This window comes from Malus sylvestris, chromosome 8, assembly GCF_916048215.2.
Source record: "Malus sylvestris chromosome 8, drMalSylv7.2, whole genome shotgun sequence".
NCBI classification, from domain to species: domain Eukaryota; kingdom Viridiplantae; phylum Streptophyta; class Magnoliopsida; order Rosales; family Rosaceae; genus Malus; species Malus sylvestris.
In genome coordinates this window covers 25,781,988-25,854,076 of record NC_062267.1, presented here as the reverse complement: position 1 = coordinate 25,854,076, position 72,089 = coordinate 25,781,988, and the positions used below count along the sequence as shown (strand labels likewise).

The following is a 72,089-nucleotide window of genomic DNA, read 5'->3' as shown; positions in this document are numbered from 1 at the left end:
TACCGTCAAAGTATTGTTCTATGTTGTCTAGATTGACTCAATTGTTTTGAGTATCAACTGGTTTACTTTCATTAATTACGAACCAATTTGATGGTAAACTGATGTCTAACCATTTGATGGTTCTGGGTATTTTGATATTGGCATTGTCTTGATTACATTGGATTAATAAGGTATGTTCTCTGGGACTTTTGGCTATGGCTTGGAAGTTCATGCTGGTACCCGTGCTCTTCTAATAGACTATGAAAATTAGCTAATGGTTGGACACCTTCCAAGACTTGGGAGTGCTTTTAATACATGTGGGTCTGTTAGGTTTACTGTGAGGTCTGGGAAACAACCGAAATGGATTGGTCAGTTGTATAAGCTTGACTCGATCATTTCAAGGATGCTATCACCAAAGCCAGTGAATCTTGCATCTCGGAGACATAACAAGATAGAGGTGTTAAGACCTCTTCTTGTTAATGGTTTTACTGCGATCTGTACAAGACTGATATGAATGTAATTATGATCGTCTTTTTTATGAGCTTTTATTTGTTCTGGTGTGAACAGTTGACAAGTTTTATGTTCTTTACTGAGAGCATAAGCTTTCTTGACTGTTCTTACATGATGTTCGCTCTTAAATGAAGAGTGTGACAATTTTTCCTTCTAAATTTTTTTACTGGATACTTTGGGGATATTCCAATCTCCAAAGTCAATACTTTGGTCTAACTAAAATTCTAACTTTTGTTCTTTATTTATTATGTCTGGGATCCTATTTAAGTACTGATTTGGTACTGAGGTGATTTTAAAAAAAATGGGTATAAAAAAAAAGGTGAGCTAGAAAAGATGTTTGGTAAACACTTAAAAACAGCTTTTTTCACAATTTTGGGTGAAAAAAAGCTGAAAACGTGAAGCAGTAAAAATGAACTTATTCTCACAGCATAGCAGAAATAGTTTTTTTCAAAGTACAGCAATATCAAACCAGCCTTAAATTGGATCTAGAGCTAGTACTGGTAGATGAGGAGAGGGATCACCATTTTTTGAAATTTTTTTTTGAAAAAAATGGGGATTTATGGAACTCACTCTACATCAAATTTCAACGATCTGAACCTCTATTTTGTGAGTCTCAATTCATATATCATCCTTGCAAAAATTCAATTCAATCCAAAACTATTTGCCTATTTATGTATCACGATGAAATTTTAATGTTTTCTTAGAACAAAGTGTTCGTCAATTTCTTTGAACTCAATTAGATGCCTTAAATATTTCAAATTTGAGTATTATTTTGCAAGGATGATGATCTATATGAGGTGTACGGATCATTAAAGTTTTGATGAGATGGAGCACCACAACTAGTCCACATTTTTATAAAAATTATGGGAATCCCTTCTCTTAAAGGCCTCCTATATCTATAATTATTAATACTCCATATACAATAAAAAATATTATTATCTGTACGCAAATATATGATGAGCAAATAACATATATTTTGTAGGTAAATTAATTTTGAATAAAAAAACATTTCTTTATTTTGTAAGTAATTTATTTTCTATGTATTATTATATATATTGGGCACATTTTATTATTATGAGATATATTTACAAATAATAGGTAAATTAAGTTTGAATCAAATAACATTGCTTATGAATCAGCTTAGGGCTGGAAAAAATTCCCGAAAATCTCAAACCAAACCAAAAAAATCCCGATCCCAAACAAAAAATGTCACAGCCCGTCCCGGGATTTTATTTCTCAAAGACGTGAAATGACGGAATTACCCTTGACGGGTGCTAAGGTGTGTGTGTGTGTGACATATTATTTGGACTAATGCACATATTCCATAAACTTTTGGAGAATTATTTAAGTTGGTATGCATGTTTTGTGTGGTTAGGGATGAAGTGATCTGTTTTTTAGGGACCACACACACACAGGTTACACGCACTGGACCCCTTCCCTTTTTTCCCTCATGCTCTCTCTTCTCTTCTCTGTTCTCTCTCCCTCTCGACTTGTATGGACTAAGATCAAAAACCCTCCAACCTTCACGGATCGACGTCAAAAAGGTAAGTTTGTGAATCCTTGCAAGCTTGTGAGTTCATTGGTATAATTTTTAGAACTTGGAACCCTTGATATCACGTGAAATCCGAAACCCATCTTGAAATCACTGTTCATGCACACGTGAATTGTTGAATTTCAGGGAATTTTGAGCTTATAGTGAGCTTAGTGAGGTCCTAAGGAATCTCGGAGTGCTTAGTTTGAAGGTTTTGGACGTCGGGATCACTGAGTTCAAAGTTGGCCGGTTTTTCTTGGAATTTTTCCAGTGAGATTTAGTTGTTTTTAGAGCCTTAAATTAGTCCAATGTGATTCTACATGTTGAGGGCTTCAAATTGATATAAAATACGAAGAAAACGGTTGAGAAACGACGGAGAATAAGGAGATTGAAAAATCTCCAGTTTTCCAGCCACCGGAAAACTCAGTCCGGCAAGCTCGAGGAAGAAGACGCGCGTGGGGGCGCGTGAACCCGTGCTTGTCCAGGCGTGTGGAGGCGCGTGCCGCTTCAAAAAAAATTTCTAAAAATTTCTCGACGTCCGTGATGTCGAGTAGGTCGATGTGGTATATTCATATACCCAAATTGAGCACTATATGAGAAGTTATTTCGAATTGTTGGTTATGTGCATGAAATTAACGTTTTTATAGTTGTTTCGCATATAGGTGACACATATCCCGAGGACGAGCGCATCCAGGGACGTCATGGGGGTTACGACCCATCGACTTACCAGTGAGTGGGCAGTTTTGTTTTCCGTATATACCTATATATTATTGATTTTCCCAGAAATTGAATTTATATGAAAGTATGTTTTCAAACGCCATGCATGCATATTATGAATTATATGAATTGATATTGATGCATATGTATATGTGAATTGGTGTTGTGGACGCACAGGTGAGTATCAGGTGAGTTTTATGTTAATCATGTGAATCATTAATGATGTGAATTGTGTTGAGAGCTCATAACCTGCACCCATGGTGTTAGTGCTTATATTATTCACCGCACCGCACGCTCACCTTGGATCCAAGTAGGTGCATATCGTACAGGCCATGTGAGGGTTCCAACATGCTAGTCGTACAGACCACTAGAGGTGGTTCCGACTAGTAGGTGACCTTAGATTACGCACGCAGATGATTGATGTGAGAAGCACTAGGGCGTATTATTACACCATTCTTGTCGTACAGACTACTTCAGGTAGTTCCGACTTATGTGCAAAGTAGTGCCGTACAGGTCATCGTGGTGACTCCGGCTGGGTTGGATATTGAGCTATGGAATTAACCGTACAGGACCAACTGCAGGGTCTCCGGTTGATTCATTATGTCACCTGCTATTTTGATGCATCCATGTTTTGTTATTGACATTTATGGCATGGCATGTTCCTGGATTTGTGATGGATTGGTGATTTGTGACGTATGGGGTTTTATATACTATTATATTATTTTCTAGGAAAGTATACAGGTTTTACAGTGAGGGGTTAGAGATGTTTTAAATGAAATGCTTTGGAAAACTTTGGTTTTACTGACCTACTCAATTTTGTTTTTGCGCCCCTCCAGGTTCTAGTTAGCAGTTGGTGGCTCACGAGGTTTTCTTCGACGTTCTGACAGACTTCCTGCATGTAGGACTCACCTGCGGGTGTTGTAACTTAATTATTGTCCTACTTGACTGCACCTAGTTTCTTTTATGCTCTGAAATTGTGTACTGCACACTTAAACTCTCTCTAGTATGCCAGTTGGATATTACTGCTAGTAGTTGGTTTTTATTCCTTCGTATTTCTCATATCCTTTGCTTCCGCACCGCACTTTTGGTTATGTCACACTCACGTGACGGCTAGCACGCCTTGATTCTAGGATCAGGGTGTGTCAGTTTGGTATCGGAGCCTAGGTTGCAGTCCTGTCTAATTGTTAATGCTCTAATGATCTTTTGATGTTTTCTGTCAGAATTATGCCGCCTCGTAGGGAGTCATGTCGTGCTCATGAACCTAATTTCCCTGATATAACTCAATTAGGGGAAGCGATGGCCCAGGCCTTTCAGAATACAATCCGCCATCCTCCTCCTCCGCAGAGGACACCCTTGGAAACTATGTATAATCTGAAATTAGATCGTTTCATGGGTAATGAAGGTCATGAAGGGGCAGAAAAATGGCTAGACCATATTGAGATGACTTTTCAGGTGATGCAGAGTCAAGGGAATTTTCCTGCTAATAGATGGGTTGAGACCACTACTTGGTTTTTGGGACAAGAGCTTGCAGCTTGGTGGAAAAATCAAACTCAGTTTATGTCCCCTGAGATGGCAGCTGATTGGGAAGTATTCAAGGAACATTTTAAGAAAAGATTTGTCTCTCCGGAGTACATTGATCGCAAGAAGTAGGAGTTCACTCGGTTAAAGCAAAAGAATATGTCGGCGCATGAGTATTACAGGAAGTTTACAGACTTGTCTCGTTATGATCCTGATACAGCTGGTAATCAGGTAGAGATGCTTCGCCGTTTTAAGCTGGGAACTAAGAGGAAATGGCGGACTTTTGCTAGTGCGCTTCCTTGCAATGATTATCATGAGTTTTTCGAGATTTTGGTTCGGATGGAGAATTCTGATAACCTTCCTAGTGACAGTGAGGATGATGAGGACAAGAATGATAGTCAGAAGAAAAATGATAAGGGCAAGGGTATCTCCACTCAGGGACCTCGTAAGACGCAGAATTTCAAGAAAAGTGAAGCGAGTTCGAGTTCTTCCAATGGAGGATTTAGTGTCACAGGCCCAATGAGAGGTGGAAGATTTGTTGGCAGGCCCAGATTTCAGAGACAGAGAGATTTTGGTAGTGCTGGTGGTTCTGGTGCTCCGTTGTGCCGCCGTTGTAACTTTAGACATCATGGGTACGTTAAATATTCTTGGTCATTTTGCTAGAGTTTTGATTGATTGTGGTGCAACACATTCTGTGATTTCTCATACGTTTGCTCAAATGACTCAACCTCACCCTTCGCTTCTAGGATTTGATTTAGAATTTGTCATGCTTAGAGGGGACAAATGTTATGTTGATAGTGTTTATCCTGGGTGTCCAGTGATGGTAGAATGTGTAGTTATGCCAGATAATCTTATCCCGTTAGATATTGTGGATTTTGATGTGATTCTAGGGGCATATTGGTTGCATTATAATCGTGCCCATATAGATTGTTACGGGAAATCTGTTACCTTTTATCGTCCAGGATTACCAGAGGTTACTTTTGTGGGTGAAAGAAATGGGATGAGACATGGTGTTATTTCTGCCATGAGAGCAAAGAAGTTACTATCGAAGGGTTGTCAAGGATACTTAGCCCATGTGGTATTAAATGATGTTGTTCCTAGCAGTGTAGAGGAAGTTGGAGTAGTCAGGCACTATCCTGATGTATTTCCCGATGATTTGCCGTGATTACCGCCAGACAGAGATGTGGAATTTTCTATTGATTTGCTTCCAGGTACAGATCCTATATCTTTAACTCCGTACAGAATGGCTCCAGCTGAACTGCGAGAGTTGAAAATTCAGTTACAAGAATTACTTGATAAAGGTTTCATTCAACCTAGTACGTCACCTTGGGGAGCTCCGGTATTATTTGTGAGAAAGAAAGATAGAACTTTGAGATTGTGTATCGATTACATGCAGTTGAATCGGGTGACAATTAAAAACCGTTATCCATTGCCTCGTATCGATGATTTGGTTGATCAGCTCAAAGGTGCGTGTGTGTTCTCTAAGATTGATTTGAGATCTGGATATTATCAGTTAAAGATTAAGGATGATGATGTACCTAAGACGGCTTTCAGGACCCGTTACGGACATTATGAATTTCTGGTGATGCCATTTGGATTGACTAATGCACCTGCAGCTTTCATGAGGTTAATGAATGAGGTATTCCAGCAATATCTTGATAAATTTGTTATTTTTTTTATCGATGATATTCTAGTATACTCTAGGTCTAAAGTAGATCATATTCGACATCTTAACTTGGTATTAAAGAAATTGAGGGAGCATCAGTTGTATGCCAAGTTTAGTAAATGTCAGTTTTGGTTGAACGAAGTGGCATTTTTGGGGCATGTAGTATCGGCACAAGGAATTCAAGTAAACCCTAAAAAGATAGCAGCAGTGGAGAATTGGGAACAACCGCGAACCGTCACTGAGGTACGAAGTTTTCTTGGTCTAGCAAGTTATTATCGACGGTTTGTTCAAGATTTTTCTATGATTGCTTTGCCATTAACGAAGTTAACTAGGAAGGATGTTAAGTTCGAGTGGGATGAGAATTGTGAGCAAAGTTTCCAGCAATTGAAATATTGTCTCACTCATGCTCCAGTATTGGTACTTCCTGATGATAGTGGTAACTTTGAGATTTACAGTGATGCCTCTTTGAATGGTTTGGGATGTGTTTTGATGTAGCATAATAGAGTGATCGCCTATGCTTCTCGACAGTTGAAGATTCATGAAACAAATTACTCTACTCACGATCTTGAGTTGGCAGCCATTGTTTTTGCTTTGAAGATTTGGAGGCATTATCTTTATGGTGAGAAATGTAAGATCTTCACTGATCATAAGAGTCTTCAGTATCTTTTTACTCAGCATGATCTTAATCTTCGTCAGCGAAGGTGGATGGAATTGCTAAGTGATTATGACTGCACTATTGAGTATCATCCGGGTCGTGCTAATGTAGTAGCTGACGCACTGAGTAGAAAACCTCATGGTCGCCTCAATGCTTTGTATGCTTGTCGTGTTCCTCTTCTTGCAGAACTAAGAGCTCCTGGAGTAAAGTTGGAGTTAGAAGGTCAAAAAGAAGCTTTTCTTGCTAGTTTCCAAGTCAGGCCAGTTTTGGTTAATCGTGTACTTGAAGCTCAAATGGTTGATGAAGAAATTCAAGAAATGATTCAATTGAGAAATGAAGGGAAAAAGAAAGACCTCAGGATTCGAGAATCAGATGGCATGCTTATGCAGGAGAACAGAATGTATGTGCCGAATAATGAGGAATTAAAGAAAGAAATTTTGGACGAAACACATCGTTCAGCTTATGCGATGCATCCAGGAGGAACTAAGATGTATCATAATATTCGACCATTTTATTATTGGCCGGGTATGAAAAGGGAAATTGCAGAATATGTAAGTATGTGTATTGTTTGTCAACAAGTTAAAGTTGAAAGAAAGAATCCTTTTGGGCGAATGCAACCACTTCTTGTTCCTCAGTGGAAATGGGAAAATATAACTATGGATTTCGTGTATAAGCTCCCTCGTACACGAAATGGATTTGATGGTGTTTGGGTGATTGTAGATCGACTTACCAAGTTAGCGCACTTCATTCCAGTGAGGGAAAAGTATCCTCTAAATAAATTGGCTAAGTTGTTCATCACGAAGATTGTGAAGTATCATGGCGTTCCAGTGAATATTATTTCTAATCGAGATCCAAGATTTACTTCTAAGTTTTGGGTAGCTTTTCAAGAAGCTCTTGGTACGAAATTGCTTTACAGCACTGCTTATCATCCTCAAACCGATGGACAATCAGAGATGACTATTCAGACGTTGGAGGATATGTTGAGATCTTCCGTATTACAGTTTGGTGATTCTTGGCATGACCGCCTAGACTTGATGGAATTTGCCTATAATAATAGTTTTCATTCGAGCATTGGTATGTCACCATTTGAGGCACTTTATGGTAGAGTGTGTCGTACGCCATTGTGTTGGTTAGAGGTTGGTGAAAGAGTGTTAGAAGGCCCAGAGATTGTGGATGAGACTACTCAAAATATTCAGGTGATTAAGTCTAACCTGAAAGTGGCCCAGGATCGACAAAAGAGTTTAGCATATAGACATGCTACTGATCGAGTTTATGATGTGGGTAATTTGGTATTCTTGAAATTGTCACCTTGGAGAGGTGTAGTGAGGTTTGGAAAGAAAGGCAAATTAAGTCCTAGGTACATATGACCTTATGAGATCACTGAGAGGGTCGGTGAAGTTGCTTACAGGTTGGAGTTGCCTCCGGAGTTATCTAAGGTACATAATGTGTTTTATGTCTCGATGCTTCGACATTATGTCTCAAATCCTTCACATGTGATTCCTCCTCAACCTTTGGAGATTAATCCGGATTTGACGTATGATGAGGAACCAGTGACTATCTTGGATTGGAAAGACAAGGTTCTAAGGAATAAGACAGTGAGCTTGGTGAAAATATTGTGAAGGAACCATTCAATAGAAGAAGCTACTTGGGAAACAGAAGATCGAATGAGAGAGATGTATCCAAGGTTATTCTATAGGTATTAAGCGGATCGTTTGGTCGTAGGAATTTCGGGGACGAAATTCTATAAGGAGGGGAGATTGTCACAGCCCGTCCCGGGATTTTATTTCTCGAAGACGTGAAATGACGGAATTACCCTTGACGGGTACTAAGGTGTGTGTGTGTGTGACATATTATTTGGACTAATACACATATTCCATAAACTTTTGGAGAATTATTTAAGTTGGTATGCATGTTTTGTGTGGTTAGGGATGAAGTGATCTGTTTTTTAGGGACCACACACACGCACCGGTTACACGTACTGGACCCCTTCCCTTTTTCCCCCGTGCTCTCTCTTCTTTTCTCTGTTCTCTCTCCCTCTCGACTTGTACGGACCAAGATCAAAAACCCTCCAACCTTCACGGATCGACGTCAAAAAGGTAAGTTTGTGAATCCTTGCAAGCTTGTGAGTTCATTGGTATAATTTTTAGAACTTGGAACCCTCGATATCACGTGAAATCCGAAACCCATCTTGAAATCACTATTCATACACATGTGAATTGTTGAATTTCAAGGAATTTTGAGCTTATAGTGAGCTTAGTGAGGTCCTAAGGAAGCTCGGAGTGCTTAGTTTGAAGGTTTTGGACGTCAGGATCACTGAGTTCAAAGTTGGCCGGTTTTTCTTGGAATTTTTCCAGTGAGATTTAGTTGTTTTTAGAGCCTTAAATTAGTCCAATGTGATTCTACATGTTGAGGGCTTCAAATTGATATAAAATACGAAGAAAACGGTTGAGAAACGACGAAGAATAAGGAGATTGAAAAATCTCCAGTTTTCCGGCCACTAGAAAACTCAGTCCGACGAGCTCGAGGAAGAAGACGCACATGGGGGCGCGTGAACCCGTGCCTGTCTAGGCGTGTGGGGGCGCGTGCCGCTTCAAAAAAAAAATTCTAAAAATTTCTCGACGTCTGTGATGTCGAGTAGGTCGATGTGGTATATTCATATACCCAAATTGAGCACCGTATGAGAAGTTATTTCGAATTGTTGGTTATGTGCATGAAATTAACGTTTTTATAGTTGTTTCGCATATAGGTGACACCTATCCCGAGGACGAGCGCATCCAGGGACGTCATGGGGGTTACGACCCATCGACTTACCAGTGAGTGGGCAGTTTTGTTTTCCGTATATACCTATATATTATTGATTTTCTCAGAAATTGAATTTATATGAAAGTATGTTTTCAAACGCCATGCATGCATATTATGAATTATATGAATTGATATTGATGCATATGTATATGTGAATTGGTGTTGTGGACGCACAGGTGAGTATCAGGTGAGTATTATGTTAATCATGTGAATCATCAATGATGTGAATTGTGTTGAGAGCTCATAACCTGCACCCATGGTGTTAGTGCTTATATTATTCACCGCACCGCACGCTCACCTTGGATCCAAGTAGGTGCATGTCGTACAGACCATGTGAGGGTTCCGACATGCTAGTCGTACAGACCACTAGAGGTGGTTCCGACTAGTAGGTGACCTTAGATTACGCGCGCAGATGATTGATGAGAGAAGCACTAGGGCGTATTATTACACCATTCTTGTTGTACAAACTACTTCAGGTAGTTCCGACTTATGTGCAAAGTAATGCCGTACAGGTCACCGTGGTGACTCTGGCTGGGTTGGATATTGAGCTATGGAATTAACCGTACAGGACCAACTGCAGGGTCTCCGGTTGATTCATTATGTCACCTGCTATTTTGATGCATCCATGTTTTGTTATTGACATTTATGGCATGGCATGTTCCTGGATTTGTGATAGATTGGTGAATTGTGACGTATGAGGTTTTATATACTATTATGTTATTTTCTGGGAAAGTATACAGGTTTTACAGTGAGGGGTTAGAGATGTTTTAAATGAAATGCTTTGGAAAACTTTGGTTTTACTGACCCACTCAATTTTGTTTTTGCACCCCTCCAGGTTCTAGTTAGCAGTTGGTGGCTCACGAGGTTTTCTTCGGCGTTCTGACAGACTTCCTGCATGTAGGACTCACTTGCGGGTGTTGTAACTTAATTATTGTCCTACTTGACTGCACCTAGTTTCTTTTATGCTCTGAAATTGTGTACTGCACACTTAAACTCTCTCTCGTATGCTAGTTGGATATTACTACTAGTAGTTGGTTTTTATTCCTTCGTATTTCTCATATCCTTTGCTTCTGCACCACACTTTTGGTTACATCACACTCACATGACGGCCAGCACGCCTTGATTCTAGGATCAAGGTGTGTAAAAAAAAGTCCCAAACCAAAATTTCTGAAATTTTCGGGATGGCATACCGAACCGATCCCGAAATTTTGGTACGAGAAATCGGTATTGTCTTCTCAATGTTTCGGTAATCCCATACTAAACCGAAAATAAATATTATATATATTTAAGCTTTTCTTTTTGCTTTTGGTTTGGAACTTATTTTATTTTGGGACTATAGTTTGCAACTTATTTTTTTGTTTTTGGTTTTGTCACTTAACTTATTTTATTTTGGTTGCATGCATGTTGAAGTTGGATGTTGAATTCAAGTACTAAAAAAAAGACATTTGAGTTGTTGCAAACTACTAGTAGCAATACAATTGGTGTGGTCTACAGGTAGTAACCATAACCCTTTACTCCATTTGTTCAACGTTGTCATCCAACTCTTAGATTTCTAAAATTTTAACTCTGTCATTTGGTCTAAAGGTAGTAACCATAGATCTTTATCACCACAATTGTCGGTACGGACGTCCCACACGCACTTACCCTGCACTGTTGCTTCTCAACCAAATGTGTCTATCTCTTCAACACATCAAAAAATTGTATTATTAGTTTTCGAATATATTAGGTTTGTAACCTTTCTTTTTTTTTTTTGCTTTTGGGTTTGTTACTTAACTTATTTTATTTTAGTTGCATGTTAATTTGACTTGGTATGAATTATTGGTATTTCAATTTTTATGAAATTTGAGAATACTGAACCATCCCAAAATATCAAAAATATTTTAGGAATCCCAAAAATTGAGAATACCGAAATTTCGGTTCGGGATTAGTCTTCAAATTCCCATCCCGAAATTTTTTGGTTTGGGATTTGGGATTCCATTTTTGGTTTGGGATCCCATATCGAACCACACCTAATCAACTATTGCCTTTACTCTTTCTTTTTTTTTGAAAACTGGGGAATTCATTACAATGGCAAAGATGTCAAGATTACACAGAAAGCCTACAATGAGGCAAACAAATAGATAGGCATAAAACAATCTAAGCAGTGCAAGGAGGTACAAGGAGAAAAGACTCTGCAACAAATGTTAAAGCATCGCTCCCTACATTGTCGTTACAAAATTAAGGTGGAGAAGGTAAACTATCATTGTTAAAAACATGAACCAACGAAGATGGAGGTTGGTTGACCCAAGATACATCGCACATCTCTGAAAATTTTGCTGCGTTAACAAGTCTACCACCATATTGGCTAATCTTGGGATCCAAGACCAGTGACAGTCATGGAAGGAATCCCCTAAGCGTTTGACTTTCACCAAAGTAAGATAGGCCTCCCAACTGTCATTCTCCAACGAATCCCTAAAGTAAGAAATAGATTTGAGAAAGTCTGATTCAATAATAACCAAATTGTGGCCCAAAGAGATGCCCAACTAGCAGCCACGAATGAGAGCCAAAGCCTCGGCCTCAGCAACACTTCGCGCCTTGATTACGTACCTTGCTATAGCCACAAACTTGCCCTCGTCATCATGCATCACCATCCCCACAAGGCCCGATCCAATTGAAGCATTCCAGCTCGCATTAACATTGATTTTAATAAACGGAGAAGTTGGGGAGGACTAACGGACCACCTAAACAACACCACCAAAGTCTGGGGTCTGGAGATCGCCAGATGTGCTAGCCGCCTCAAAAAAAGCACCAGCCGTATTTGAAATGGCTAGCAATACCTGTGTAAAAATTATCTATTTCTGGTTGAAAAGGAAGTTCCATCTCGTTTTCCAGATATGCCAGCATGTGAAGGCGACATGAGAAAACAACCAACCTCTATCCCAATTGGTCTTGAAATCAGATTTGATAAGGGAATGCAGCCACTACACCCATGTCGAGATGTCATCCCTATTAAGCATATAGTTTAGCACCCCACCAAACCAGATAGTTTCCACCCATGCACACAAAAGGAAGAGATGTTCCACTAATTCATCATTATTATGGCAGATTGGGCAAGCCGGGGAGGGGAAGGATCTCCTCTTGAAAAGATCTATCATCGTCGTTAAAGCCTTATGAAGTGTTTTCCACACAACGCTCCGAATTTTGAGGGGAGTATTCAACTTTCATATGGTCTTCCACATTTGCCCCAAAATTGGCATAGAAGAAGGGGCGCTGGCCCACAAAGGTGCTCGACTGCGAATATGCCCAGTGATACCCCGATTTCACAATGTACCTTCCACGCTTTTCACAATGCCAAATGAGTCAATCCCTAATTAAAGTATCCCCAACAAGTGTGTCAAGGATTGCATTATGCTCCTCCACTGATAAGAAAGCCAATATAAAATTAATATCCCAAGCTCGAGTGTTTTGGCAAATTAACGACTCCACCCGGGTATTCCTAAAAACTGCCACATCACACCTTGGCGTAAAGTGTCCAAATGGTAGTGAAGGAATCCACCTATACACCCATATGCGAACATCCATTTCTCCTATAATTTGCCAATGTGACCCTTTCAATAGTAGGTCTCTTCTTACCAGAAGGCTAGTCCAAGCCCACGAGGTCTGGTTCCTACGCTGAGCATTAAGAAACGAACAATGGGGAAACTACCGAGCCTTTAGAACCTTAGCCCAAAAAGAATTTGGGTCATGAAGTAGTCTCTAACACTGCTTGGCAAGGAGTGCATCGTTGAAATCATGGAAATTCCTAAAGCCTATGCCTCTCATATTCTTCGGTAGATCGAGAGTGTCTTTCCACACCTAATGGATCCACCTTTCCCCACATTTTTTATCCCGCCAGAAACCGGAGATCAGGGCATCCAACTCATTACACATCATCACAAGGAATTTGAAGATATTCATCGGATAGACAATGATAGCTTGTGCAACAGCTTTAATCGTAACCTCCTTCCCCGCTTGTGATAGGGTGCTTTGCTTCCAACCTTAATTTTCCCCATCATTATTCCCTTCACATAAGCAAGCTTGCGCCGTTTTGACCGGCCCCAAATAGCAGGGACACCCAGATAGGTGCTAGGATCAGTCCCCATAGGAATTCTGAGAATCCCCCAACACCTCGGAAACTGCTGTGGGATATTTGCACCAAAAACCACACTTGATTTGTGCAAATAGACTTTCTATCCAGAGGCAGAGCAATATGCTCCTAGTAATTGGACCAAATTACTACAATTCTTTCTATCTACTTTTAGAAAAATCAAAGCGTCATCAACAAAGAAAATATGCGAGATAACAAGGCCGAGAGGGTTCATCTTTACACCATCCAATTGCCTCCTTTCAATAGCCGTTTGAATCATCCGAGACAAAACCTCACTTTGAATCATCCAAGACAAAACCTCACTAACAAGGAGGAATAAGTACGGAGATAATGGATCCCTTTGGCAAAGGCCTTGAGATGGAGCGAACTTTTTCTTGGGCTGCCCATTAAGGATGATAGCGAAATTTACTGAGTTGACACAACCCATAACAAGCCTCCGCCACTTAGAGTTAAACGCCATTTTTTCCATAACTGCATCCCACTCTACCCGATTGTGGGCTTTATGCATGTCAAGCGTGATCCTAAGTTCAAACTTGCATTTTGTTTTTCTGAGCTTGAGGAAATGGAAAAGCTCATGTGCAATCCCAATATTGTTTTGTACTTTTGTATAGTGTAGTATAACACAAAGTTTGTTACCTATGATCTCCATGTGATTTGAATGAAGGGGCAGCATATCTGGCTAAGAAACCGCGTTTAGCAAAGTCCTCATCATTCATCTGGTTCCAAACATCGTCGAAGTTTTGTGCATAGCTCACAGGATCGTACCGGAAACCGCCACGGGGATTTCCAACACTTCTCTGCCTTGCGATTGTATATCGTCTTATCCATGGAAGCTTCAACTTTAGACGTCCCCAACAAGAAAATACACCTTCGTTTTTGTCTTCGGTAGATGGAATATTCTCCATGACTTGGTGCTTTTGCCAATAACGGTTTCAACTTTCAAGTATTGACTCCTAATATTCCAGAGATTCTCTCGTAGATGTCAGTGTTGGCATGCACAAGCATTGATGACATTAGCGCACGTCATGCATCTGCGATGTTGCACGGGGAGATCAGAACCCTCGTAATGATCATGCATTTTCCTCTGTGATAACATGGCCTAGTGCAAACATAAACCACCTAGTTCAGGCAGATGTGAGTGAAGATGCATAACGACTCCCTATGAGAACACGGCGTAGTGCAGATGGAAGCCACCAAGTTCAGGTGGATGTCTATGAAGATGCACCATATATTATTCCCTAAGATAAATGCAGGGAGGAACCACACCAACTCGGGTAGATGTCAATGACAAGATAACCGCAGCCTAGTTTACAAACCCTTAGGAGTCTGAGTCTGTTGTTTATGGTGCTAAATGGAATTTTGACAGGATCGTTTACGAATTCAAAATAGTTGGATTATGTAACCAAACCCCACACACGGGTTACAAATCTAATAGCCACAAACTTGCCTTCGTCATCATGCATCACCATCCCCACAAGGCCCGATCCAATTAAAGCATTCCAGCTCGCATTAACATTGATTTTAATAAACGGAGAAGTTGGGAAGGACCAATGGACCACCTAAACAACACCACCAAAGTCTGGGGTCTGGAGATCCCCAGATGTGCTAGCCGTCTCAAAAAAAGCACCAGCCACATTTGAAATGGCTAGCAATACCTGTGTAAAAATTATTTATTTCTTGTTGAAAAGGAAGTTCCATCTCGTTTTCCAGATATGCCAGCATGTGAAGGCGATATGAGAAAACAACCAGCCTCTATCCCAATTGGTCTTGAAATCAGATTTGATAAGGGAGTGCAGCCACTACACCTATGTCGAGATGTCATCCCTATTAAGCATATAGTTTAGCACCCCACCAAACCAGATAGTTTCCACCCATGCACACAAAAGGAAGAGACGTTCCACTAATTCATCATTATTATGACAGATTGGGCAAGTCGGGGAGGGGGAGGATCTCCTCTTGAAAAGATTCACCATCGTCGTTAAAGCCTTATGAAGTGTTTTCCACACAACGCTCCGAATTTTGAGGGGAGTATTCAACTTTCATATGGTCTTCCACATTTGCCCCAAAATTGGCATAGAAGAAGGGGCGCTGGCCCACAAAGGTGCTCGACTGCGAATATGCCCAGTGATACCCCGATTTCACAGTGTACCTTCCACGCTTTTCAAAAGGCCAAATGAGTCAATCCCTAATTAAAGTATCCCCAACAAGTGTGTTAAGGATTGCATTATGCCCCTCCACTGATAAGAAAGCCAATATAAAATTAATATCCCAGGCTCGAGTGTTTTGGCAAATTAACGACTCCACCCGGGTATTCCTAAAAACTTCCACATCACATCTTGGCATAGAATGTCCAAATGGTAGTGAAGGAATCCACCTATACACCCATATGCGAACATCCCTTTCTCCCATAATTTGCCAATGTGACCCCTTCAACAGCAGGTCTCTTCTTACCAGAAGGCTAGTCCACGCCCACGAGGTCTGGTTCCTACGCTGAGCATTAAGAAACGAACAATGGGGAAACTACCGAGCCTTTAGAACCTTAGCCCAAAAAGAATTTGGGTCATGAAGTAGTCTCTAACACTGCTTGGCAAGGAGTGCATCGTTGAAATCATGGAAATTCCTAAAGCCTATGCCTCTTATATTCTTCGGTAGATCGAGAGTGTCTTTCCACACCTAATGGATCCACCTTTCCCCACATTTTTTATCCCGCCAGAAACCGGAGATCAGGGCATCCAACTCATTACACATCATCACAAGGAATTTGAAGATATTCATCGGATAGACAATGATAGCTTGTGCAACAGCTTTAATCGTAACCTCCTTCCCCGCTTGTGATAGGGTGCTTTGCTTCCAACCTTAATTTTCCCCATCATTATTCCCTTCACATAAGCAAGCTTACGCCGTTTTGACCGGCCCCAAATAGCAGGGACACCCAGAGAGGTGCTAGGATCACCCTATAGGAATTCTGAGAATCCCCCAACTCCTCAGAAACTGCTGTGGGATATTTGCACCAAAAACCACACTTGATTTGTGCAAATAGACTTCCTATCCAAAGGCAGAGCAATATGCTCCTAGTAATTGGACCAAATTACTACAATTCTTTCTATCTACTTTTAGAAAAATCAAAGCGTCGTCGGCAAAGAAAATATGCGAGATAACAGGGCCGAGAGGGTTCATCTTCACACCATCCAATTGTCTCCTTTCAATAGCCGTTTGAATCATCCGAGACAAAACCTCACTTTGAATCATCCAAGACAAAACCTCACTAACAAGGAGGAATAAGTACGGAGATAATGGATCCCTTTGGCAAAAGGCCTTAAGATGGAGCGAACTTTTTTTTGGGCAGCCCATTAAGGATGACAGCGAAATTTACTGAGTTGACACAACCCATAACAAGCATCCGCCACTTAGAGTTAAACGCCATTTTTTCCATAACCGCCTCCCACTCCACCCGGTCATGGGCTTTATGCATGTCAAGCTTGATCCCAAGTTCGAACTTGCATTTTGTTTTTCTGAGCTTGAGGAAATGGAAAAGCTCATGTGCAATCCCAATATTGTCTTGTACTTTTGTATAGTGTAGTATAACACAAAGTTTGTTACCTATGATCTCCATGTGATTTGAATGAAGGGGCAGCATATATGGCTAAGAAACCGCGTTTAGCAAAGTCCTCATCATTCATCTGGTCCCAACCATCGTCGAAGTTCTGTGCATAGCTCAAAGGATCGTACCGGAAACCGCCACGGGGATTTCCAACACTTCTCTGCCTTGCGGTTGTATATCATCTTATCCATGGAAGCTTCAACTTTAGACGTCCCCAGCAAGAAAATACACCTTCGTTTTTGTCTCCGGTAGATGGAATATTTTCCATGACTTGGTGCTTTTGCCAATAACGGTTTCAACTTTCAAGTATTGACTCCTAATATTCCAGAGATTCTCTCATAGATGTCAGTGTTGGCATGCACAAGCATTGATGACATTAGCGCACGTCATGCATCTGCGATGTTGCACGGGGAGATCAGAACCCTCGTAATGATCATGCATTATCCTCTGTCACATGGCCTAGTGCAGACATAAACCACCTAGTTCAGGCAGATGTGAGTGAAGATGCATAACGACTCCCTATGAGAACACGGCGTAGTGCAGATGGAAGCCACCAAGTTCAGGTGGATGTCTATGAAGATGCACCATATATTATTCCCTAAGATAAATGCAGGGAGGAACCACACCAACTCGGGTAGATGTCAATGACAAGATAACCGCAGCCTAGTTTACAGACCCTTAGGAGTCTGAGTCTGTTGTTTGTGGTGCTAAATGGAATTTTGACAGGATCGGTTACGAATTCAAAATAGTTGGATTATGTAACCAAACCCCACACACGGGTTACAAATCTAATCTGTCGCGGATAAGGCGAGGTGCCTCCTCATTTCTGTCAACATCTTCCTCTGCTCTCTGTCATCGTCTCTTTCCATCGTCGCATGGTTGTTGGTTGTTGGAGCAGCGCTGCTGCGTCGTCCCAAGCGTCGTCGCGGGGTCATCCCAAGCATTGTTGTGAGGTCGTCGTTGTAGCACCGTCGTGCTTCTTTTTTCAGAATCTCATTTATGATGGCGTGTGGAAATTGTACACTTCCTTTCTAGAAGTGTGAGCAGATGGTGGGTTGGCGGGTTGTGATTTGTGTGTCGATATGAATGCAGGAGGAGGTCGTAGGTCGCAAACGTCCTCAGGGTTGATCGTCGTGGGTGGGCGGCATCGTGGGTTGGTGATTGGGTGGGTTGCAGACAACCGTCTGTCATCGTTGTGGTCTCTGACTTCTCTGTTTAAGCTTAAGCTATTTCACATTTCAATCCAATCCAAATCCAGTGGAGTTAAACCACACCAAACAATAGACAAAAAGCCAACCTATCCAATCCAATCCTAGCCTAACCAATCCGAAATACGAAATCCTATATTGTCCGGTCCACATAATGTGCCCTTAACTACTACGTTTAAACTTAGTCCGTATGAGCTACTCAGACGCCTTTCAACTTTGATGTGTGAAGTAAATCGGACACGGTACAAGCTACTCTGAAGCGTAGTTCAATATAGAATATCTCAAGCCAAGACAATCGCGAACAATAATTTTAACAACAGAAAGAGAATATAACAAAAAAAATTACAAAATTATGGAGCAATGATGCAATTTTTAACAGCAACTCTTTTGTGAATCTTTTGCGGCATTAAAGGGAACTATCATAAATATTTTAGAGAGTGGAAACTAATCGACACTTCGACAGATAACAATGGATTCATCGGCAGCACAAGAAACAGATCAAATAAAATGACGAGAAGATTACATGGATATCTAACAAAATCGATTTTGGATTTCGCTCCTCAAGACAAAGAAAACGAGTGAGTTAAAGAAAACATACTTTGGACACCATGGAAATCATTATCATGGGAAATGAGGTCGACGGAATTCAATGGCATACTTAAACAATGACCTACCATCCGAGAGTAAAAGTTGAACTGCGTACGTCTACATCTTGACTGCCACCTGTTCAGCAGAGCTTTTCTTCACAACCCCTTTATAGCACAATTCATTCAATAACTCCAGAGCCTCTTTTGCTAACCCTTCATAAGCTATGCCTTCAATGAGAATTGTGTATGTTGCTTCAGTAGGTTTGCATCCTCTAGATACCATATAAGCGAGGAAATCAATTGCACGACAAGTTTGCTTAGCCTTGCAAAGCCCCAACATGATGGAGTTAAAAGTGATAGCATTCGGCTTGACGCCCGCATCTTCCAAATCATGGACAAACTTAATTGCCTCATCAACCTTTCCTTCTCTGCTAAGCCCTCCCACAAGAGAAGAATAAGTTATTACATCGGGCTTTAAACCCTTTTTGCGCATCTCATGCAAAAGTTCTAAGGCACGTTCTGTTTTCCCCACCTTTGAGAGCCCATCAATCACTGTATTGTATGTGATTAGAACAGGAGAGCAACCCTTGCTACTTAGTTGATTAAGTATCTCAACTGCAATATCAACCTTTGCATCTTTGCACAAAGCTGTGAGCAAAGTATTGTAGGTTACAATGTCGGGATAACAGCCCCGAGAAACCATTATATCCAAATACTCAATTGCCCTATCCATCTTCTTTTCCTTGCAAAAGCCATGAAGCAGTGGGTTGTAACTCAAGGAATTTGGTGTACAACCATGCTTTGGCATCTTCTCCAAAATGTCAATTGCTCTACCCAATAAACCCTTCCGACACAAGAAGTTAATCAAAATATTGAAAGTAACAACACTGGGAGAACAGCCTCTGTGAACCATTTCAGCTAATAGTTTCTCAGCATCCATCCACCTCCCGGTGCTGCACATGCTACGCAAAATAATATTGTGGGTAATGACATTGGGTTGGCAATCAGATGATGGCATGTCGTTCAAGAATTTGATTGCTTCATCCAACCGTCCTTCCTTGCAAATTCCATTTATAAGAACATTATAAGTGACCACATCAGGCTTGCATCCTTTGCTCCTCATCTCATCCAAAAGCTTCATCGCCTGCTCAACCCCACTTTCCTTACAAGTTGCTTCGATCAGTATGGTATATGTAATCACATCTGGATAACATTGCCTTTGCATCTGTCGATCAAGAACTTCCATTGCTTGCTTCAATTTCCCACTATCACACAAAGTACGCAAAATTGTATTATACGTAACAACATCTGGAGAAACACTCATCCGGTCCAAAACCCTCAAAGCATTATCAATCTCACCAGCCTTGCAGTAGCCACTGATCAAGACATTGTAAGTTATAACATCAAGGACAGCCCCAGAGTCTTCTAGAATGTTCATAATCCGAGTCGCCTTCTTTGTCTTTCCACTCTTACAAAACCCCCGGATTAAACTCGTACACGCAATAATATCCGGCATATCACCGCGATAAAGCATGTTCTCTAGAAACTTAAATCCCTCTTCTAATTCCCCATTTCTAACCAACCTGCGGAGATGATTGTTACTCTCAAATTCTTCGAAACCATTGGAAGAGTCCATTCCATTCAAACCCCCATGTGGGGTATACTCAACATTCTGCAGCCTACCATTGGAAATAAACGTTTCGACTTTCGACACAGCAAGTACACGCTTTCGCCTATGTTTCTGGTAACCGTCCTGTATTCTACACTGAATGTTATCAGAGAGAACAAGAAACAGAGCTCTGCAGCCCACAAAGAGCCTCCCAGAACTGGGTTTGGTGGGACCAACCTTACAACAAACAGTAGTTCCAAAACTACCAGTCTTTCTTGTCCTCTCCCTACCAACTCTGTGAAATGAGCAAAACCCATCAGGGGTTTGCTTCACAGGTACCATCAAATCCATAACTTCACCTAATTATGTATAAAACCGCAACCCAATACTCAAAACACCATGCTTAAACGGAAATACCGCAAAGAAAAAAGATAGAAAAACAAATTTGCAGAGTTGGGTTGGGTTTTTGGTGACAAACAGAAATGAACTTAGAGAAGAAAAGATGAAGCTAGAGAGAGAGCTTACCCAAAGCAGAGCGAGCTTCTTTCGTTTTCAAATGGAAGGAGAAGTATTACATAAGAGATGCGGCAGAAGTTTGAAAGAAGAAAGAGTGAAGAAGCGGCGGTGGGTGACAATGTGCCGCCGTGCTTTATCCGTTTTATGTCGTTTTCTTCTGTGTCTGAAAAACGCGAGGTATCTGAACGAGGAGGGCCTCGGCGTCGTAGATGGCACTTGAAACTGGGAGGCAATGAGGGGGTGGGTTGATTGCAGCGCAGGCCTGTGCGGCCTTGCTGCTAATTTTTTTCAATGGGCCAAGTTTATTTGGACCAAACTTAAGGTTGTGATCTTTCTGTTTCCTTTGTACATTTTTGTCACTTATGTTTTGAAAATAACGTCCCTACAAAACTAGATAAGACGATTACCGTAAAAAAAAAATAACGGAACTGTTATTAGTAATTTAAAAATCTATTGTGCATTTTTTATAAAAATATTTTCCTTATAGAAAGCTTGAAGTTCACAATTAAATTTTTGAAATGCTAATAAAAATTCTCTAAAATAGTAGTAATTCACGTTAGACTCAATGTTGTGTTCTAAAGCTAGATTAGGGTACGGACTAAGATTCTCTCCATTTTCCTCCTCTTCCCTCCTCTCCTATTTGAACGCGCAAAATTTCATCTTGTTTTTCTTTTTATACTTTGTAGAGAGAGAGAAAGGAGAAAATAAAACTATGAGAGGAGGGGAGGGAGGGAATGGGGAAAAGGGAGGGGAAAGAATCCCCATCCTTAGGGTACTAGTTGTGTGGCGGCTAAATCTCATGGTCAGAAGAAATTATTTGGTGTGACTATGAGAAAGTGGTGTGATGTAGTGGTTCGTTAAGTTATAACTTATAACGCATATTTTATTTATTATTATTATCCCTAAATATAAACAAGTCATATGATTGTATTACGATAAAACTATTCATTTGCCTCACTATCTGGAGTAGTTGGGCTCTAGTATTGTACGTAGGTTTCTCATGTATTACAGAATGTGGAAGCAAATGTGTTGTTTGTGTATTTCTAAACAACAACGCCCCCATATTATTGCGCGTGAAATATGTAGAAAAATAATATATGGCTGAATAATAATTTTTATTGATACGTGAAAGGGTATATATACAAATACATTCCTTGAGTAGCAAGGATTCCTCCTACAAGTTAGGAGTACAATTACAATTTAAGTCTAACTACTTTCCTATTTGTTTAACACTCCCCCTCAAGTTGGAGAGTGGATATCAAGAACGCCTAACTTGCGTAACATGGTTGAAAATTTCTCCTTCCCAAGAGGCTTCGTAAATAAGTCTGCCAGCTGATTTGCCGTCCCAATATACTTGGTAGTTATAGTGCCATCAACAATCTTATCACGTATAAAATGACAATCCATCTCAATGTGGCGAGTACGCTCATGAAAAACAGGGTTGGCAGCTATATGCAATGCTGCTTGATTGTCACAAAATAGATTAGATGGACCGGTTAAGGGAATGTTCAAATCCTTCAATAGAAAGCGTAGCCAAATTATCTCACAACAAGCACCAGACATAGCTCTATATTCCGCCTCAGCAGAAGAAAGTGACACAGTTTTCTGTCGCTTTGTTCGCCATGAAATTAAAGAATTTCCCAAGAAAACACAGTAGCCAGTAGTCGATCGACGAGTAATAGGACAACCTGCCCAGTCAGAATCACAAAAAGCAGTTAACTTGACTTGATTATCAGAACGGAATAATAAGCCTTGACCCGGGGTAGACTTCAAATAACCAACAACTCGAAGTGCAGCATCCATATGAGGAATACGCGGCTTATGCATAAACCGACTTAGAACATGTACAGGGTAGGTGATATCTGGCCGAGTTATTGTAAGATAAATTAGTCGTCCTACTAGACGCCGATACTTTTCAGGATCCTTAAGAAGTTCCCCTTTGTCAGATAGTTGTGTATCGTCCATAGGAAAAGCAATGGGTTGTGCTCCCAGGAAGCCATAATCTTTGAGAATTTATAATGCATATTTACGCTGAGAAACATAAATACCACGTTTGGACCGAGAAACCTCGATACCCAAAAAGTACTTTAAATCACCAAGATCCTTAATCCGAAAGTGATTATGGAGAAAACATTTCAGAGAATCAATGGCACCCACATCATTGCCTGTTATCACAATATCATCCACATAAATAAGCAAGGCTGTAAAAGAAGTAACTGACTTTTTCGTAAACAATGAATAATCAGCTTTGGATTGTTGAAACCCAGCAGAAAAAATGGCACTAGTGAACTTAGCAAACCATTGTTGAGAAGCCTGCTTGAGACCATAAAGGGACTTGTGGAGGTAACACACAAGATTCTCCCCCTGTCGCCGAAGACCAAGAAGAGGAGACATATATATTTCCTCGTCTAAATCACCATGCAAGAAAGCATTATTGACGTCGAGTTGGTGACGAGACCAAGATTGACTAGCAGCAAGAGCAAGAAGACAGCGCACCGTGATCATTTTAGCAGTAGGAGAAAATGTGTCATGATAATCTATACCTTCCGACTATGTGAAACCTTTGGCAACCAAACGAGATTTGTAACGCTCAATAGAACTATCGGAATGGTGCTTAAGTTTGTACACCCATTTACAATCAATGGGAACCTTGCCAGAGGGCAGGGTAGTCATGGTTCAAGTACGGTTGGCATAGAGGGCATCCAGTTCCTCGCTCATAGCATGACACCAGTTAGGATCATGGGTAGCCTCTACAAAAGAAGAGGGTTCGACACCCCTACTCACAGAGTAGATGTATGAAAGATGATGTGGAGATAAACGATGGTAAGAAATATAATTACAGAGGGGATATCATGTACCGTGGGCAGAACATGGTGGCGAAGACGAGGACGGGTGTAGGGGTAAAATCACTTGCAAGCAAACATAGTCCTTTAAATAAGGTGGGGGTGCATGGGAACGGGAAGACACGCGGGGAGGTGGAGAGGGTGCAGGAGAAGGCATAAGGGGTAGGTAGGGTATGGGTGGAGGAGTTGGTAGGGGCAGGGGTGAGGGAATAGGATTAGGCGGTGCGGTGCTGGTAATGTTGTCAGAAGGCGGGGAAATAATAAGGAAAAAGGGATAGGGCAGTGGTGTAGGGTCCGGGGAGGTAGGAAAAGGGACATCCATTAAGGGGGATGGGTAGGGATATATGTGGGGATGGGGGGTCCATGACAGGTGTGGTGGGAGGGGAGGCAAAAGGAAAAGAGTTATCATGGAAGATGACATCCCGACTAGTGAATGTGCGATGTGTGTCAAGGTCATAGAGTTTATAAGCCTTTTGACCAGCAGGGTAACCAATGAAGATACAACGGTGAGCCTTAGAAGAGAACTTAGGGGTCGGAAGAACAGATGTGGCATAGGCTAAACAACCGAAAACACGAAAGTGATCATAGAGCGGAGGTTTATGGTGGATGACTTCAAAAGGTGTTTTGTTGTGGAGAAGACGAGTGGGAAGACGGTTAATGGTATAGGCGGCAGTGAGTACACGCCCCAAAACTTGAGGGGAAAGTGTGATTGAAACCGAAAGGCCCGAGCAGTTTCAAGGAGGTACGTGTGTTTGCGTTCAATAACGTCATTTTGCTGGGGCGTGTAAACGCAAGAAGTTTGAAAAACAACCCCATGTTCAGAGAAAAAATGACAAAGAAAATAAAATTCCCCACCATTGTCGATACGTATGCTTTTAATGATGGTGTTAATTGGGTGAGAACATAGGCAAAAAAATGTTTGATAATTTGTTAAGTATCAGATTTATGCTTCAGCAGGAAAACCCAGGTAAAACGAGAGAAATCATCCACAATAGTAAAAAAATAATGAGCACCAGTAAGAGAAGACTGATGATTTGGACCCCAAATATCACAATGAATTAAGGAAAAAGGAAAAGTTGTTGAAATTGAACTTAAACCAAAAGGTTGACGAGTTTGTTTCGCCAAAGGACAAACATCACAAACATGACTAGAATCGAAAGAACATTTAAGAAAACTAGAGGCTAAAACTTGTAAACGAGCAGAAGAGGGATGGCCGAGGCGCCTATGCCAGAGGGAGAGAGGTATGGTGATGATGTTGCATAGAGGTTGATGGGTGGGAAGAAAGGCAAGGGCCACGAGGTAGTAAAGGTCACCACGTCGCTTACCCACACCAATCGTCACTTTCGAAACCAGGTCTTGCAAAATACACCAAGACGGGAAAAAAGTCACGGAACAAGATAAACCATCTGTAAGCTTACCAACTGATAAAATGTCCACTTTAAAATTTGGAACACATAAAATATCCTTTAAAATAATCGACGAATTTAAGCGAAGATTTCCAGTTAAAGTAATGGGATCTATGACATCACTAGGTAAGGAGACAGGCGGCAAAAGTGAAGCAGAAGGATGAACCAAATTGGAAGATGAGGAAGTAATATGGTCAGTGGCGCCACTGTCAAGGATCCAGTAACCATGACATGGGTCAACACGCAACAAACCTTTGGCGAAGTCATCACTAGAGATGGCATGAACTTGAGGAGAAAACGATGGGGCTGCGGAATCGTCAAGAGCAGCGAGGAGACGAGTGTATTGATCAGCGGATATATTAGGCATGGCTAACTGCAGGTCGTGAAGGCTGGGAGAGTTGTGCACCTGATGGGCAGATGGTGAAGAGCATGGTGTGAAGGCGTTGAAGTTGTTGCCGAAGGAGAGCCGGGGGCTATTGGAAGGGCGAGAAGGTGCGGGGGCGCTGCGAGCAGAAGAAACAGCAGGGTGGTTGCGAGTGGAGCCGCTAGAGGTGGATGCGCGGTGTGGTGGTCGCCAAGGTTGCCCATGAAGAGGGTGGCCAACGGGATAGCCATGCAGCTTATGACAGGCCTCACGAGTATGGAAATCGTAGTCGCAGTAGGTACAATGGAGTGGGGGCCTGTCTGAGGAGGTGCGGGAATAATTGCGGACAGCCATGGCAGCGGGAGAGTCGGTGGGATGGACAGAGCCCAATGAGCGTTGTTTCTCGGCCTGAGAAACAGAAGAACAGGCTTGTCGAACAGTAGGCAAAGGATTCATCAAGAGGATTTGGTCACGAATAGCAGAGAAAGAGTCGTGAAGACCCATGAAGAACTGCATAAGGTGTTGTTATTTAGACTTAGTGTCATAAGAGCACGTGCATCCATCACTATAAGAGGCAAGCTCATCCCAAATAACTTTGAGGCGAGTGAAATAAGCAGAGATAGAAGAAGATCCTTGAGAAATCGTAGCAAGCTCACGGTTGAGTTAGAAGATACGAAGCGCGTTGCTCTAAGAAAACCGTTCGTGAAAGTCATCCCACACATCCTTAGCAGTTGTGGTAAAGAGAACAGATTCTTGAAGATTAGGTTCCAAGGAATGGAGAAGCCAAGAAAGAATCATGTCATTGCAACGACGCCAAGCCGCGTGAGCATCAGGTTCGTCAGAGGAAGAAGGTTCCTGAACATCGCCAATGATGAAACCAAGCTTGTTCTTGGCACTCAAGGAAATCTGCATGCCACGGGCCCAGGAGGTGTAATTATCACCATTTAATTTTTTGGAGACAAGAACAAGGTTGGGGTGGTCTGAATGATGAATGTAAAAGGGGCCATCGGAGGAAGAAGGGTCAGCCATAAGGAACGGCAGGAAGGGCTGCCAAGAAAAAAAAAGAAAAAAAAAGAGCTAGGGTTTTGAACCTGCTCTGATACCATGTAGAAAAATACTATATGGCTAAATAATAATTTTTATTGATACGTGAAAGGGTATATATACAAATACATTCCTTGAGTAGCAAGGATTCCTCCTACAAGTTAGGAGTACAATTACAATTTAAGTCTAACTACTTTCCTATTTGTTTAACAAAATAGTGGGTGTAGAAAGTTTCAAATTCAAAATCTTCCTCCATACGATTTTTTTAAAGGAAGTAATAGCTAGAAATGGCTGTTAATACCCCATAGACTAAGGAGCAAATAAGCTCAATTAACACCAGTTAGCGAGACAATAACTTACCAAGATGATGATGAATAGCACCAGCTGGAGCATTGTCATGGTACAAATGACATTTTAGAGGCTCATGAAAGCCCATTTACTGGCCAGCAATGATTTGTAAGTTTTGAAAGTGGTGTGATATAAGATCTCAAGAAACATAAATATATGAGCAAAGAGTTCATGTACTAAGCATTGTAAATTTCCAGCTATCGGTCTTCCGTTGCGGGCATCGAAATTGGAGTCATCAAAATTAGAGTTAGAAAGCAGTATTGTTTCTTATAATTTGTTTTCCATTAACATTTAACACTGATAAGTACATTTTGCATGAGCATGCATTTCAAGATGTACTTATATCTATATTTTCTTAATCAAGTTCGAATTAGACCGTTTAGATTTTTCTTTTGTTATTACTCTTAAGCTTTATGTAGTGGATTAACTTGTTGTAACATTTCGAATCACAGTTCAAAGCTATGTACAGAAAATTTTACACATGATTTTCCATTAAGTCAAAATGTTACAATATAAATTCATACTATGTAGATTGTTCTTAAAGTTTTACACAAATTTTAGTTAAGAGCGATGTTATTAGTTGAAATTCAGAGTATGCATAATAAAAGAATGAAGAAGTAGAGTTCAAAACAAATATATCACTCAATTAACCAAACAAAAGAGAACACTACAAATTATATGGGACGGCTACAAAACTCGAAGGGACTACATTAACACTAACTTGTTCATCATACTAAACTAAAAACTATATTTATAAAAAATTAAAAAAATTTAAATAAAAAAAAAACCTAAAAAACCCAAACTCAGATAGGTTAGGTCTAAATAAATCTTATACTCACAAACGAATCCCAAATAATTAAATAAAGGCTAATATTTTTCAACGCTATCTACATACTTAATTTTTACTCCCACACACATCTTATTAATTTATATTATTTTATTTTCTTTAATCCATTTAATATGAGAGCCAAAAAGTGAGACCACGATATATCAATTTAATTTCAAAAGAAAGCTATCTACATACCTATTTCTACCTTCACAAATTCCATGTTAATTTGTATCTGAATCTTTTTCAATTCTTGATCCGACAGCAAAATTGTGAAAAAGAGTTATGAGTATCATCACTCTTATTTTATTATGTCTTGCTCATGTGTAAACAAGATTCAGGCTTACTAAATTCAGAATATGTAGTCAGCTTTCTTCCAACGTGTAGGTACTTGGTATTTCAACTAAAAAATAAGAAAAGCAAAAACACATGATAAGCCCAACAGCAAAGCTCAGATACCTTTGTCTTTTTTCACAACATTTTACTAGGAGAATAACAGACATAGGACTGGACGAAATTCTAGTACACGGACACGTGTCCACAACAAGTGGGTGGGGCCGCTCTCGTTCGTACCTTTGATACGTATTATTTACAATTTTCGCTTCCGGATGCTTCGAAACACGAATATAATAATGCAGAACCATGATTAGATTGTGAAACACTTTACCAATCGAGCGTTCTAGAGCGCGGGTACGTGTCTGGTTGCGATACGCCCACGCAGGCATGTTCCTAAATCCGAGTTCTAGAGCGTGGGTACGTGTCTGGTTGCGATATGCCCACGCAGGCATGTCCTTAAATCTTAGTTTGGTCTGGTTGTAGGTAATCTGGCAGGTGCTATTTGCTATCCCAACACCATCGACCCAGCTGTTTCTTACTTCCCTGCTTTTTCTTCTCTCGTTTTATTGGATGACCGAGCGGTTTGAAAGTTCGCAGCTCAATGAGTTTGTACTCAAAGTTTTATGTTGTCGGCTAGCCTTCTGCACTAACTTGTGCTAGTGTAATATCTATATAAAAATCAAACCGTTTAAGTTTGATATTTATAACATTCATGTTGGATTAGCATGCCTTCAATATATTCGTATCACATTTATGAGTATAATATCTTGAATTCATAACAAAAATACATTGAACCTTAAATCGTAATGGGTATTACATTTGAATGTTTTAGCCAACGATAGAAATATGATTCTTATATGAGTTCAATAAAGTGGTATCACACTCACTTTTTCCTGCCTAATATGAAAAACTTTAATAGAATTCGAGCTTATGATCATAATCAGTCATATTATAAATTATTATGTTAAGATCATCTTTGCAAAACGTCAATTAAAATTAATGTTTAATCAATTAACAATAACGAATAGATAGACAATTCATAAAGCCTTACCAAATCCTTCCACTTGTTTTTATACAGGTCAATTGTTAACGCTTAAAATTGGAAGGTCAACAAAAACCAGCATGACAAACCCTTGGTGGCCTCGAGATGTAGAGCTAGACTACAGACAAAAAGATTTGAGTGGTTCATTGTTAAAAATGGGCTACGACCACTGTAGTGGTCTAATATACATTTGATGTGGATTACAAGAGAGCTCAACACTAGAATAATGTAGTTTTCTTCTCGTGGTCCGACTGCTTATAAGGGTTCCTTGACCTCTTTAGGCCTTGAGTGAGGCCCAAAAGTTCTAGCTCTCAATTCTCTCATTGTCCTATCATTTAATGAGCCAAGCAGTAGACATGACCTATAAGCTATTCCTCAAAGCTATTCCTCTTGACATGTGGAGAGGAAGTGCATTCTCTCAAAGCTACTTGCACAATTTCTCAGATGCCACATACTGAGCACACTACTCATTCAAAAGTGGTTGGAAAACACTATATTGAGCGCTAAGCCTGACAGGCTTTAAGTCTCTTCATAAACTTCTTCACCCGTCGATGGTCAACACGTGGCTGAGAGTTCACGTCCGGCAGACTTATCCTTGGAGCTCCGTGCCACAAAATTGGTTAGGTTTGCCAACTGGCTCAAGTGGTCAGAAAATACTTTTAACTTTTGCGTTCCGTAGAGTCCTTATCCATAATACACTTCTCTTCTCATAATGAAAATACTACGCGGTTATTAATTCCGTTTTATATAGATTGCTCTTCAAATGCTACACTTGATAACCATCACTAGTGGCTCAGTGGTTGAGAACGAATTCCAGGTTCATATTCAACACGACATGTCCTGAGTTCTTTTCCTGACGCTTGTGAATAACTCCATGGTGGCTAGGGGGAGGCTGAAATGCCTCTGTGAGTATTCACAACCTCCAAAAAGGAGGTGGATTACTGTGACGAAATCATCAGCTAGTTTTTTTTTTTTTTTTTTTTTAACAAACAATGTTATCTACACTAAGGGGTGAGGGAATATGCGGCTAAACTTCACAATGAACTAGCAATAATAATGCCGTTCAAATTCACATTTGACGATAATCGAACCTAAGACCTTTCATCTACAAATATAAATGAATACCTCTAAATAGTAATACTAAATGGCACCATCTAATCCTCTTCTGACAAAAAGAAACAGAAAAAGAAATACAACACATGATGAGCCGATGGAATATAGCTGCGTGTTCTGGTGAAAGCTATGGGGAGAATCCAAAACCCTAGATTTATCTAATAATATTTTATTAGAGAATCAGCAAATGAAAGAGAGGAAAAAAAGGAGATTACGTGTAAGATCGAGTGGGGGCATCATGACCTCCATAGCCCCCACCAGCTCTCTATCTCTGTCCTCCAAAGTCTCCCCCACCATCATTTCCCCTCTCTTTTTTAATTCGTCTTCTTCGCAGATATTTTTCATCTCTCTCAACTCCCTCGTCTCGCACCTTCTTTTTCCTCGTTAGGCATCCGCTCACTACTGTCTCCTCCATTGAAGCAGAGATCTCCTCCTCCTCCTCCTCCTCTGTTTGTCCCCTTTTCTCCGTCCGATTCTCCTGATTCCACCGACCTCGCGATCTTCCTTAATCACCGCGTTTCTCTGCCTGCATTCTCCTTCTTCTGCTTTATTCCATTTCCTCCACCTCTTCCGACCTGTAATTTCGCTGTTTCTTGACGAATATCGGTCCGCCTTCGACCGCGAACCGTCTGTTTGGCTGCCTAGAAAATTCCAGAAAATTACAAGCTTAAATGAAACTGAGAAAGAATCGCGTAATAGTAGAGTCCTTATCGTAAGCCCTACGTCGTAAGTGTCATACTTATCCTTCACTTTCAGATAATTTTTATCTTACTGTGAATTCAGTATTGAGCTGAGCTTCTTTTTATTTTTTATTTATATATATAATTATATATTGCAAAATTTGAGAAAAATATATGTTCACTGCCACTTGTTTGTGATCTCTACTTATACTTTTGTTCTTTGGAATTTTCAGAAAATAATATTATTGTAGAGGAAATTTATTTTGTTTTGGAGACAGACGCCTTCGCTATGCAATTCAGGTACAAGATTACTACTCTTTCTTTTTACTGTTGCCTGTAAATTGTGCTCTGTTCGCCACAAATTGCTTTTAACTTGGTTGGTGTCACTGCCTTGATCACCTTTAACTTTAATTTAAATTTTACCTTGTTCGATGCACCTGTTTTTTTATTATTTTCATGAACTCTCTATCTTCTTACTGTAATGTTAATTCCGTGACAGCATTATAAAATACTGTGCCAAAAAAAAAAAAAAATGAGGTGACAGAAAATTCATGGAAAGTCCTACTTTTGAAGAGTCTTCTTAGCATTTCTCTTCCTCGTAATTATGTTAAATTCATGTCATGTGTTACACGTTTCGGTTTTAGTTTCTAACTACTAATAGGCTGGCTATGTTCCATCAGTTCTTGTCCTAGTGTTATCTATGATTCATCTCTCCCAGACCCTGCGTAAAGCGGGAGCCTTATGCACTGGGTACGACAAATAGTAGACAAATCGAGGATATTGTCAATTTGATTTGAGGATTCATTTATTGGACCATATCGGCTCCACAATACCTCTTTATTTCATGATATGCCGCTAAGTAGGTGTTAGTGTATGCAATCTTGTACAAGTAGCAAAGTAGCTTGTAGTATATTAGTACCGATGCTTTATGGGTTAACCCTCGAACCAATTGTATACCCGCTTGTTTTTTTGACAAAGATTCAAGATTTTTTCGGTTATGTTATTGTTTTATCTTCCAATTGTTAAGTGTGTTTGTCTGATGCAGTTCATCGAGTTTCTGGTCTGCATAAGGAATGTACGATGTTCAATCATAGCTTTAAAATATATTATGTAATGTACATCCGTTATTAACAGTTGTCATTGTGTTGTGAACTTGCATTCTTGATCATATGATAACTTTAGAACATTATGAATGTACATACTAAATGTGCATCCATTAATGGAAGTTATTAGAATACGTATAAAAAATATGCCCTTTTTAGCCTCGAGGAGGCATCTACGTTTTCATTTTTGCTTAATAACGTTTTTCAGATAGTTATTTCAACGATCAGATAAACTAGATAGGTACCTGTGTATGGCCTGGCAGGTTATAGTAGTAGTGCTTGTGGCATTGATTATGGCATGTTGGATGAATGCTTGTTTCATGGCGGATTGTATAACCAAGAGGTGGTGGCATGATGATTTTTAGTAGTACATTTGTTCATTGGTGGAACTTAGTCTTGTAGTTGCAGTGGTTATGATAGTGTCCTTAAGAGTTAAGGTGGTGATAAAAATGTTGATGTTATAGTTAGCTGTTCATGGTGCTAATGCCCAAAATGATGGCGTTTTTTAGGGTGATTGAATATTGTGAGTTGATACTGTGAATAATTTGAAACTTTGCCTTACTTAGCAGTGGTTGATCTCAATCTCATATTTGTAAAAAGTCCTGGAGAATAAAAATATAGAATATTTAGATCTTGCGAGGGAACAATTACTGAGTATATATGATAACTTTCACTGTTTCACATGAGAGAAGACTGATGATTATCAGTGATTTGAAATTTTTTTAATTATGTTTTGATTTGCTCTTTTTTCTCTGATGTGTTTTCATTGTAAAAATTGTGGATTCACAAAGTTTTCTTAAGTTCAATTAGACTTTGTCTGGTGGGTGGTTATCACCACCATATGTAGAGGAGCATGATAGACTGGTAGTTTGTGCAGATGAACGTATAAAATTGATTGGAGTTGAGCATGATAGACTCAAACTATTCTCATAAGTTATAAAATACTTAATAGTATTGCTTAGTACACATTGTTGGCTCATCCTTCAAGTGTTTGTTGGGAAGTGATATCGAATGCTTGGGTTGTGCAGTAGTAGGATTATTAAGTTGCTAGTTGAGCATTCATGTTCAGGTTAGCCTATGTTTATGTAGATCAACTCTGATGATCTTTCGTTTCCAATAGTTAACCACAAGTTGACATTTGGATTTATGGATCTTGCTTAAGTATCATATACTTTCCCATGTCATCCATGATGTAGGATTCAAGGTATTCCCTTGCCCCCCTGCCATCTTTCCCTCTCAGTTTAGGGCTGTTTGTCCTCACTGAGATGGGAAGCATACCCGTAACAAATATACATGGACGAACCTATCTGATTTGCTTACTTGTTAGAGTAAGGGAATAGGGGGGAGCACTTCCACTACGAGATAGAGAATAGGTCCGAAAAGAACAATCTTTGAAAGAACTTAAAATAATGTGTTTCCCCCTCGGCAAGCAGAGTGACCTCTTCCAGTTACCGGTAACTCTGTCCTTTCTTCTGTTAGCTATCTCAACTCTTCAAGTCGAGTTCTAATTGCTATAAAAAAAAATTATCCCATTGAGTTGTGAGTTTGTTCCAGTGGACTATATAAACATGCATGCTTTGCTTTTTGAAGGACCTTATTATGGGCTTCTTAGTTGCTTTTTTTATGCCACCTAGCATAGTAAATTAATGCAATGGCTTACCTGCTTATTAATTATGTCACCTTTGGTAGAAGGTACTTCCTCATAACTGTATGGCCCACGATCTAAGGCCTTCTAAAAAAGTGATTGCTCAAGCTGTTTTTCTTGAGTAACTTAGACCTCCTCAACGCATGCATGGCTGCTGTAGGATTTAGAGTATTGCAATAAAAGCTTTCCTCCATGAATAACTAGTAGAGAGCACACATTTTGTTTGTGTGTGTGAACAATTTCTCTTAATAAGTGCATATTTTTTTTAATATTACATAATTGCTAATCACTGTTTTGTCCTTCTTATGCAAATATTGTGTATCAAAAGTGAGGGTAAAATTGGAAAAATATGTTTGTCATTATCTCAAAAAAGGGTAAAATAGGAAAAATAGGGACATGATTGTCATTTTGCCAAAAGATACTAAATTACTATTTTGCCCTCCTTTTGTCAATAATGTGTATCAAAAGTGATGGCAAAATAGGAAAAAAGGAGAAAAAAGTTGACAAGGAGGGTTTTCTTAATAGTATAGATTTGTAGTAGTTCGAGTTGATATTTGAATTTCTATGCCTTATTTACGTTTCCCAAGTCTCCTCATTGTCTGGATCGTGCTCTATGTATCCAGCAATAGACTAAACTTAGCAAATTAGAGAAGAACTAGAAACACACAAGATTTTATACTAGTTTGGTTGGACTATTGCCTACTTTCAGTTGTGATTTTCCTAAGTAGAGAAACTACTTATTTGATTAATAAAAGAGTTACAGTACTTTTGCAAAGCCCTAGAACTAATCGCCCCTTATCCCTTTCGACTGCCTCTGGCTTTGCTCTCCTTTTCCTAGCCTTGCCGCCTCTTATTTATATGTATAGGGTATGGTTTACATGCTTATTTTCTGATTAAGTTTCCTATTCCATATAGAATAGGAAAGTACACTTTCTTACCTATTCCAATTAGACTTCTAAGATTTCTTATCTAATTGTACAAGGAAACTTTGATTCTTTCCTAGTCCCTTTAAGAGAAGAACCGATGCACCCTTACGTTCCCTAATACAATCGTAAACAAAATAGTATACTAACTTTGACGAGCCAAAATCCTAACAATCTCAGACCACACCTTTTCTGCACTCTGTTAACTGGCTTCTCAGACCACGCCTCTTTTGCACTTTGCCCAAAAACGATCAGGTAATCCTGTATGAAATCGCATGCTTCTGTCTTTCCATGAGAGTTTTGTTCATCCCCTCAACAACTCCATTTTGTTGGAATTTTTTTTTACTGTGAAGTGCCTTGTGATGACTTCCTGCTTACAGTAATCGAAAAACTCCTTGCTTGTATGCTCACCTCTGTTGTCAATTCTGAGATACTTGATCTTTCTTCCAGTTTGATTCTCGATTTCTGTCTTCCATGCCTTGAACTTTGCAAAAACCTCGGATTTTTGCTTCATGAAATAAACCCAAACTTTCTAGAAAAACCATCCATGAAAGTAACAAAATACTGGTTCTACCTTTGAATTTAGGTGGTGCATGGCTTCAAACATCTGAATGAATATAGTTTGAGTTGCTCCTTGCTTCGATTATTTGTATTGCTAGTTGGGAATGATACATTCGTTTGCCTTTCAAGAATGCATATTTCAAAAAAGTCTAGCTTGCAATGTGACACGCCTTCTAGCAATACTTTTTTGTGCAATTCTTGCAACCTCTTCTCACTTATGTGCCCTAGCCTGTATGTTAGAGTTCAAACTTGTCTTCTATACTCTACTTTGTGGAAACAACTGCTCCTCTAGCTATCATTGTCCCAATTAGATTGTACAACATTTTATAATGTAAGTTACCTTGCATTACTCTCAATGATCCACATTGGGCTTGGGATGAGACAAGCTTCTCTATCAATTGGCAAATTTGAGCCATAATCTTTCTATTCAAATTAGGGTTATAAAATATGAATATTTAGTAGGAAGTCATCCATGCCGAGGTTAATAAAGAATTGGATTCCCTATGAATTTTAAAAATTAATTAAAAGCCAAAACATCCTTTACTCACCTTGAGTCTTCTTGCTTCATAATGGTACCCATAACTTGCCTTGTCTAAAGTACTCAAGGAAATCATTTTTTTTTTCTTTTCAGTCTAGGGATATATATGACATTGCCCAAAGCCCACACACCATCAAACATCCTGATTCTAACAGGCCGATTCCCTTTATAGGACATGGTGAATCGTTCCCAATAAAACTTCTCCGCTGACCTCCTTGTAGGTATCAAGCCATTCTCTTACTGCACACAAATGGAATGTGAATCCGATATCCAAAATTCAACTTGTGAAAGCTTTGGAGCCTGATGTTACTGAAAGACGCTCCCCATCACTCACTTCTTTGGTAACTGTACTAGCTGAACTTGAGCTTCTTTCCATCTTGATTTTCTTCTCTTTCCAAATTTTTCCGTTCTTTTTCCATTGATCGGCATAACCACATTCATAGCAACCTTCCTTTTTTCCTTTTTTTTCTTGGATTTTGACGTACCCCTGTTGTTGCTCTCTCTATTTTTTCCCGCCCTTTCTCCTTGACTTTGACATAAAGGTCTTGAGAGCTTTTAGTTATACATATCATCTAATTTAGCGTATGACTGAAGGGCTTGTCTTCAAGCTTCCAAGACTCCTTTCCAAATATTAGAGGTGTTCGAAAGTGCTTGAAAGATGAAGGTAGAGACCTCAACAAGATAATAGTCATATCATCATCTTTGCAAGTTTCTTCGACCTTCTAAAGATTGGCTATGCAATTCTGGAACCTGCATATGTAATCTTTAATATCACCTCCTTCTTCCGGTCAAAGCTTAAATAGCTCATCTTTGAGAAATAGTTTGTTGGACATGGTTTTGACCATATAAATGTTCTCCAACTTGTCCCATGCTTCCCTAACAATAATCTTTTCTGTGATTTGGGACTGATCTCATGCGATGGATCTTGATGGAGCTCTTGGCCTTCTTAAGAATCTTGGTCCATGCCTTTGTTGTGATGGTCGTGGGCTTCTCACCAATGAATGCATCATCCAACTCCTACTGTATCAATACATTATTCATCGTCGTTTGCCAGTCCGTGAAGTCATCTTTGCCATCAAAAGGTTTTAGTGCAAGCCTTAGGTTCGTGGTCCCCTTGCCTTTTGACATCGCAAAACACCTAGAACCAATCTCTCGACACCAATTGGTATATAATTATGACTCCCTCTGGATAATTTTTTTTTTTATGTACCCAGCAATAGATGATTAAACTTAGCAAATTAGAGAATAACTATAAACACACAAGATTTATACTGATTCAGCATAATTTTTGCCTAGGTCAGAGTTAGAGAACTTTTGCAAAACCTTACAATTAATCACCCTTTATCTCCCTCTGCTATCTCTGGCTTTTCTCCCTCTTTCCTAGCCTTACACACCCTATTTTGGTTTACATGCCTATTTTATGATTAAGTTTCCTATTCTATATGGAATGGGAAAATACACTTTCCTTCTAAAATTCCTAATCTAATTGTACGAGGAAACTTTGATTCTTTCCTAATCCTTTCAGGAGAAGAACTTACTTTCCCTAATACAATCCTAAACAAAATAAAACACTAACTTTGACGAGCAAAAATCCTAACACTCACCACATTGCCAATATATGATTAGGGATTATAATAATCTCCTATCCTTTAGGCCTTCGTTTTTTCTGCGAAGAAGTGGATCACACGATGAAAAGTTTTTTGGACCAGATTTTTGAAATCCAAAAGCCAATTTGAGTGGGCAGTTCCTAGTTTTGCACTTTTTTCTTGCTTTCCGAAAATTTGAAAGATTTTTGAAATCTATAAGTCAATTTCATTCTTGTTCTTTCTGCAGGGGTTAGGAGTTGGAACAACTAATTATTCTATGGAAGATTTTAGGGTTCGTTCATTAACGTTTTGCAAAACAGTTTTTCGTTTTGCAAATACAAAAACGGGAGAAAAATGTGTTTGGCAGATTGTTTTGTGAAAACAAATTCAGAAAATGATAAACACAAACGACAATATTCTCCACCGTTTGTAGAACTATAATTGATATTTCCTCTGTTAAAAAAAAAAAACAGTTTTCATAATAAATAAAAAATAGGGTGCTATCCACACTTATTTTTACTTCTCATACACCCCTGTCAATTTCTGGCCATCATATCAAATGAATTAAAGATCAATGACAAAAAAATAACAAGGGGATGTAAACGGTAAAAATGGGCATGTGAATAACATTATCCTGAAAAATACATTATAAAATAAAGTTGGAATTTTAAATAAAAAATAAAATCATGTATACCACCATTATAATCGCCATCGCCATACCACCACCACAACATTCATCATCGTCTCACCATTATCTTTGACACCACAACCTCCCATCACCATTGCCGCTACCACCATATCCTCCTCCACCATCATGCTCAACACCACCACCACCACCACCTCCCACAACCATTGACATCATAACTATCATTACCCTCACCATGGCCACCACCACCCACCCCATTACCCTCACTACTACCACCACTGCAAGCACCATTGCTACCAACACCACTCTTAATCTCAACCACCATCTCTACCACCATTGCCACCATTACAACCAAACATGAATGTGTGTGTGTGTTAGTGTTATAAAAAACTCGCCTCAGGGTGCGCCTAGGCGGCCTTGAAGGCTGGGCGACTAGATTTTCGCCTCTATTTTGTGGGGGTGGGCGTAGGGCGGCGTTGGGCCACGCCTAGGCGGCTGAGGCGGACCCAGGCGTTCAACTTGGGTGTTTTTTCCCTTCAAAATTCATGTTTGTTTCTAAAATGAAGGAGGTTGTTCTAGTTTAAACGAAGAAGAGAGAGTATCTCTCTCCAAATGGCAAAGTCTAACTCCAACTCTAACTCTTCATTTATTTTGCTTTAAATTTTCTATAATAATTGCCCCACTAAGCCTTTATTACCTTTTAAATTCCCTATAGTTTCTCCACTCAGCCTTTATTTCATTTAAATTCCCTATAATTTCTCCACTAAACCTTTATTTCCTTTTGGACTTCCCTATAATTGTGACATTTAGCCTTTATTTTCCTTGAAATTCCCTATAATTGTGGCCACTCACCCTTATTTCTCTTAAAGTTCTCTATAATTACTTACAATAAAATAAATAATTACAACATTTTAAGACTTTATGACATAGTTTCTAAGTACAACTAGACTTAGTAATGAAGAAGATGATATTATATTTGATTTAGTTATAATTATATTTGTTTTACAAAGTGTTATATCTTTAAAATATAATTATATATGTAATATATATTAAAATTTTAGGTACCATGAGGCTTTGCCTCATGCCTCACGCCTAGGCAGGGCTATCCATGGAACGCCTCGTCTACGCTTTCGCCTTTTAATACATTGGTGTGTGTATGTATATATATATATATATATATATATATATATATATATATATTTTTGGTGACATTATAGATATTGGTACCATACCCGTTTTAAATGTACTACTACATGCATTTTCAAATCGTAAAAATGCAAAATTCTATTTGTTGTTTTCGTTTTACAAACAGTTCTTCAAAAGTCATTTTACAAAATGTTACCGGGCTGACCCTTACCTTTCAAAGTCTTATTGACTCTTGCCAAATACAACATATGCTTCAATTTTGTTGAATGCATTGTCTTTTTCCGGCTATCGTAGAATGTCTTTTGTTCTTTAAAGTACTATATTGTTTCAGGAAGCAGCATGAAATTATACTAGTTGTATTCTTAGATGTCCGTTTTTGCTTCTCTTGAAATAACCATTAAAATATACGGTAAATAAAACATATTGCCAGATATTGTTGGCTCCAGTTTTATACGTTATTTATTTACTTTTGTTGTATTATGAAATAACCAATTAGCCATTAAGATTGAGTTGAAAATGCTCAAACAGCTATCATACTTTTCCCTTCTCTTTCTAATCCATTGGTCTGACAAGATTTGGTGATTCATAACTTTATTTGAAGACCCAGATTTTTAATTGAACATGTTTCTTACCCTTTCCTCGCAAGCTATATTACATAGGCCTTAGTTGCTGATGTATCTAAACTCATGAATAATTATTTGTCCCTGTTTTCCAAAAGAATCTCAATGTGGCATGATTATGTGATCTTCCCTGTCGAAAAGGAAACCTCTCATCTTTTAGAATTCCAATATGGGATATGCATTGCAGTCCATAGATCTCTTGGAACTTTATTCATTTCTGTTGTTTGTGTATTTGGTGCATCAATCTGTGAACTTGGAAACAAGGGATCTGATTATGGTAATCTTAATTAGAATTATGTTGTTTAACTAATACCATAGAGTGGCATGGGACTTGAAGCTAAGCATGTACAGTCTACTAGTGCTAACTTGATACAAGATTTACTGTTTAATAGTCCCGGAGCCTTATTTTTTGTGGATTGCTCTGAATTGCACTTGTATCTGATAAATGAAACATTGTATTCACATGTTTTATGTTTGTTTCAACCAAAGTTTGTCCAAGATCTACATTTGATCATAAGATTCATAACCAGCATTAAAGAGTTTTACTTTGATTCGACCATGCATGTTCTTTTTTTTTTTCCCGCTGTTAACTTAAATTTTGAATTTATTTTATTATAGTTGGTTGTTTTATTGAATTTATATATGGTTTACCATAAACAAAACTATCAATGGCTTGATTTCGCTTAGTGTGCTTAACTACCTATTACTTCCATGGTGAACATTATATTGCAGTCAGGATGTCAAATCATTACAGATGCTGTCGGTGAAATATCAAACTGCGTGAACATGAAGGTAAACACCTCATACACCATTTTGTGAAATACAATACTTCAGTGGACCAAACCTGAATGCAGTAAGTTGAAAAGTTTTGCTTCTTTCTCTTTATATTTTCATCTTTTGTCAAAGCAAGTACTTTTGTTCACATGTTTTGTTGTACAAAAATTGACGACATGCATATAAACATTGCAATATGTTTCAGAGCATGTTTGTTCCTCAGATGCATAGAGACTTAGAGATTTCTAAACGCTACGGTGCACCTGAAGTGCAAGTCAATTATTCTTTATTATATATGAATCTCATCTTTACATATGTAGCTGGTTTCTTTGATTGTCACACACACATCAAAACATTGTTTTCAAATCAAGGTCCTTTTGCTGATTGTTTTGCAGGTCTTTTACCACATTAGTGTAATATAACATAAATTTTATCCAACAGCCTTGTTCTTGAGAAATCAAGTAACATCATCCCAGTCTGATGCATCTTCTTGGCTAGCGTAGTTGTAGTCTGCCGTAGTCGTCACGGAAATAGTTTGATCAAAAAAATGAAAACTTAAAAGTGATTATCATAATAGACACTGTAGTTTTAGGAAGGAGGTATACCCCAGATTTGTAGCCCTTGCTACTGGCTCGTAGTTTTGCTGCTGTGGCTGGCTAAGCTGGAGACGGACAGGTCCATGTGAGTCCTCTTCAATACCTTGACCATTTGTCAGAATGAGACTTCGGTTGGCTTCATTTACATCCATTGTTTCATTAACCTGGGATGTGAAACTTTTCTGTTGAGGCGTTGTGAAAAATGTTGCAATTTGTTGTAGGTTGGATTATAGATTTTATTTCTCTTTCGTGGATGGTTAAAGTTTATTAAGTTATCAAAACCAGTACCTTCTTAGATAACTCCGCATTTTCTTCACGAATTAGGTTTACTTTCTTAAACAGATGGACATTTTCTTGGTGAATGAGGTTCCCCTGCACAGACTTTAAATTAGCTACTTAAGTAATCAAGAGGAAAAGGCTGAAAAGTAGTACCAAAGTTTTGCAAGGTTTTAACCTTTCGGTTTAGTTCTTCTATTTCATCCATTAAAAGTTGGTCCTACAAAAGTAAAAATTGTGATTTAGCCCTATGGGAAACATTATGTAAATAGATGATTTACAGAAATTGAGCGACTGTTCGTACCTTTTTCATTCGGACAGCCCGAAGACTTGTTTCCAATTGGTTCTCCAGATTCTGTAAATCTTTCACACTCAGACCAGAAAGCTCTTCTCCCATCATTTGCCTGTAGTCATTGAGAGAGAAGCATTATTTAGGCCCTAAAACGGACTTTGGACATCTTAAACCCAGTGGTCAGGCGGATTTATGAGATGCATAGCAATTCTGTTTGATGCCAAACATCTTTATCCTAGATTATGTCTTCATTTTCACCTATACCTAATCCCATTGTTTAAGCACTGTATTGTCCTCCACCTGTGTTGTCCTCTATCTTGTACGAGTATAAACAATGTCACTCCTTAGGGAAAATTCAATAACTTGTTATGAAGAGTTGTCACGCTCTGATTGTATAACATCTGGTATAACATCATGCAACATGCCAATTGGTTCAATGCAGTGCATTCACCGATAAGAAAAGACTCCACCAGAGTGCTTTATTAAGTTGGAATTAGCGTTATGAACATTTTTAGGATCTTTTAATTTATTTTTGACATTATGTGCAATATCTCTGGCTTTATGCATGAAATGATTTTGTATTTCAAGGAAAGCACTTAGTTGTGATACAATTGGAATAGCAGAAATATATGTCATACAAAAATAATTTGGGAAGGCAAAAATTTATTTTGCCGACAGTTTTCGATTTAGCATAATCAAGCATGCAGCATAAGATGTCCTTCAATATCATAAACTTAACAACAATTGGCTAAAGAAAAACGGAAAAAAAACTTCAACAATCAAAATAAACACAGATAGTTATTATAAATTTTTGTTTTATAATCTTATTATATTCTTTTATCATTCTGCACCCTATATAAACAACTAGACATAGTTTTAAAAAGTAGCTTCCATGGTTGTTTGTTTTAGCTAGCAATCAACTTGTTCACCCATTGCCGTTTCATGTTTTAATTTAATTAGCATGAGAAGTGTGCATATCAAAGTACACCATGTGAAAAGTTCCTGTAAAATTTTTTATTAACCACTGCAGGAAAGGTTGAGAGCTAGATCCAAACCCTTATAAAGATCATTATAAATTAAGAACTGGACCAATAATTTTCTCCTTTACAAGTCTTGTTATATATTCTATATATTCTATATCTATAACGACATAAGATCATTCTTTTTCTCTTTGAGCTCTTTCACTAGTCCCTTAAGTAACAAAATAGCTTCTATAATTGTTTGTTCTACAAACCATATGCAGGGCCTGGCCTGAGGGTATCTAAGCAGTGCCACTGCACAGGCCCTGGTCTTGGACAGCCCATGATTTTATTTTTCTCATATACTTGTATAATATTTATCATAGCTTACAGTAGAATAACAAATTATGGACAAAGCACCGGCGTTTAGAGATTTTCTTGTTTTCCTGTGGGGAGTAGGTTCAAGCCTTCACCCTAGCACTTTTACTTTCTGCATGTTTTCTTAAATAAGACTTCAATAGCAAAAGAATCCAAAACTACAAATTGAACCTAAGATCACTTAGGCAAGAGTACAAACCCTAGCTGCTGTTTATTCTTTGGTGTTTATAAGAAATGAAGACTGTTTAAAATAAAGTCAGTAAGGCACCGCTACAGTCTTATAAGAAAATCAGGCTGTACTCATATTGTCGAAGAATTTGAAACCTTCAGTAGGGCTTCCATTGAGTTCAGTTTGTTTCTCTTACATTCATGTTCTTCATTTCCAATTTGACCTAGCTACCCTGAGTCTCCGTTTGGTGTAGCTCTTCAGACCACTAAACCACACTTTTGCACTATAGAAGTGCATTATCTGCTAATCTGTTTTCCTTCTGTTGAATTTTAGTTGAAATTTAAAAGAGTTTCTGGTGAAGCTAAAGTTCAAGCTTCGCCCAAAAGATGCAAAACAAAGAAATCTTTATGTAGGAAAATTTTGCCTTATGATTTTGATTAAAGTGCACTCAGGCTCTTTGAATTATTCAAACAGCAAGTAAATTCCTGGTATAGCACCTTCTGAAGCCTCTGTGAACATTAATGTCTTAATTTTACATATACAATTGGTGATAGACGTAGTAAAATAGTTCACCTTTATGAATGGATAATGCTACTGTGCACTTTAAACCTCAAAATGGACATTTGTAAATTTTTGTGTTTCCTGTACACACAAAGTTGGAGTGCACGAGTGCCAATTGTGCTGCCTTTAAAAGTATCAAATTCTCTTTTTATACAACTTTAGTAAAATGTATTTTTTTGGTGAAAATGGTGTTTAGACACTTTGCGTTAACTTCTCGTGTGTAAGGGGCAAGGCCTTGTAGTCTAGTCTAAATGACACGAAATACCCAAATTGTATTGTGAAATTATAATTTTTTATTTCTTATCGTCTTTTGCTAATGATAGTGTTTCTTGGTTATGATATTCTACAAAGTATTCATGATAGAAAGGAGAATCATTATACCTATGGTTTTCTTGCAAGTTTTGAAGTTGTTGCCTCAACATTGCTGCTTCCCTTTGCCATAACTAGGAAGTAAAAATGTACCATCTTTAGACATAACTATAGAATGAACAAATTTAAAGTCGAAACTGGAAATTTCAATACAATTAAAGCACTATATGTGAGAGCAATACTCTCATTTGTATAACATTTAAACGTGCAAGGAAAAGTATGAAGCTTATATTAACCTATGATAATCTCCTTACTCATAACATCTTTTGAATGCAACAAATAGCTAAAGCTACTTAAAATGTAACTCCTATATGGACCTTAAATTGTGCAGTTAGGTGAAGTAACCATTTCAGATTTGCACTATCATTTTTCTTGTTCGAGACTATTGGATGGATAATTGTGTCCAGCCATTGACTCAAAACATTTTTCTTTTATTTTCTTTTCTAAGTCAGTTATATCTTCTTTTTCCCCCTTCTCTTTTCACTCTTTGCATGATATAGAGATAAATACCCATTGTAATGTTTACATGTATTATGTGGCGCTGGACAATGATATTGAGAAATGAAGGCATGTGGACTTTCACACCTTAAATATTTTTTCCCTTGGGTGTTGGAGTAATATTGATGAGGTCTAAGGTATTTAGTGGGTATGCTTTGAGTCGGTTAGTGGACAGACATGAGGGTTTGTTTGGTGAGGATCTTTCCCTTTGAACTTTAAACCGAGAACAGTGATGGAAACTATGAAACCTATAAATGTTTTGGCCCTTGGGTGTTCGTGGAGTATTTGTGAGGTCTATGCTTTGAGTCGGCTAGTGGAGTCTCTCAAGGTGGCTTATTTGGTGATGGTCTTTCCCTCTGAACCCTAAACTGAGAACAGGGACTGAAAAGTCTCAAACCGTATGTATTTTGGCCCTTGGGTGCTGGAGGAGTATTTGTGAGGTCTTGGGTATTTAGTGGGTATGCTTTGAGTCGGTTATTAGATAGACAAGAGAGCCAAGGTGACTCTTTTGGTGATAGTCTTTCCCTCTGAACCCTAAACCGGGAACAGGGACAAAGTCTCAAATCTTAAAGTTTTTGGGCCCTTGGGTATTGGAGTAGTATTTGTGAGGTCTTAGGTGTTTAGTGGGTATGCTTTGAGTTGGGTGGGTTAGTGGAGAGACGAGAGAGCCAAGGTGCTGCATTCGGTAAGGGTCATCCTCTGAAGGTAAGGCTGTGGTTTCTTTAGGGTTGCAAAAATGACCAAGAAGTTGAAGAAATACTTTGTGGTAATGTTTGGTAGAAGGGAAGAATAAACTGTATTATAGGTTTGAACCAAAGTCAATAATTCCTTTCACATAAAATTAGTTTGAGCGGACCTCCAGAGTTCTAGCATATACTGATGGCCTTACTCATTGTGGTGCCTATTCTAATACAAAACTAGGAGCCAATTTGGCAAGTTGGGAACATTAATGCAAAGGAGGAAAGTTGGCCGATTCAGTAAAGGAGACAGTCTGACGAGCCAAATGCCAAGCTCAAGGAATTGGTAGAAAGAAAAGATGAACTAAAATTTTGCAAAAGAGAGCTTGGTGATGGTTTTCCACCCAAGGAAAGGTTTCCATGGTGGATGAATGTTTATGATGCAGACTTCCCTCAACATTTAAGTGTACATCATGAACGTAATGTTTTAAGAGTTGTACCCATTCGTAGATACAAGGCAGAGAAGCTATAGCCAAGACTTAAACTTGAGGTTGGAGTTCATATTGAAGACATTTTGAGGGGGTTTCATCTATAAAAATAAAAAAATCAAACTTTTATCCAAGTTTTGCAGCGTTATTCAATATTCAGATTTGACAGTATGTACAGTATCAGCTAACCTTTTTTTTACTGAGAATTTTCTTCATTCCAGTTGTTTTGGGCTTATGGCACAATTTTTTACGAAAAAGGTTCGATTTCAATGTTCCATCATGTGTTGCATTGTTCATTGAGTTACAGTGTACTTTTAGATGAGACAAAAAGGCGTCTGATTTGTAGACTCTGACAAAGCTTATTTTGGTTATATGGATGGCTTATTTGTGGGTAGTTTGCATTGAAATTTCTCTCATATGTGCTATGCATAGAAATGATTGGTTTGTTCTTGAACTGAGTTTTAATAACCACTTAGTTTTTATAATTAGTAGAATGAAAGTTTTTATTTCACGGATGTTTCTGTTGACAAGAACAATCCATGAATATGAGTTATTGATGGATTAGAATTTTGGCACATGCATGCACGTATAATGCCTTTGTATGGAAGTCGAACTCGATTTATATGATCAAGGAAAAAAAGGGAGCCAGCACGACCTTAATGTTTTTTGCCTTAATTTATTTCATTGATTTCACTAACCCTATGTGCACTGATTTAATTTATTTCATTGATTTCACTAACCCTATGTGCACTGATTTAAAGAGAAATTTTTGTGGGGAGCGAGGTTATTACTCCCTCTGGGATGAGCCTTACCAATAATTGCATTCAGACTCTCTTTCAGAGCTCCATTCTTGAATTGAAACACCTCAAAGTAAGAAGAGATGCCCTGGAGATCGTGAACGGATTTCTTATTACTGAGCAACTTCACACATATGGGAGCAGACATATTTGGTGCTTTGTCATGGCAATAACCTCTTGCCCCATTGTTACTAAACTTGGGAGGTTAGCTATTCAGTCTTTGCTCCTTGGTTCCAAGATTCTATTTGGAATTAATGCCTGAGCTTCCACCACATTGCAACTTTGTTGCTATGATCTGTCAAGAAGAATGAACTATCTATGATCTGTCAAGAAGAACGAACTATCTTTTAATGGAATTATTTCGAAAGCTGTGCAGCTGTTGGAACTCCGTCCTTATGATGCATCAGTTGGTTTCTTGACGGCCCATTTTCCTCTGCAATTGCAAATGAAGAGCCTCACGGCTTTGGCTGATGAAACAACATTGAATTCTGAATTGATTTTGGCAATCTGTTTCGTTCATAGTCTTCCTGCCACCTCAAATGTTTCTTTGAAAAGAGTGAAGAAAGACATTCCTGTTCTTGATTGATCTCTATCTATAGACGAAGACCCATGTCATTGGAGTTCTTCAAATCCATGATTTTGACTTATGGGCTCACGAAACAGACATGCACATTGAATTGGCAACTAGTTGTGCAAGGAAGTCCTCTGTTATCACAGTTGTCCTTCTGTGACCAACCCTTAATCACGACTTCTTATGCAAATGAAGAAGGTGAAATTGGATTGACAATTTGGAAGGAGTAAGTAGCTTGAAGCTGTATGCTCCCTGTATGTTACGCTTCCTGTATGTTATTTCTCGTGATAGCAAAGAAGTAGAATCTGGGTATTTGTTTCAAAGGATCCAGAAACAGTGTTTATACTCATCTGGCTCCCAATCAATTTACATTTCCGTTTTCTCATCTTTTTTACCATGTTATTAATTTAGTAGCAGCACTTTTATTGTGTTCGGGACTTCTGATTGGAAATTTACTTCTGGGAGATTGACATTTTGGATGATATGCTGTTATATATCAAGGTATAATATGCAACGAAGCCTTCTGTAGTGTCCTAACAAATAGAAGGAATGGTGTTACCAATACTTTAACTAGTCGACTCTGGACATCTTGGCAGGCTTCAGTTTCCTCGGATTGTAAGTGTTGGTCCTCTCATGCTATCTAATTCTGATTGGAAAGCTTTTATAAATTAGTCGTTTCTCTTCTTTTGTTCTCATTGGTTTCTATTTTGTTCTTTAGATCGGTGTAATTCTTACCTTGTCCTCTTTTTTGTAGTTTATTTATCTTTGCTGCGAAAATATTTGTTTTCCATAAAATAAAAATTATACTATGCCAACCATGTGTTTTTAGAGCGTTTATAATTTCTTAGGATGGGTAAGGGTGCAAATCTCTTTCAACCGCATATACAATTTACGAGCAGATGTTTGTATCCCTAGGTTGGAGAGCTGATATGAAGATTCGACAAGAATTATGTTGATGGTGAAACTTACTAAATTGGTGCATTCAATGCCACCAATGGGATCACTTGAACCATTATATGAAGACTTCATTTCAGAGTATTTGTTCCAACTTCTATCTTCTAAACATACATCCACGAATTCAGGTTGTATATGGAGCATAGTTGTATCGTTGTTTGCTTTCATTTGTGTTTTTTTCGATTGTAGAAAAGTCTAGTATAAGTTACAGGTGCGAGTCATTTTTAAATGAGTTTTCCTGAAAAGCAGCCGTCAGTGAGCAACCATCATTGCCGGTACCCTTTGGCTGTACTACAAATCATTGGGGTTGCTGCTGTACTTCATTAAATTACTTAGCAATGACAATCTGATGCATTCTGCATATGTTCTGTTATGATGAATCAAACAGCAGTCTTAACTTTCTAGTTTCTCCTAACACCCTTTTCTTTGTAAAGTTTTGAGATTTCTTACTGTTATAGAGTTTAATTTCTACTTTATTCTCACATATTTTTAAAATTTAGTCAATAGATTTATTATAAAAGATATGTGTGAGTGCATACATATCTTGCTGTACGATTTGATGAATGATATGTTTGTTATTTCAGAGCCGTATGTTAAAAGAAACTCACATGTTAAATTTTTTGAAGTATATTCTCTAGGAAAAGCTTGCAGGATAGGGAACTGAAGGATACCTTAATCTCAGAAGCTGGATTCCCAAATTGGTGGTGCTCCTCTTTAGCTTTGTTGTATCGTTCAATTACTGATTTCATGCTGGTAAGAAGATACATTTATATCAGATATACTCTTCGCTTTTTGTGAGCTTAGCACAAAAAGAATTTGGAATATGATTTCAAGAATCTGTATATGAACATGGAACGAAAGAAAATTGACATATCATGGTAACATTTTAGACTATAAACTTTTTAATAGACTTCCATGCAAGCTTCTTTTTTCTTGTAAGCTGCTGTTACTGATAAAGATGTGGTTTTCAGATCTGCTACCAGACATTGTTGAAGCAGGGAACTAGAGATAAGTTTCTGTATCTTTTCCTAACTTGTTTTTCAGACCTTCTAAACTCTAAATCTAGTTAATTCTATAGTTGAGACAGTTGACGACACAAGTCATTTCATGGCGACTGAAGATGTAACACGAGAACTAGTTTTAGCAAATTTTAAACAACGCTTCATTCTCATTTCTTGTAAGTGTGCTGCTATATAATTTCATACTAGCACGTTACAGTCATTTGCATATCAAGAACAAGAATTACTCGTACATACAGACAAGATTAAATTGAACTGCATATTTTACAGATATACAAGAGCTTTCCTTAGTTTCTGAACTATGTTCTACAAGAGCATATAGTTCGTCAATTTCAGTTAAGTTAAAAATCTGCACTGGGAACAGGAATATGTCCACACTTTGTACTGTTGCGGTGCAAGGGTTGTTGCTTGTGAGAAGTACCTTCTGTAGGATTGAACAACATATCTACGGAATACTTCCGCTATTTATAAAATCCTAGGACCAGATTTAGTGGCAACTGGTAATTATTGTTTACACTAGCACTGTTGTTGGAATTCATATTCTGCAGTTTCTAGTTTGTTTCCATAGGAGCTCATCAGTTTTCAACTACTTCGCTTCTCTACGTGCTGCTGTTTCTACAAAATAGTAGTTAAGTATAAACAGGTTAAAGTGTTTTGCTTCTAATGTGTCAACTACATGTAGTGTTCTTCCAGATAGTCACATATTTTGGCATGAATTAACCTAATACATATCACGTATTTTGGCATTAATTAACCAATACATGTGTAACATGTTGCTAGTGTCCGTCGTCCATGTGAGCACACACATGTACCAACAGACTAGCTTCAGTTTTAATGTTATTTTGGAGAATTGTTCATGCAAAGGATCAACCAAATAAAAAATTGAAGTCATTTTTCTTTTCTTTAACTGAACAATTGTGCATCTAATAGCCTGATGGATGATTATATTATAGAGAGCTTGATGCTGACCAGGCTACATGATGAGTTCCAGATTTTAGGCCACATTTTGATCCATATAGACAATAAAGATGCATCGATTACGTGAATTACAAATTCAATGGAGTTTACAGCACACTACGGCTAAGAAGATTTTAAGGACAAAAACAAAACCATAAGGAAAACAAAAAAATACTGTACTAACATTTCGGATATAAGGCTTCGTTTGATTTAGAGGATTGGATTGGTATGGTAAACTCGCCATACTCAACGTATATTGAAGGAAAAAATTAACAAATTGTGTTCGACTTGAAGATAAAAGATATATTACACATTAAGTGAACTTATCCATTCGCATGCCCTTCAAAATGTCAAGATTAGAATAGACAAACCTGGATGGCTTCATTTCTTGTGTCGTATTCACTCTCTTCCTTCTCATTCATTGATCTAAGACAACTCTTGCTTGAAAGGGCAGTTGAATTAAGATTAATAAGGTGTTCTATGAGTCCTCAGACCCCTGCTGACTAAATTCTTGTCTCCTACACAGGCGAGCTTTGAGTCTGGCCGCCATATCGCTGATAATATAATTGTGGCTTGAGATTCTGAAATAATTTAGGGTTTCTAAAGCTCTACTTTTAGAATCTTTAGGATTAAAAAGAGGCTTCAAGCTCAAGTGCAAGTGGAGTAAACTTGTTCATTCCACATGTCCAATCCTTTTCTAATTCTTTAATAAATCGGTCACATTTACCTTCAATATACCGTGAAGATTTATAAATTAATCTTAAAGACCAAATGAGACCTAGTTTATTATTCCTCGTTAAAGCACTCAAAGTACTCTATGTCACAATTTGGTAATACTTGTCACAGCGCCTGAGATTTATTCAAAGTATTCTTTGTCAAGGCACCCAATGTACACCAAGACACAATTTATTACTCCTTGTCAAAGCAAAAGTACTCTCAAAGTGCAATTTGTTAACTCCGCCTGTGTAAGTTTATCTTATGTTGCTGGTTTCAAGCCCGGATAAAGGAGGAGGGGCAAGGTGTTAGGTAGTAAACAGTATCATCCCTATGATAATAAATCTTAAATGAAACTACGCTAAAGCTAGCTCGTCATCGGGAAGTGACGCAGTTGTGGCTCGGGTACATTCATAAGTAAGCAAGGGTTGTATCTTTGTCGGAAACCGGATGTAGTGTTAACGAGCAAGGGTGCGGTAGAAACATCTTTTTGAATGATTCTACTCAAAGTTGTTTGGAAGTATCTACTAACATCAACTTTACTCAGGAGACGTATTTTGACCTTACTGGACAAGTGATGTCAAAGAAGGTATGACATGAAGGTAGACTTCAAGAGAGTATATTGCGTTTAGGAATGTAGAATAGTGCAAGTTATGTTGAGGAAAATGATAAGTATTATGTGCCTCCAAGGAACTAAGTGGGTTGGTCTCGGATTGAAAACTCAGGTTTTAAGCTTTGGTATTCGAGCACAAACAAATTGAGAAACTGTGTTGGCATCATCATGGATAATACTTTGACAAAAGATGTTGTAGATGTCAAGAGGGTTGATGATAGAATTATAGCATTAAAGTTTGTGATAGTACAAACTCACCATTGTGATTAGTGCGTATGCACCTCAAGTTAGGTTAGATAGGAATCTGAAGGAGAAATTTTGGGAAAATCTTGGAGAATTGGTTCAAGGAGTATCTCAGACGAAGAAGTTGCTCATAGGAGGAGAATTAAATGGACATATGGGCAAGGATACATGCAACTATAGAGGCTTGCATGGTGGCCATGGTTGTAGGAAGAGAAACGAAGAACAGGAAACCATTTTGGATTTTACAATGGCATACTTTCTAGCCAATATCTTCCTTAAGAAGTGAGGAGCATGTGATCAGCTACAAGCATGGGTCAGAAAAAACACAAATAGATTTAATGAGGAAGGGGGATTGTATAACTTGTAAGGATTGCAAAGTTAAATTCGGAGAAAGCCTGACTAACCAAAAGAGATAAAATAAAGAACAAGACCTTGAAGTGTTAAAGAACTGGATGAGGGAGTCTAAAGGGAGAAAAACAAGTCACTTTCAAAGAGAAAATACTCGCCCAATATGTGTGATACAGGGGAATGCTAGCCAAATGTGGGATTCCATGGCTAGCTATATCCGAAAAGTTGCAAAAGAGGTATTAAGAGAGTCAAAGGGTTTTGCTTTACATTAAAAGGAATCTTGATGGAGGAAGAGGAAGGTACATGAAAAAGTAAAGGCTAAGAAGGAATGTTGTAAAACTTTATACAAGGATAAAACATATGAAAATGTGAGGTATAAAATAGCGAAAAAGGAGGCGAAGAAAGTTATGAGAGAAATGAAGCTAGTGGCTTTAGATGATATGTATAAGCGATTAGATACCAAAAAAATGAGAGTTGGACATCTATAAACTAGCTAGAGCAAGGGAAAGGAAGACAAGAGACTTAAACCGAGTAAGGTGCATCAAGAATGAGAATGGAAATGTTTTAGCTACGGAGAACGTAGTTAAAAACAAATAAAGAGCTTATTTTCATAATCTTTTCAATGAAATGAATACTTCTTTTGGTGAGTTGAGTATCTTGGAAGAGTGTAAAAAGAGGAAGTGGTTGTAGCTTTAAGAAAGAAGAAGCATAGAAATGCAGTGGGTCCCAATGGTATACCGATTGAAGTGTGAAAGGTCTCGGGAGAGACATGTATAACATGACTCACAAACTTTTTCAATAAGATTTTGAAAACGAAAAATATGTCATATAAGTGGCAAAAAACACTCTGTTGCCTATTTACAAGAATAAGGGTGATATATAAAATTACATGTACTATAAAGGTATTAAGTTGACGAGTCATACAATGAAGCTTTGGGAGAGAGTGACTATAAACTGAGGCAAGAGACATGAGTCCCAAACAATCAATTCGGGTTCATGCCAGGGCGCTTGACTATAGAGGCAATCTATCTTTAATGGAGATCAATGGAATGATATAGAGATATGAAAAAGGATTTGGTCTTTATAGATTTGAATAAAGTCGTATGATAGGGTCCCAAGAGAAATTCTTTGGAGGATTCTAGAGAAGAAAGGGGTATGAGTAGCATATATCCAAGCAATAAATGATATTATGATAAAGCAAGGACTGCAATAAGAACTCATGAAGGACAAAATGAAAATTTTCCCATAATCATAGGGTTACACCATGGTTCAGCTTCAAGTCCTTACCATTTTGCATTGCTAATGGATGAGTTAATGAGACATATTCAATATGATATCCCTTGATGTATGCTTTTCGTAGATGATATAGTGCTGAGAGATGAAACGCGGGGGCAGGGAGAGAGGGAGGGGGAGTACATGGGAAGCTTAACCTCTAGTGGGAAATGTTGGAATCTATAGATATTTGCCTGAGTAGGTCAACGATAGAGTATATGGAGTGAAGTTCAATGAGAATAGAGATCCAAATGAGATATAGTAGGGATTAGAGATCAGGCATACCAAAGAGTGAACGATTTCATTATCTTTGATCTATTATGCAAAAGAACAGAGAATTGGATGATGATCTCAACCATAAAATACAAGTTGGATGTATGCAGTGGAAGAGAACATCAGGTGTGTTGTGCGACCCTCGTATGTCAAGCTTAAAGAAAATTTTATAGGACGACAATAAGGCCAACAATGCTTTCTGGAATGGAATGTTGGGCGGTCAAGCATTAACACGTGCAAAAAAATGTGTAGTGGAGATGAGAATGCTTCATTGGATGTGTGGGCACACGAGAAATGACAGGATTAAGAACAAGGATATCCGAGGTAAAGTAGGGATGGTCACAATTGAAGATAATATGAAAGAAAATCGGTTAAGGTGGTTTGGACATGTGAAAGGAAGACCTACAGATAATCCAGTTAGAAAATGCGATTATGAGATTGAGGGTCAGGGCAGAAGGGGTAGAGGAAGACCTAAGAAGACTTGTAAAAAGATTTTAAGAAAATACATGAAGTACTAGGAGCTAACGGAAGATTTGGCCCAAAACTGAGCGCAGTGATGCTCTAGGATTATACAACGAATCCACTTAGTGAGATATAATTTTGTAGTTGTCAAAGAATTCAAACAAAAATGCATACACCTATAATGGATCCTTCCTGCTAATGTAGATGCACATTATATATGGATTGAACTAATGTGATAAGAGCATCTCTAATAGGCTTCTTAAATGAGCTTCTAACTAGAATTTAAGAAGGATTTTTAAAAATCAATTCCAATCATACTCCACATCACCTTCTAAGATAGAAATTAAGTCCACAATTTTTGTCTTAAAATATGTATGAACTGAATCGAACGAGAGGGGTTTTATAGTCTTTATTTTTTACACGTAGTTGGTTCTTACTGGAGGTTGAATACACTTATCGTTTCGAGAACCCAAAGAAATCAAAACCCTCATCCTCCTTCTATTAGAAAACTATCAATCGCCATTTTCTCTTCTTTATCACTCCTTAACCTCCTCTCTTGTTGCACTCTTCTCATCCTCATCTTTCTACTCATATGTCTTTCTCTATCTTCCCTTAACACCATTGTTTGATGCTCAATTCAGTGCAACCTCATTGTCACACCCTTTGCGAAGCCTTTCTACACATCAACGTCCTTGACAAAGCCTCGCTACCTTAATCTCGACAAAACCTCATTGCTTTAGGCCACTCAAGGTCTCAGTCGAATATGCTAATATCGAAGATATTTGTATGTTTGGATCCTGGCCACCACTTGTATGTATGTAGTTTCATAATGGTTGAGCCATGAAGAGACCAAAATGGGCCAGGCCTACCTTGACACACAAAAAATGGAGTTTTTTGTCTAATTTCCAAAATTTTTTAGGGTATTAGAGCCCCAACCATAAATTTTTTCCTTATTCCTTCATTGGGTTTGATTTAAGGCCAGTGGCTCTTATGCAGTTAATCAGCGTCGATGTGAGTTTTGAAGGACTTAAGTGATCAAAAAAGAGAGAGAGAGTAAGTTGGCGAGAGGCTGTTTTTTTTTAAATTTTTTAAATTTTATTCCTTGAAGTCTTTTAATACTATTATATTTGGGTTTTTTTTTTGTTTTGTTTCTATTCTCATCCCCATCTCTGCATTCTTCCGCTTAAAGGGACTTTTAATCTAAGTCTGGGCAAGGAGGTTGAGTTGAGGAAAAGGAAGACAGGAATGACATCATACCAAACCCAAATGATGGTGGTCAGTAGTTAGGCCACGACACATCCTTATTTTTCTTAGATCAGAAAAGCATTTTAGGGTGAGACTTTTGGCTCATCCTGAGTCACAATTCTAGCTCCACAACCTGAAGTTTCGCCACCTCTCATCTTCCAAACTTGATGGGTTGACCAACTAAATTGACTTTTGAACGGTGTGATTTGGTTTAGTTGTTGCCACCATTTTAAGTGAAAAACTGAACCAGACTGAACTATTAGGGTTACTATGGTCGCCTATCAGTTTAGGTGTGGAACCATATTAAAATAATGGCCATGCTTACATTTGATGACATGTTTACTTACCATGAATAAGTTTGAATCATTCCGATTTTGATAAAAACATGAGTGTTCAAATCATTCTAATTTTTAACTTTGCTTGTGTTTACTAACGTATATGGAATGTGAATAAAGGGTGGGTTTCACTTTAATATATGTAAGGGTTTTTATCACAAATGGTCCCTGACATTGATCAAACACATCATTTTGGTCCCTGACATTGAAAATCAATAGAAATGGTCATTGAGATTGATCAAACACATCACAAATGGTCCTTCCGTTAAAAACTCTTTGGGCAATTTTCAAAGCTTCGTAACCAATCGTTTCTTAACCAAATTCGACCCATAATATATTAAAATGAAGATGGGAAAGTGTAAAACAAGATTATACTTATTTGGAAGCCCAATGGTTGCCGAAGATGGCCAGAAAATAGCCTCAAATGTGACTGGTCCGCAAAAAAACTGGAAAACTCGCCGGAAACTGGGTAAACTTTAAACATTCATAACTTCTTCAATAATCAACAAAATCGAGTGATTCAAAAATAAAAATCATACTTCTTGACTAGACAAAGAGAATGGTATCCTTCTTGATGGCTAAATTGCCGTAGTTTGGCTGGAAAATGGCTTGAAATTGGCTAACTCGAAAATGGTTATCCAATTTTGAGCCGTTTTCCGGCCAAACCACGGTGAATTAGCAGTCAATAAAGGTACCATTTTCTTTGTTTCGTTGAGAATTATGATTTTCATTTTTGAATCACTCAATTTCGTTGAGTATTGAAGAAGTTATGAACGTTTAAAGTTTACCCAGTTTCCGGAGAGTTTTCAAGTTTTTTCGCGGACCAGTCACATTTGAGGCTATTTTCCAGCCATCTCCGGCAACCATTGGGCTTCCAAATAGGTATAATCTTGTTCTAAACTTTCCTATCTTCATTTTGATATATTATGGGTCGAATTTGGTTAAGAAACGATTGAGTTACGAAGTTTTGAAAATTGCCCAAAGAGTTTTTAACGAAAGGACCATTTGTGATGTGTTTGATCAATCTCAAGGACCATTTCTATTGATTTTCAATGTCAGGGACCAAAATGATGTGTTTGATCAATGTCAGAGACCGTTTGTGATAAAAACCCTATATGTAATTTTAGTACCTTAAAATTAGGAAATCATATCAGCTATTGATCCCATACATATTTGGCTTTTAAACCAAAATGGTATCTAGGATTGACATAACTTCTCATTTTGGTACTTGACAATGAAAATCAATATAAGTGATCCCTAAGTTTATTCAGCATAAATCATTTTTGTATTTCCGTAATCTGTCAATATCCTTGTTAAAGTGTCACGTGAACAACCACATGGCCGCATTTTAAAGGGTATTTTTGTCAAACCAACCCCTTCACTTAACGGTATATTGATAAATTTTTTACGAAATAACTAAAACAATTTACTGTGGACAAACTCAATGATCACTTATAACGATTTTCATTGTCAAGAATCAAAAGAAAGAGTTATGCAAATCTCAATAACCATTTTTGCTAAAAAGTCTTCATATTTCTTTCTCTTACCGGATTCATAACTTCATAAAAGTAAGCAAAGATGCGATGAGTAGAAAACATGCCATGAGTTTGTTATTATCAGAAATTTGTTTCACTCAAATATGTCGAGAACTCGACATATTTTTATAAATAATGTACTTCTCGAGCGTTTTGTCCAAACTTCATCATGATTTGTAGGTCTCTGTTTTCCCATCACTCCTAGGAAATTCTAACCCAAAATCCAAGAACACATTATGTCATGGTGTTGTATCAATAATAACAGAAAATAATGTGCAGGACTCTGATGATCTTCTTTAGATTCTTTGTCACCTCCTTTCATAAACAACATATACATGCAATAGTGCTTGAGTCAGTATGGGGTACTTAGTTGTCCTTAACCCCGAAAACTTCAAAACCCCATGTATATTTATTTGTGTATTGTATTTGACCCCTATAAACAGCTAAAGAGACTAAATTACAACCTTCTTCTCCTACTTCTCTATTTTCTTCTATCATATTTGTCTCCCTTTTCTCTCTTACTGTGTGTGACTATATTGTGAGCACCATGTGCTTAATGAAATACCTTAGTTGACAAGTTTTGATAGTCTTCAACGTTACTCCACAATATCCTGCATCCAACCTCGACAAGCCTCTACAAATAATAGTAGTTGTCGACTTATGTTGGTATAAGCTCTCAGCATACGTTGGCCAGAATTAACAGGTGCCTACTAGGTGCTCGATGAAATGGTCGAACGGAACTTTTTTTGGTGGATATTATAACACCATTATTTGAAAATCCTGACTTCGCCACGTGCAATTGCATTTGCTTAAACTTATTTATGGATCTTAGCACTCAAGTATTTTGTCTCCGCTGGTTTGTAGGGTTCGAGGGTAAGAACGGCCTTTGCACTAGTTCCTTATTAAAGACAAAGACATTATCATGAACCACAAATGACAAACTTCTATTTCCGCGGGGTCACTAGACTCAATCTAATAACTCTTACCACTGAACTAGCTCTTTATCTAACAGTATATATACTTCTCTTTGAAATATTGAAAAAGATTTTAAGCTCTCATCCTCCCCTTCCCCGATGATATATATAAGTGATAAAAAATAAAAAGTCCGACCAAGGGAAAAAGAAACAAGTGAAAAATGCGTCCGAATGAATCCGTCCAACCAATTGCATGCAGCACCATGCATAGCGTAATTGTAATATAACTGGAGAAACTAAAATTTTTGTGAAAAGGTCACTAGACTAATGGCTTCGTTCTCCTGGACAATTCCTCCAGAAGAAAGGATTTGATATAAATTAAATATTAAACCACGTCAGATTCAATAATATCAATTTCTTATCCTACAAAAACATGAAATTGTTTGGTCATTCATAAAGAAATCGATGATTGTTTGATCATTTTAAAGAGAAACATTATTTATTTTTGAAATATGAAGTAAACATACAAGGGAGGATCCTCTACCAATCCTATCACAAAATAACTCAAATTAATTATGAAATGTGTGTTGAAACAATAAAAGAGCAAACATACAAGGGAGGATCCTCTACCAATCCTATCACAAAATAACTCAAATTAATTATGAAATGTGTGCCCCATATAATTTGAAATGGCATAAATAGTTAATTGGTGTTATTTTTAGGAAGAAAACAAATTCTATATATACATCATACCGTAACAAACTTTTGCAAACCAGCAAATAATTGTTCAATCTATATTCTCGTGATAGATCATGCACTTTCATCTAAGCCTTTGGTCGTTTTAAACTTGCCAAAAAAAGGAGACCGGAGCTATTATCGTGTGGTTTTATAAGTTTGTGATTAGAACTAATTTACCTTTTTTTATAAAGAATGTATTAGTTCACCTTCATTCAAAAGAGAATGTCTCTCCCTGATATAAGGTAGCTTCGCCCGTCGAACAGGGTGTAATCTTTGTTTGCTCTAAGACTAAGCGGTGTCTTGGATTAACTATGTACTCCCTTAATTAGAACTCATATCTAATTTTTGTTAGTAAATGAGAAGAGATACCATTATGGTACACAAAAGGAGGAAGTGATTATACGATATATGTTAATTCTTATGAGGTCTTGTTGTATGGGTTTGAAATTTTAAAAGGAATTTAAAATTAAAAACACACTACTCAATTTACGAACAAGGAATTAATAGTTCTAATATACTAATGTGTAGTCCTTGCATGTTATAATTTATGTGATTCCGAATCAAAATCTGTCGGACATTTGTGAACAATGAAGCACCACAAGACATGCATGTTTTCAGGCTAATTTATCAACCATATTAACTTCAATTGCACATGGATCTCAAGCTACGAATAAATGCCATATCATCAGATACAATGAATAACAGATGCAATTAAGCTTAAATATTGTTAAACTAAAGTTGATAGAATTAGGAAGACCTGGTGCTTGCAAAATCATAGAGCTTGCCGGTGCTGGAGAAGATCATGACTCCGACCTCAGCATCGCACAAGATCGCCAGCTCCTTCGCCTTCTTCAACAGCCCGTTCCTCCGCTTTGAAAACGTCACTTGCCTGCTGGTCGAATTGTCGATCCTCCTTATCACAATCTTACCCCTTCCCATCGATCACCTACCAAATCTGGGTTAATCAATTAATTCACTACTTCAAATTTAATCAACTGCCCCGATAAATTACATGTATATGCACGAAAGATTAGTGAGAACAATTTATATCAGCTAAAGTTATATGAAGAAGTTCATTCATTTCAATCAGTTCAAGATCGGACAGGTTTGAAATCAAAATGGTGGATTTATGAAACGATATTGAAATAGAAGAAAGGAAGGAACTGAGGAATTAAAATTTAGAGAAAAAACAAAGAAAATTAAAGGAAATAAAAGAGAAAAAAATGGACTTAAAACTTACTCGGTTCTCAAAGAAGAAGCTATAGCTTTTTAAGTAATGGAGACAAATCGAGGCTTCGCCCAAAATAGCTCTGGCTGTACTGATGATTAACATCAGCAGAAGGCTATATAAGGAAAGTGTGCCTGAGGACAACGAAACCGCATCTTTTCGCCTATAAAACCACTAGTGGTTTTCTTGTTCTTGACACGTGGAGCAATCAGCTGCAAGGAGACCTTAAAGCCGCCCATCGTATAGATCTTTGACGCGTGTGTCTAGGAATACGCATACCCTTTTTTGGGAATTTTTTTCTTTTTTCAAATTACTCGGGAGACGTTGGACGAATAGAAAAATGCAGCAGACAAAGTTGCCCTAGCAGAGTTTTGGAATGGCCGTTGTGTCCCCTTTGGGAGTGCCCGCCAAACTTACACATGTCATGCATGTCAATGTCATATTCGGCAGGCAATTCCAAATCTATGTAAATATGTTTTGGATAATGCTAGGGAAACTAAATTTATAAATAAAATTGTGTAAACTAAATGACATCATAAGTTGATGATTGAATTATTACTTAAAATTTGATAAATGTGTTCATTCATATTAATGACACATCATTTAGTTTGTAAATTTTGTTTACAAATTTAGCTTCCCTAGCATTACCTATACACTTTTCTCAATTCTTAAGTGGCGGTGATCACCAACTAATTGATTATCGTTAAATGAATTTGAGTTTTGAGATTTGTATAGTAATAAATTAAATCAAACTCATGGCAAACTTCACCATCTCTCACTATGTTTGGATAAGAGAAATAAACTTAAATTTTGAACAAAAGTTGAAATTTACAAATTGACATTCACCAATTTCCTTATTTGAATTCATAAACATACAAATTAATTTTTTTTTTTTTTTTGGGAATTTGGAACCATCCCTCTATCTTTCCCTCAGCTAGAAATGATAAGGACAACCTTGAATCAGAGTTTTCATGCTCATACCAACCAAAATTCACTACGGGTAGGGTGAGAATAAGAAGGGTGGATAACCCCGAGTGGGATAAACGAGAGGTTTTCCATCAATCCATTGACATATTTAATTAGTACAAGGATTGCTCTCTTCCTTCGGGAACTTTCCAAGAAGCAAGACCTCTCAAGAGAAGGAGCAGCCGCACATTTCCTTCAACAAATAGAAGTGCGTTTTCGCCCCTTCAAATTCCAAGTTTAAATTACACGTAAATAGAAGTGCATTACCACCACATGTCACTACCACCTGCCACCGCCACTGCCATCACCATTATCCCCATCACGGTTGCCGCCACCACCACATACCATTATGGTTGCCGCCATCACCCACCGCCGTCAGAACCCACCATCATCAATGCCGTCACCATCACCACTACTAGCACATTTTGTAACTATTATTTCTGATTTATATACTAATGACTCTATATGCACATTAAATTCCGTATTCAAATTTCATTGTTCTTTTAGGTTAACCAAACAAATTCTAGAAAATAAAATTCCGTTATTTTTGCATTCCTTAGTAATCTTGAATTTTCTCATCCAAAGACAATATTAAGGAGCAAGAATTCATGCCCAAATAAAATATAGGGTTGTTTTATTCACACTCTACATTTTATTGACTGCACTCACATACTTAATAAACCCCACATTTACTTTTGAAATTAAAATTTATTTTAATACACCCCACATACTTTTCAGTACTACCCTCACACCCCATACTCTTTACATACACCCCACTCTCCAGTTAAACCCTACTTTAAAGTTAAGGTTAATTATGTCAAATAGGAATTTTGGGGTTTCTCCTATAATATGTGAGTGTATTCACTAATATGTGAAGTGCTAATAAAAAAAAACCTTGGAGTATAATGTTTTTTTATGCTTTCGCTGTCCGTGAACACGAAATGAGGATTTGTATCAGATATATATGCCTCTAAATTATGAGATATTTGGTTACATGGGAGCTTTCCATAAAGAGGTATGGTGGGTAAAGTGACGTCTAAACCAATTTTGGCATTTTTAAAAATAAACTAACACAAGTGGTTCTTTTAGCACATAATAAATATTGGCATACTTGCCTAATTGGGTCCAGAATAAAGTTTAAAAAATAAGGCAACTTTACTAGACTACAATGCTAATGTTGCTTAGGCAAATGCTTGATCTGTTATTCATCGTTAATATATACAATTATACAACCATGACTAACAATAGTTTAAACATATACTAAATTATACTCACATTTACGTCGTGCTTCCACAATATTCTCAACCACTTTTCTTTTAATTTATATTAACAAATCGAAGAGCGAGAAAACAATGGGAATTTTATTAGAAACTCTAATTCTTATATATTTCAATGACTAAATCAAACAATTGCTAATTAGGGCTTATTTTGGGGTTTAATTTATTGATATCATTCTTCTCATCAAGGAGGAAAATATATAATGTACAAGAGTGATTTACAAGGAAAGAAATATCAAATAACCTAATTACAATCTGATTACAAGGACTCAAATAGGTAACTAAACTAATTACAAAAGGTCAACTCTCCAACACTCCCCCTCAAGTTGGTGCATAAATGTCGTTCATGCCCAACTTGACAAGAGAGTTGTAGAACGCTTGACTTGCAACAGCTTTAGTTAAGATATTCGCCAATTGATCCTCTGACTTTACGAACGGGAATTGAATAATATTCTCATCCAACTTCTCCTTAATGAAGTGTCTGTCAACTTCCATGTGTTTTATGTGATCATGTTGAATTGGGTTATGTGAGATATCGATAGCTGCTTTATTATCACAAAATAAATCCGAGGTTGAATTCGAAGGATACCCGAGTTCACCAAGTAACCTCCGAAGCCATAATAGTTCACATACTCCTTTTGCCATACCCTTGTATTCTACCTCTGCACTTGATAAAGCAACCACTTTCTGTTTCTTACTCCGCCAAGTCACTAAGTTTCCTCCCACAAATGTAAAGTAACCAGATGTGGACCGATGATCAGTAACGTTGCCTGCCCAATCTGCATCGGTGTAACCTTCTATTTGGCAATGATCATTCTTGGAAAACATGATGCCTCTACCCGGTGAGGACTTTAGGTATCGTAGGATGCGTTCAACCACACCCATATGTGCCTTACTCGGAGAATGCATAAATTGACTAACAACACTTACTGCATATGCAATATCAAGCCTGGTGTGAGATAAATAAATTAACCTCCCAACTAACCCTTGATAACGATCTCTGTTAGTGGGAACTTGATCAGGGTGCATGGCAAGATTGTGATTTTGGACTATAGGGGTGTCAGCCGGTTTACAATCAAGCATTCCGGTTTCAGGTAATAAGTTTAGAACATATTTTCTTTGAGACAGAAATATACCCTGTTTAGATCGAGCTACTTCTATCCCTAAGAAATATTTCAAACCACCAAGATCTTTCATCTTGAACTCAGTTGCTAGGTAATCTTTGAGCCTTGAGATTTCCTTTTTGTCGTCACCCGTAATAATCATATCGTCCACATAGATGATAAGTGCCATCAATTTCTCCATTCGACGTTTCAAGAAAAGTGTACTATCGGAATTGCTTTGCCTGAACCCATATTTCCTCATAGTTGTTCGGAACCTACCAAACCATGCTTGAGATGATTGTTTCAATCCATACAATGCTTTGTTCAACTTGCACACTACTCCGGGTTGTAAAGCCACTGCATAACCAGGTGGAATATCCATATACACTTCTTCTTTAAGATTACCATGTAAGAAAGCATTTTTCACATCAAATTGTTGTAATGGCCAATCTAAGTTGGCCACCAATGAAAGTAATACTCTTACTGTATTAATCTTTGCTACCGGGGCAAATGTCTCTATATAATTAACACCATACGTCTGAGTGTATCCCTTGGCCATCAATCGTGCTTTGTATCGTTCAACAGACCTATCAGTTTTGTACTTGATGATGTACACCTATCGACACCCAACTTTCTTCTTTCTTTGGAGAAGTGGAACTAAATCCCACATTTGATTTTTTCTGGAGTGCAGCCATTTCTTCCTCCATTGCCTTGGTCATCGATTGTCAGATAGTGCCTCCTTCAATGAACTTAGGCCATGTTTGGCACACTGTATAACGGATCGGATAGTACTAATAATACGGTGTACGGTGTTTGGTGACAGTTCGGATTAAATAAGCACCGGATTAAATAATCTGGGCCCACCTTTTTTACACGGTGTGTACCCGCTTGCTTATACCACCCATTTTCACGGTATAATTAGTCGGGCTCTCTTCTCTCCCGACGCAGTCTTCCGCTTCCTCTCCAGACAAATTCTTCCGCTCCTCTCCAGACGAATTCTTCCGCTCCAGGCACTCTCTCTTCCTTTCCAGGCTCCATCTTTCTCATCCCAGGTATGTCTTCTCACAGTCTTCTTCTTCGTTTGAATCACATTTTCGTCTTTTCAATTTTCTTATTCTGGGATTCCACCCCTCCCTCTATTCTTCCCCCTCCTCCTATTTTTCTTGCAATTGATTGAATCTAGTTATTATTTTCTCTCTAATTATGTAATTGATTATGTAAATTTGTGTTTTAATTAGAATTTTTGAATTTTAGGGTTTGCTATTGGGGTCGAATTTTAGGGTTTTCAATTTTCTTCTTCTGGGTTTGTTGTTGGTGTTTAACTTTAATTAGAATTAATGATTGGGTAGCCTTCCTTGTGTTTTAGACTCAACTCTTGTTCCCTTGTGTTTTGCTGTTGCCTTCCTTTCCACTCGGACTCGGCTTTTTGCCAAGTCTACAAATGTTCTCAGAAACGGCCATAAGTTATAGCTTTGGTTGGAATTTTTTGAACTTGTTTGGACGTCTTGGAAAATTTAACAAGGCCCTAAATTGTACCTGTTTGGACGTCTTGGAAAAGTGTGAGTTAGGCTTCGGTTGGAATTTTTTGAACTTGTTAAATTTTGCTGTTAGGGACAGAGCTTCAACATATAAATTGTCCACTCATAGCAAGGATTTGAAATCTTACATGTCCACTGTTGTTCATCCGTTGATTAATAAAGAAATGGCTCAACTGCATTTTACATTCTTAATCAATTTAGGTGATTTTCCAAAATGGATCATGAAATATTAATTTTCTTACATTAAATCCTGAGGTTTTGGAATAATATCAATTTATATTATTCATCTATTTTATCGTATGAATTCATTAAATTGATGAGTGGCAGATGTGAAACCTGTTTTCAGGTTGTGTAGAAGCTACATTTATACCATTGGAACCAAATTATGCGATTGGTTATAGTCCTTTATCCTGTTGGTTACATTGAGCGCTGTGCATTTTGTTCCCTAATGGCTGCTCACATGACACCACATTGCTACCTTGTGATTGTTACACTAAGTACCTCTGTGGTTCTTTGCTTCTTGTTTAGTCCTCTAGATTATTTTCCACACAATTCTTCATTTACAACCTTGATAGTTGATACTGGCTGATAAATTTGTTACCACAGAGATGCAGCTTTTACTTTCCTATATCACATCATCTTTAAAGACTCTTTTGAAGCCAGCTATTTGTATTGAGTGTATTGCTTTGGAGTCCTAGGCTTATTAGCTTTTATGAACTTGGATATGTGGTTGGATTAATCTATATAACGTAATGACTTGTAGTTGTTTTTTGTGAACCTTCTTTTATGTTATTGGAAAATATTTTGAATTTGATGTATGGAATTTACTATGTTTCTTTGTTATTTGAAAATTTGTGTGGTTTTCAATAGGTATAAATATGAGAAAAGTTCAATAAACAAAGAAAGATTTGTTAATTTTTTTTTCTCTTGTCCTATCCGGTTCAATACCAAACACAGTATAAATAATACGGTCATTAATCCGATACTGCACCAAACGCCCGACTAATTTAGTCAGTACTATCCGGTGGCTATTTATCCTATCCGACAGAAATAGTCAGTACAGTTCGAGCTGCCAAACGAGGCCTTAGTGTCCTATCATTAGATATCTGTTGTACAAAAGCTTTGCCGAGTTCTGATAACTTATGTGATGACATATAGTTGGCAATGGGGTATTTAGAGCCTTTCATTGTGTCCGGTGAATATCGATTGGGTGGCTTTCCTCGGTTGTGCCTGAAAGGTAATTGATAATTCGGAACAATGGTATCATCAACAGGGATAGTAGAGCTTACCTCAAGAATATTCTCAGGAGTATGGTCATCTGGTGGTATTATATTTGGAGACGAGGGGGGAGTAGTATCAGTAGAAGTCTCAAAGTTGACAAATGGCAGCACTGATGCCATGGGTGAAGACGGCATTGCCGTGCCTGTTGTTGATTCTGTGGGCAGCACTACGGCTGTTGTTGGCTGGGCCGGCAGCACAGCTGCTATAGGCTCGGCTAGTGGCAGTAGAAGATCAACAATATCACTCATGGTCTAATCCTTCTCGTTATGTCATGTCTCCCCTGAGGAGGAGGATTGGAAGAATCCGAAGGGTAATACATCTCAGACTTGAAAAAAGTGACATCCATAGTAACATACATTCGACGGGAAGGAGGGTGGTAACAACGGTACCCTTTCTGATGGAGTCCATACCCCATAAAAATACAACGGAGAGCACACAGTTCAAGTTTCGTCTGTTGATTTTTATGAAGATGAACAAATGCAACACATCCAAACACCCGAGGTGGAAATACCAAAACCGACGGTATATGCACGAAAGTAGCAAGGACTTGTAAGGGAGTAAGAAAATCTAGGACTTTGGATGGATGACGGTTGATAAGATAAGTGGTGGTCTGAAGAGCAACATCCCAAGAAGAACGGGGAACATATGTCCCAATTAAGAGTGAGCGAGCCGTTTCTAAGAGATGACGATTTTTGCGCTCAGCCACCCCATTCTGTTAAGGAGTCTAGGACAGGTAGTTTCGTGAAGAATTCCGTGATTAGTTAAATAATGGGAAAAATCATTATTAACATATTCACCACCATTATCAGAACGCAAAATCCGTATTTTAGTAGAAAACTGTGTCTGAACCATGGCGTGGAAGGTCTTAAAAGTCGAAAAAACATCATTTTATGCTTAAGAAGATATAACCATGTCATCCGTGTGCAATCATCTATGAACGTTACAAACCATCGAATACCAGATGAAGTAGTAATCGGAGATGGTCCCCAAACATCCGAATAAACAAGACCAAAAGGAATAACACTTTTATTAGAATTCAGTGGATAAGAAACACGGTGACTCTTGGCGAGTATGCAAGTGTCACATTTAAAGTCTGAAACTGAACAACTAACAAATAAATCCGGAAACATATGCTGCAAATAACTGAAAAATGGATGACCCAAACAGTGATGCCATAACCATATCTGACGCATCTTATGATCAACGGCTCCTTGGGTGAGATTGACCCGTCCTATACCGACATCATCCACAAAATAGAGATCCCCCATCTTAGTACCACGACCAATTATCTCATTCGTGAGAATATCCTGTATAAGACAAAACTTTGGATACATTAGCATACAACAATTCAATTGTTCAGTAGCTTGGCCATGAGACATCAATTTATGCTTTAGTGAAGATACAAGTAATGTATGAGGCAAAGAGAGAGTGGGTGTGAGGCGCACGATGCCAACGCCAGTTACCGATGAGGTGACTCCATTAGCATTAGTAATATTATGTCGAAGTGGAACAATATCACAAGCTAAATCAGTGGGATCATAAGTCATATGGTCTGTGGCACCGAAGTTAATGATCCATACGGATGGAGTAGCATTACTATTCATATTAAAAACATAACCACAGTTACCTGAGGACTCTAGAGACATGTCGGAAGAACTCGAAACCGGAGAATGATCATCTTGAGATATCAAAGATAATTGGGACATGAAGGTGGCGAGATTGGCTTGCCCAAGCTTGGCTTGCTTGTCTTGTTCCCGTTGTTTCTGAAGCTTCAATGGTTCCCACTAGTCAGGATAGCCATGCAATTGGAAGCAATTATCATGGCCATGCTTCTCACTACCGTACTAAGTATAACCACCAGCCGGGATGTGTGGTTTAAGACGAGGAGGATGGGGACCCATGGTGGGCCGTGAGGCCATCCTAACAGCAAATAGTGAGCCCTGTGCTAGGCTTGGGGCAGTAGCCTGGGGTTGCAGTCCTGGGCTCGGCGCAAGTGACTTATCGGGGACGTGAGGATGAGGTGGAGCTACGGCTCGTGTGGTAGGCCGAGCCACCATGGCTGCCCCACTTGGCAACTGTCCTTCGATATTCAAAACAGCTTGTCGCATTCCTTCTCGGTGAACATAGGCAAAAGTTTGTTCAACGGAATGAAGGGGCTCATTTCGTAGAATATCACTACAAATTTTATCAAACATCTCATCCAATCCTGCAAGCAAAGTGTACACATGATCCGTTTGAACAATTTTATTAAAAGTTTCAATATCAGTACCGCACTTCATTATATTAGGTTGACGATAATCAATCTCCTGCCACAAAGATTGAAGATCACTATAGTATGTCTCCACCAGCCGTCCATCTTGCCTCATGCGAGAGGCCTTGCAGGTAAGATCGTAGACTTGAGATATATCGAAGCTGTCATAATACGTGCGAGCAACTGTGTCCTACACTTCCTTTGCCGTCGATAGTCGAAGAAAGTACCCAATCAAATTAGGTTCCATAAAGTTGATGAGCCAACCCTTCATAATAGTGTTCTCCGTATGCCATTTGGTGAAGGCCGGATCGTCGATAGGTGGTTGGGGATTACTCCCAAACAAGTAGCTCAACTTGTCTTTTCCAGCAACAAGCATCTCAACAATATGAGACCAAACTCCATAATTGGCACCATTGAGTTTGATGCCAATTGAAGCAGTAGATGGATCATGATAGACAATCCATGTAACAACTTGCGATATAGGTAGGGTAGGATTCATGGTGGGGTCGGTTAGGGTAGTAGTGTTTAGGGTTGTAGTGTTTAGTGTAGGAGTAGAATCGGTTAGGATGAGGTTGTTTCCATCGTGGAGTGGTGGTAGGTTCTCCATGGGAGGGCCGAGTTTGCTTGAGGGAACGAGCAGAGCAGAAATCCTAGGATCTCTGCTCTGATACCATGCTAATTAAGGCTTATTTTGGGGTTTAATTTACTAATATCATTCTTCTCACCAAGGAGGAAAATATATAATGTACAAGAGTGATTTACAAGGAAAGAAACATCAAATAATCTATTTACAATCTGATTACAAGGACTCAAATAGGTAACTAAACTAATTACAAAAGGTCAACTCTCCAACAACAATGTAAAAAAGAATTGACAGAAATAATTTGACAGAAATAAAGAGATGTATTTTAGAGACATAATTTTGAAACTACTTAGCAAAAGAATTACATCTTGCCAAAAACTTATTTCTTATATTTAATCATTTTAAAGACCTAATTTTGAAACAAACATGAAATTAATAAACAAACATGAAGGTAATTTTTTCTTTTCTTTTATAAGGTAAGAAACATTCATTAATCAATTACAGAGAGGAGAATCGTTGGTACGGAATACAATTTCACGATTTCAGACACAACGTAAATCAATACAAAATATAGCCACATAATCACACCCAACCAATTGAAAAGATAATACTCGCGAGACAAAACCTTGCATTACTTCTTGATGAACTTGCAAAAGATGGCCCTCCTTGGAACATGAAAGTAATCTTTGAGTCTTAGTAAAAAATAGGAAATGAATCATAATCCTTCTCTCACTAAAAAACACTAACACGTAAAATACCAAAATTATTAAGTGCAACATAAAAACAAACCAAATTTCTAACTCGATAACTTTCGAGCAACTAATATGTCTTTTGACTTCCGAAATTATTTTTAATTTGGTGGAACATATACAAATATATATATATATATATATATATATATATATATATATATACACATATACATATATATATATATATAAAAGGGACTGTTGACACTATAAAAATATCAGTATGTACTCATCCATGTTTATTTTACATTTGTATTTTTTTACAAAGGACTGCGAGATAACATGTTTTGAGTGCTAATATTAGTTGCATGTATATATCGATTCTGATCACAAATGGTCTCTGTTGTTTTCCTTCCAAGTGTAAATATGTGGGTAGTATACTAATACAAGTAAGGGTGTCAGTCAAACCACAAGGACTAATGAGACCTTTACAAATCACTAGATTTATAGTAACCCTAACTGACAACGAAAATAAAAAATTTAATTTGAATTTTGTGTTGTACATGAAAGTATCTTAAAAATGCAAGGAGAATGTAATAGTAAATGATATACTGATTTAGAGGAAATGGGGATGAACTAGGGATCTCGAGTTCGTTGTTACAAAGCTAATTTCATGTTTATTAAATTAAGCTATATTCAACTACCAACCTGCCTCTAGAGTTCGTTTTAAATATGTATGACTAGTTATATGATGTGTGTTTATGATTAAATTCTCCTAATCTGAAACCTAATTGGGATGTACAACTTCAATATAAATTAAGAGTAAATAATATACAAAAAAAACTTCAATAACCAAAGGAAATATATAGCTAGATGTTTGCATAGCATTCTCTTCATTTATTCACATGTCAACAAAGATTAAGCATGATGTACAGTTGAATATCAGAGTGCGGAACAAATAAGACTATAAAATAATAAGAATTTTATTGAACAAACTGAGAATGCTGAGACGGCTACAAAAAACCCTAGAGACTACATTGTGACTCACTTACTCTCAAACTAAATTACAAGCTCTATTTATAGAGCAATAAACCTAAGAAACCCTAATGCGTAAATGCCAAAAATACCCTACTACAAAATCAAATCAAATCTCTAATTAATTTCCTAAATAAACCTAATAAATTCCAACACCCCCCGTCAAACTCATGGCGGTATACGACATGAGTTTGCCAACAGACGATGTGGATGCAAGCTTTGTTATGCTAACTTCCGATGCCAATTCAATACGAAATTCCATCAGTGCAAGTGCAAGATTCCAATGCCAGTGCCAGTGCACGATTCCAATGCCAGTGCAAGATTCCAATGCCAGTACCAGTGCAAATGTCGATGCCGATACCGAACAAACAAACAAAAAATCCAAACAATAAACAATATTTTTTTTTTTTCCCTTCCTTCTTCCTTCCTTTTTTTTCCTTCTGTGCGAACCACCAACATCAGTCTTTCTTTTTTTTTCCTTTTCTTTTCTCCTTCCCTTCAACCTTTGTTTCTGGGCATTGGTTTCCACCAGAACAAACATGCAAAACACGCATGTCTCAAACAAACAGCCAATTTTTTTTCCTTTCCTTCTTCCACGCATACAAACTTATTCGCAATGCAGCTGCAAACGGTCAGATTTGTGCAGGGATTCAGATGGTGGTTGTGCAAGGCAGAGACAAAGTTGATCCAAGTGGTTCTCGGGTCTAGGCTTCATAAAAAATCATGAAGGTGGTCGATCTGGTGCAGAACGGTACGGGATGCGGATCAGGTGTAGAAGTATAGGACAAGAACAAGCGACGAACAATATGAACAACGAATCTAAACTGAAAAAACATAGCGGAAGACGACAATCTACAAACAAATTGATATCAAACTGATACCTAACAAACAGACAAACAAAACTGATTCAAACAAATTGACACTAATCAAGAACAGATTAAATCCCGAAGGATCAAACCTGTTCTGATACCAAGTTGAATATCAGAGTGCGGAACAAATAAGACTATAAAATAATAAGAATTTTATTGAACAAACTGAGAATGCCGAGACGGCTACAAAAAACCCTAGAGACTACATTGTGACTCACTTACTCTCAAACTAAATTACAAGCTCTATTTATAGAGTAATAAACCTAAGAAACCCTAATGCGTAAATGCCAAAAATACCCTACTACAAAATCAAATCAAATCTCTAATTAATTTCCTAAATAAACCTAATAAATTCCAACATGTACATGTACTAAAACCTTGGTTATACAATTTGTATGCAGCCCTAATGGTGATACAAAATTTAAACATACAAAATAAGCATTAAAA

At 38.0% G+C, this 72,089-nt stretch overlaps 2 protein-coding genes and 1 long non-coding RNA gene across 14 annotated transcripts; 1 reads left to right on the top strand and 2 right to left on the bottom strand.

Annotated features, from left to right (window-relative positions):
• Window positions 1–18,768: 18,768 nt before the first annotated feature.
• LOC126632989 (pentatricopeptide repeat-containing protein At1g09900-like) lies at window positions 18,769–21,292 on the bottom strand. 2 transcript variants are annotated; one of them, XM_050303533.1, is made up of 2 exons: window positions 21,035–21,292; window positions 18,769–20,804 (listed from the first exon to the last, which is right to left on the bottom strand). In XM_050303533.1, the coding sequence occupies exon 2, from the start codon at window positions 20,534–20,536 to the stop codon at window positions 19,019–19,021; it is 1,518 nt and encodes a 505-aa protein (XP_050159490.1). In that variant the 5' UTR covers window positions 20,537–20,804; window positions 21,035–21,292; the 3' UTR covers window positions 18,769–19,018. The 2 variants fall into 2 exon arrangements, with proteins under 2 accessions (XP_050159490.1, XP_050159489.1); XM_050303532.1 differs by having other exon boundaries at window positions 18,769–20,868; window positions 21,035–21,283.
• Window positions 21,293–30,520: 9,228 nt separating this feature from the next.
• Window positions 30,521–49,472, top strand: LOC126632207 (uncharacterized). 6 transcript variants are annotated; one of them, XR_007626641.1, is made up of 4 exons: window positions 30,521–31,073; window positions 31,261–31,327; window positions 40,528–47,821; window positions 48,781–49,472. It is a non-coding gene; the product is annotated as an uncharacterized LOC126632207 (long non-coding RNA). The 6 variants fall into 6 exon arrangements; XR_007626640.1 differs by having other exon boundaries at window positions 48,116–49,472; XR_007626638.1 differs by having other exon boundaries at window positions 40,528–49,331; window positions 49,444–49,472.
• LOC126632204 (MADS-box transcription factor 23-like) lies at window positions 40,812–60,156 on the bottom strand. 6 transcript variants are annotated; one of them, XM_050302499.1, is made up of 8 exons: window positions 59,580–59,777; window positions 48,826–48,904; window positions 44,182–44,243; window positions 41,746–41,845; window positions 41,620–41,661; window positions 41,454–41,537; window positions 41,175–41,329; window positions 40,812–41,079 (listed from the first exon to the last, which is right to left on the bottom strand). In XM_050302499.1, the coding sequence occupies exons 1-8, from the start codon at window positions 59,759–59,761 to the stop codon at window positions 41,064–41,066; spliced, it is 720 nt and encodes a 239-aa protein (XP_050158456.1). In that variant the 5' UTR covers window positions 59,762–59,777; the 3' UTR covers window positions 40,812–41,063. The 6 variants fall into 6 exon arrangements, with proteins under 6 accessions (XP_050158456.1, XP_050158454.1, XP_050158455.1 ...); XM_050302497.1 differs by lacking the exon at window positions 40,812–41,079 and adding an exon at window positions 60,063–60,156 and having other exon boundaries at window positions 41,138–41,329; window positions 59,580–59,768; XM_050302498.1 differs by lacking the exon at window positions 40,812–41,079 and adding an exon at window positions 60,063–60,132 and having other exon boundaries at window positions 41,138–41,329.
• Window positions 60,157–72,089: the final 11,933 nt, after the last annotated feature.

Excerpts from the sequence above, each read along its gene's own strand:
- LOC126632989 (XM_050303532.1), bottom strand. The coding sequence starts at position 20,860 with ATGGATTTGATGGTACCTGTGAAGCAAACCCCTGATGGGTTTTGCTCA.
- LOC126632204 (XM_050302497.1), bottom strand. The coding sequence starts at position 59,761 with ATGGGAAGGGGTAAGATTGTGATAAGGAGGATCGACAATTCGACCAGC. Across the intron at positions 41,846-44,181 it reads AACTTGCAAGAAAACCATAG|GCAAATGATGGGAGAAGAGC; the intron begins GTATAATGATTC and ends CAATGACTACAG. Across the intron at positions 41,662-41,745 it reads GGGCTGTCCGAATGAAAAAG|GACCAACTTTTAATGGATGA; the intron begins GTACGAACAGTC and ends TTACTTTTGTAG.